Here is a 72089-nt window from a genome sequence, read left to right as displayed (position 1 = left end):
CATATGGAAGTGTCACAAGCCTTGGTTTCCCAAGAGTGTAGTACGAACAACAAGTAAAGAAGTACTTTAGATAACATAAATAGTTAAGTTGTAAAGTTAAGTGATCACAAGTTAAGGGATATGAAAAATCATCCCAATAGTACAACCAAGTCAAAAGGAGTTTAATTGTCAAAAACTAAATAAGAACAAGTGGCGACAACGAGATAGACCGCTCCCAAGCCCGCTAATTAAACATGGGCACCTGTCGACACTGCTCCTCATATGGGCGGAAATCACCATATGGTTCATCACAGACATTCAAACCCAAGTGTTAGCCAATGATATGAATGTTCAATAATAAACAAGAGATGTAACTACTTACTAATTTAATGAGGTATGTAAACATGGCAAGTATCCACCAAACTCAACTCCTCCAATCGTGACCAGGACACGCCCACGACGTCACCAAAACCACTAAGGTACTCGGAACACGTCCGTGGTACCAGGCCCGAGTGCGACTCGAGTCCCCTACAAGACAACATGCTTCACCGCATGAGTCCCTCCATAACCCATGTACTAATGTGCACATTCCCTTGGAGTGGAAAGCTCCTTGTAGTGGAAAGCTCCAAGGGAGACTTAAGCGGAAGACTGTTTCACAACCGCCTTCCGTCTCCAAAACCATCACCAACATCCCTCAACAATCTCCAATGTCAACAATTCACCAACAACAAGAACAATTAACCAAACAAGCATGCCATTAAATTCATACAACAACCAATTCATGTTCATAATTTCATTAATTCATTTTCTCTTCTTTTAATTGCTTATTAACATGTTATAGTGCAAGATAATTAATACTGGATTCACTCATCATACTCATTCTTCCCAAAATCATCATGAGACCACAATATGTACCAAACCCTAATTATCCAAAACATGTTATAATGCAAATACTATGAGATAAATGTAATTAATGGTATTAAATGCACAATTAAACACTCATAACACCATAGCTAAGTAGAAAAACCCTACCTTGAGCTTATTTCCAAAACTCCACAAGCTAATCCCTACTAATCCAGGGAAATGCTCCTCAATAAAGCTTCCTACACATACTAATTATTATAATCAATACTACAATCTATTATAACATCATACTAACTTAACTCCTTGAATTCTTACAAAATAATTAAGTAGGGAGTAACTTACTAACTAAATAAAGTTGTTAAGACAAGAAAGAAGAAAAGAAGAAGTGTAGATGCACTTACAATAAAGAAGAAAGGCTAAGGAGGCAAGAACTCTTCTATAGAAACTTAGGGTTTTTGAGAGGATTTGGTGGTGGATATTTTAGAGAGAAGTTGATGAAGTTTAGAGAGTGGTAAATAGTGTTTGAGAGGGGTTTTGGTTTAGGAAATCTGAAATAATAGGGTTATGAAAGCGACATCTCACCAAACATTTCCGGTATAAAACTCACTCGACCGGCACTCGGTCGCGTGGAAGCCCACTCGATTGAGTGGAGGCTCCACTCGGTCGAGTGGATGGTCACTCGGTCAAGTGGATGGTTACTCGGTCGAGTGACCGACTTTCCAGGCTTTCCAGCCTACTGTATTGCAGTACTCGATCCTCCACTCGGTCGAGTGGATCAGCACTCGGCCGAGTGGGTTCTTTATTCGGTCTAGCTATACTTAAATAAATACGAGGTATTACAATCTACCCCCCCCCCCCCCCTTAAAAGAACTTCATCCTTGAAGTTCACTCCCGACACTAGGTATAGCCCCCCCTAAGGTGCACTATGGCGAGTCGGGGTGAGTATAAGACTAGTGTTGATTCAAAGGTGACGTTAAGTGGCGGTCAACTACATCTACGAAAAGAGAAAAGAGAGAAAACTCTATTTATGGTACTTGCGTAGTACGCCCTACCCCTCTAGAAACATGGTTACGACCCCGTAACCGACTCATACCTACTCGAAATAGTGATGGTATCGCTCTTTCATGTTCTCCTCGGCCTCCCAAGTGGCCTCCTCCACAAGGTGATTGGACCACAACACTTTCACCAAGGTTGTCTCACCATATCTTGTCTTCCTAACCTTTCGGTCTTGGATTTATTTGGGTGTTTCCACATATGTTAGAGCATCATCAAGTTCAATCATCTCTGCTTCGAGCACATGAGAGGGATCACTTATGTACTTGCGCAATTGAGACACATGGAATACATTGTGAACTCGGTCCAAGGCCGGTGGAAGTGCTAAGCAATAAGCCACTTCTCCGACTCTATCCAAGATTTTATAGGGGCCAATGAACTTTTGGCTCAACTTGCCCCTTTTTCCAAATCTCATGTCTCCTCTCATGGGTGAAACCTTGAGTAGTACCTTGTCTCCTACCGCAAATTCTATGTCACTCCTCCTCAAGTCGGCGTAGCTCTTTTGCCTATCTTATGCGGCTCTCATCTTCTCACGGATTATACGCACTTGATCAACCATGTCTTGGATCATTTGAGGCCCTAAAATCACGGCTTCGGTACTATCGTCCCAACATATCGGACTTCGGCATTTCCTCCCATATAAAGCTTCAAATGGGGCCATGCCAATGCTAGCATGATAGCTGTTGTTGTAGGAGAATTCGATCAAGTGTAACCTTTCTTCCCATGAAACTCCAAATTCTAGAACACAAGCCCTCATCATGTCTTCCAACGTTTGAATTGTCCTTTCCGTTTGTCCATCCGTCGCGGGATGGAAGGCCGTGGTCATTTTCAATTGAGTACCCTAGGAGCTTTAAAGCTCTTGCCAAAACCTTGAGATGAACCGCGAATCTCGATCCGAAACAATGTCCTTTGGGAACCCATGAAGCTTGACCACATACTTGCAATATGCATTAGCTAATTCTACCTTGCTCCAAGTATCCTTCATTGGAATGAAGTGAGCCGACTTGGTTAGTCTATCTGATACGTGCAATTTATATAGTCTTTTTAGCTTCTTATTGCACGCATTTCTATACCATTTTCATTGCTTTGTATTGCAAAATGCCCCGAATTGGCTACTTCGGTTCGTTTTGTCTCATTTGCAGGAATTGACCTTAGAGTAGTGGAATCGTACCTTATTCATCCCTCTTAGCATGCATTTTAAGGAGATGAAGATTTAGAGCAGAATGCCGTACCTCGGGAAGCGTGAAAAGGTCCTTGGAAGCTAACTAGACGGAGTCCAAGCAGTTTTCAGTGGTTATCTGCTCGATCGAGAGCTTTTGTGGTCGAGCGAGTAGATTTGGCGGTTGCTGGTGTTTGATCGAGTCCCTGCTGTACTCGATCGAAATATGTTGATTTGAAGGTCTTCGATCGAAAGCCTTATTTGTTCGATCGAAGGGTTTTGCTGAAGAATCACTCGATCGAGAGGAATGAAATGCCTCGATCGAGTGGTTTACTTATTTGCTTGGGATTTTTATTCCGTGTTTAGGTTTATTTTAGTTAATAAGCGCTTCCCTATATAAGGGAAGACGTCATTAGGTTAAGGAAAAAAAACACACATTACTCTACACTTAATTACTCTTCTTCTCTTAATTACTGCTGGAACTTTTCCTCTGCCTCTTTATTTCCTGGTCTAAGCTTTGTAATTTTTCTCTACTCTTTAATCTCAATTTAATTCTTTGTTTGCTCTTAATTATTGTTCTCTTGTTTAATTGTCCTTGCTTATCAGTTTATGCTTCATCCTTATCGTTCCTTTATTATGTCTTTCTTTAGCATATTCATTGTTGTTCTTGTTATTATCATCGATAGCATAAGTAGCTAAACTCTCATATGTTAGGATTAGGGGAGCCATGGTAGTGAAGTGACGACGTTGTGATTAGGTTAGACGATTGATTGTGAGAACTGTGTCTTTAGCAATATAACTGTAATAAGTTTAGTTGAGTGCACGTTTCTAAACCCTTTAATTTGGTTAAATTCAATCCTAGATCGGAAGATTGGAATGAACAGATCTGTTATGTACAGTAGACTACCCTAATGAGGACGGAAGTTAAGTTAGTTGTAATCTAGGGTCGATAGCAGACCGGAAGGACCTTTCCCTTCCCCTTATCACAGTAGATCGTCTTAACTATTTACGACTGAGTTGATTAGTTGCCATGGTGAACCGAAATTCTAGCATGACCCTCTTTATCTGATCACATACCTCGCTTATTCTTGCTTTACTGCTCTTTTATCTATTTCTCTGGCCTTAATCTTCATTAGTTTAGAAATCAATTAAACACCCCCATTTGTTACTAGACAAACTTAATTAGCAGACAGATACAATAGCCTCCCTGTGGAGATCGACCCTACTTCCGCTAACTTCTGTTAGTTGTCCAAGGTAATTATTTTTGATACTAAAACGACGGTATCAAATTTTGGCGCTGTTGCCAGGGAAGCAATTAGCCTATTTATCTGTCTTATTTTCATTTGTCTCTGTCTCAGAGAATTTTTAATTCCTTGAGACAGTTCTTATTTATTTTCTCTAGTGTTGTTTATGCCCAGGTCTAACAGGTCAGAGTTAGTGCCAGCTGATCCTGAACCAGAGCGGACCTTTCGCTATAGACAAAGACTGCTGAGAAAGATTCAAAAGGAAGCCTTGAGTACTTTTGTACCCAAAGTAGAACATTTCTTATTTGCAGAAGACCCGTCTTTTGAAGAAGACAATTCTATTTCTACCGTCAGTCCTGTGAAGATGCCTAATATCGCGAGCCATTCTGAGCCTACAACTGCTTCAATCCCTAAAGGTTTCAATCTTGCAACTGAGGATGGGAACACATTTGACATTCGGCCGTCTTACATCAACTTGGTTGAAAGAAATATGTTTCGCGGAGTAGCTGGAGAGGATCCGCGGAAACATATGGAGGTGTTTACGGACTACTGTTCTACCATTCCTGCCACTAAAGGAGTGACTCAGGACAAGATTAAGGAAGTTTTATTTCCTTTCTCTCTTACTGATGGAGCCCGAGATTAGCTGACTGACCTTGATAGAGCCACGACAGGAATAAAAAATTGGGAGACCTTGGCTCTCGCTTTCTACAAAAGGTACTTTCCTTTGCAACTAATCAGCTGAGAGGAAAAATCACGAGTTTCAAGCAAACTCCAGATGAAAACTTGTATGAAGCGTGGAATCGGTTTAAGAAAATGGTGCGGTCTGTCCCACATCACGGTTTTGAGCCATGACACCTATGTAACCAATTTTATAATGGGTTGTATGACGATCACTGTGCTATTTTGGATGCTACATGAAATGGTCGGTTTCAAAAGAACATAGACGATGACAAAGGATAGGGAATTATTGAGGAGATGGCTACCCATTGTGCTGAGTATGGGAACCCAAGAGGAGGAATAAGAACAGTTTCTTCTGTTGATAGTGCAGTTGTGGCTCAGCTGGAAGCCATGAATGCCCGTTTTGACAAATTGGAGTTGCAGAATGCTGGGGATCAACAGACGGTTCACTAGTTGACTAGACAAGAAACCGTTTCATGTGAGAGGTGCGGAAGTAATGACGGTCACTCTACTGTTGACTGTCTAACTGAGAAGGAGCAGGTTCTTGCCTTTCAACAAGATAGGCAAGGGGGATCCTATTACAACAACCAGAGTGGAGTCCATCCAAATTTGAGATGGACTAGTCAGAATGTATTGAATCCTACACCTCTACCGCAGCAGCAGCAACCGTATGTTCCACCTCATAAAGCTCAACAAGGCTTTCAAAAGCCTCCATCCTTTCCACCACCGCAACAAGGTGCTTCTTCAAGTGGTGTAAGTGAGATGACCGAGTTGAAGTCAATGATTCAGTCATTGACAATTCAGTTGCAGAAAAGTGACCAACAAAAAGATGCATCTATAAAGTCACTCGAGTCTCAAATAGCTCAACTCGCCACTAATCAGTCTTCAAGGAAGCCCGGTCATATACCATCTCAACCTGATAAGAACCAACATGAGACGGTGAATCTGATAAATTTGAAAAGCGGTCTTTCTTACGAAGGACCTAAATTGTCAACTTATGAAGACAAATCAGACCCGGGAATTACTGTTGCTGAGCGTGAACAATTGTCATTGGACGAAAGTATGCTGAACCCGAGGAAAGTCCTCGATCGACTCATTTCAGGTGGTCGTCGAGAGGAAATGCTAATGAAACTACTCGATCGAGTGAAATTGCTGTTCGATCGAGTAATGCTGAAAATGAAGACTTCGATCGAGTGGATGGAAGTCCTCGATCGAAGGAGAATGCCGATGAAAGTACTCGATCGAAAGGAAAAGGTGTTCGATCGAGTAGAAAAGCTGATGATCGTGTTGAAACTTTGGCAGAAAGAAATAAAGGCTTGGAAATTCCCATTACGGTCCCTTTTCCGAGGCGATTGCAGAACAAGAAGCCCGAACAACAGTTCGGGAAATTTGCTGATATCCTGAAGAGCCTTCATGTCAATGTTCCATTCGCCGAACTGCTTACCCAGGTACCCTCTTACATAAAATTTATGAAAGAAATATTAACGCGTAAGAGGCATATTAGTGATCACGAAACGGTAGCCTTGACTAAAATAGGGTCCGCCATGATGCAGAATAAGACACCACCCAAACAATCTGACCCGAGTAGCTTTTCTATTCCATGCCATATAGGGACCCACTTAATTGATAATGCGCTATGTGACTTAGGAGCTAGCATAAGTGTCTTACCATTGTCTCTCGCTAAGAGACTGGGTTTGACCAAATTTCACTGTACCAACATGACTGTTCAGATGGCCGACCGTACAATATCAAGGCTACTAGGTGTCTTAGAGGACATACCTGTAATGATCGGGAGATTCTTTATTCCCGTTGAATTTGTGGTCTTAGACATACCCGAAGATTCTTACACTTTTATTATATTAGGACGACCATTCTTATTTATTGCTCGCGTGGTAATCAATGTCGAGGGGAAGACCCTTACTTTTCAGGTAGGTGACGAGGAGCTGACCTTTTATCAGTCCAATGCTCGTAGGGTTCCTATGCGAGTTAAACCTTGCAATGCCTCACCCTCTATAGACCCCGACTCAGACTCTCCAGTTGATAATATTGAGTTTTGTGCTGCTATATTGACACCTCCGCCTCAGACTGAGAGCAAAAAGGAGGACCATTCTGTTGTTTCCTTTGATACAGGTACAAACAGGGTGGATATTAGAGATTCTGTCGGTCAAGGTACAGTGAAAGGCAAGTTAAGTGATGGGAATGACGCAAGTGACACTGCCAGTAAGAATGACAAAAGGAAGAAGAAAGTGAAGGCGTATGTGGACGCGAACTATTCTTCTTCAACTAGTTTAAGTTCAAGCTCATGGAGATCCAAGAGGACGTTCAGCGATGCTGAAGGGACCTCCTCCAGTCAGAAGCCCTCTTTTGGGCTGTTACAGTGCTTTGGAAGATAAGCGGGAAATGTCCCGTTGTAAAAACTTTGTAATTTGAATTTCCGTTAGACACTTTTATTTGCGTTTAGACTTTTAGACAATAGCGTAATTAGTTTTAGCATAAGACCGGATATAGACTGCGTATTTTTGTGAATTTGGTATTTGCGGGAAGCATTTTTCTGTGTTTTTATGCAGGTTTGGGGAAGATATGCTGTATTGAGATGCGTACCAAAAAAAACAACTCGATCGAGCACTTTTTGTACTCGATCGAGAGGAATGCCCAGGAAAAGGACTCGATCGAAAGATTTTGTTTCCTCGATTGAAGGGTCCATAGAGAGGGGTTCTCGATCGAAAGGTGTTTTACTCGATCGAGCAGATTGGAGGAGAAAGCACTCGATCGAGTGACTGCTGCTTATAACACGCAAGGGAGTCTTTTCTTCCTTTTCTATTTTCATTCTAACTTTCCTCTTCCACTTGTTTTGCGATAAACCCCATTAAATCCCCCAAATCTCCATTTTTTCTTCCCCTTTACCAAATTAATCACCCACATTGTGTTTCTTACTTAATTTTCGACAAAAGCCCTCTACTTCCCCTTTCAAATTCGTGCCTATTGCGGATTAATTAGGGTTTTAGGGTTTGCGAAAATCGGGTCTTAATCCGATTGTTTTGTTGATTTTTGTCGATTCTATTGCTTCTATTCGTGGGTAATCGTCAAGTAAGTCTTTCCCCTTGCTTTTAATTGTTTAATTTGATTGTGTTTCAACCTTAATTAGGGCTTTAGGGTTTCGAAACTTTGATTAATTTGGGGAAAAAATCGTGTTGTCATTGGATTAATTTTCTGATTAAAGGACTTATTTGATCGATAGGATGGACAGTAGTACCTTACCTTCCTCTAGTTCGACTGTTAGTCCGTCCCTTTCAGAGACGGTGGTCCCTACTACTACCACCGTCAATAGCCCTGTTATTATTGTTTCTACTGCTGCTGCTGTCACTACAGCTTCTGTCCCATCCACGGTGTCGACCCCTGCTGCATCGTCACTATCTGTCATAGCTGCTCATTCGTCTGCGCTGGTACCTCGACCAGTCACAGGCCGTGCTCCTGGACTGGCCGCTTCTTCTTTGGGTGCTTGTAATACTACGTATTTATGAGTCTCTGGGTACTCTATCGAGTAGGCCTTACTTTGTCGAGTAAGGGTGAGTTGCAGTTTAAAATAGTTTCTGACCTGTTGGGTACTCGATCGAGTAACGTGGGTACTCGATCGAGTAAGGGGGCACTCGATCGAGTACCTTGGCTACTCGATCGAGTAGTCGGTTTACGGGGGATAATTTCTCGGGTTTTGTTAATAATGCGATTAGAGTATATAATACTTCCATCATTATTCTTTAAACACTTTTTAAAACCTAATCACTGTGAGAAGAGAAATCAAACTACGTCATTCGCTTTAATCGCATTGTTGGCAAATCCTGGAGCTTGGAAGGTCGGATTTTACCTTTCTTTATACCGTTGTGATCCTTGCGTCGAAGGTAAGACCTATATACCGTTTTTATAGCATTTTATTAAAGTTGGTTAAACCCTAATATTGGGATTTGGGGGTTTTGTTGTTTTGTATGATTGGTAGTGATTATATGTTTGTATATTAGGAGGAGGATTCGTAGAGGAAGCTTTTTGATATCAGCTGTGAGATCGTCTGATTGTGTTGTGCTTTCCAGGTAGGGTTTCCCTACTCAGTATTAATTACATAATGTGTGGTGATTGTGCTGTAGTTAGTGATTGTTGATTGATTCAGACGGTTGTTGATGTTGTATTGTGATTGCTGATTATTTGTCTCTGGTTCTCGAGATGCGTTCTCGGCTGAGTGGAGTCACTTGCGGGAGTGGCTTCACGCCCTAGTTTCGCCCTTCGTGGAACCCACCACGGAAGGGGATGTGGACATTAATGGGACAGGGTTATCGCTCGGTATGATGAGCGGGGATTTTGTGGGTACGGCTGCGGTCCCCCATCGGGCAGGTCGTCCAAAGGGACGATCGGTGATGGAGATTGATTGAGTGGGTGATTGTGTGTGTGACCGTGTGAGCTGCCCTGTTTCTTGTCTTGTTGGTTTATATAAATTGTGTGATTAGTATCGACCCCGTTTAATGTTTTAAAAACTCGTGGTGATCCATTCGGGATGGTGAGCGATTATTGAGCAGGTATGAGTCGAGTTACTGGGATAGCTGGGATGTGCCACGATCTGATGATAGAAGTCTTCCGCTGTAGCTAGTAGTTTAATAAACATTTCAGTTAGCTGATTAGACAGTTGGTTTGAGACATGTATTCGTATTTTGGTTTGGTTTTTGGATTGTAACCTTTCACTAAAGTATTTCTATTTAAACGTTGTTTCATTATTGTTTATTTGATTATCATTGCCTCGGGTAACCGAGATGGTAGCATCCTTATACCTGGGTGGTCCTGGTAAGGCACTTGGAGTATGAGGGTGTTACAAAATGGTATCAGAGCGACGATCCTGAAACCTGTAACCAATGAACCCAATGAATATAGGGAGTCAATTAAAATGAACCCGCGGTAAAGGTTGTAGGAGCTAATGCAACGGCTTGGGAGACGTCCTAAAGTCGCGAAATCGCCCTACAATTTTGAACCGGTCACATGGGGGGTGTATGTCAAGGTCGTATGTGTTGTTTGTTAGCTTGTGTGTGGATGTGATGAAGTGTGTTGTAATTGTTGGATGTTTGGAGTAGGAGGCTGAGTTTGTGAATGAAAGGTTGATGAAGTATATAGAACTATTGTTTGAACATGAAGCATGTTGGATGTTTACTATGTGGCGTTTGATAACATGATATAATCGTTTTGTTAATCATATGAAAAGCTTGGTAGAAATGCATGCTTAGCTATTTTATATGTTGAGTTGTAAAGTTGCATAGAATATGTTGGGATATGATATAACATGCGGGTAGCATTTTCGAGTTAGCATGACTCGATCGAGTGGGTATTTGACAATTTTGCAACCAGAATCGAGTTTTTGGGCACTCGATCGAGTACCACGGGCACTCGATCGAGTAGGGGGTCACTCGATCGAGTAGCCTGGCTACTCGGTCGAGTATGTTAGAGATCAGAAGGTCTGTTTGGGGTCTGATGTCGAGGCACTCGATCGAGTATGGTGGGCACTCGATCGAGTAGCCTCTTACTCGATCGAGTAGGTTTAGGCACTCGATCGAGTGTGTTCTGGGCAGTCCGCTTTCCTGTTTTGAGGTTTTAGTGCGTATGTTTATGTCTAACCTTTCTTATATAGTTTCAATATGCCGCCCAAGAGAAATGCTTATTATGCGAGAGCTGAGACCATGAACATAGATGATGTCGTTAAGATGTTAGAGCATCAAGATGCTCTTATAGAGGCCTTAAAGAAAGTGGGAAAGGAAAAGGAGGTTGATCACTCTAAGATCAGTCTCTACATAGCGAGGTTCAACCTAAAAGAGTACACGGGAACCGGGGAACCAAACCTTCTTGACAACTGGCATCGTGAGATGGAGAACATACTAGACCTGGTTCACTGTCCTGATGAGATGAGAGTAGAACAACTTGCGTTCTACCCGAGGGAAGCAGCTGGCAAGCGGTGCGATACGGTGAAGGTGGGTGCTAGGGAGATGTATGTGAACCAGGGCTTACCTGCTATACCTTGGGAAGAGTTTCAGAGGGCTATGAGGAAGGAGTTTGTACCGGAGCATGTGAGAAGTAAGCTGAGGGAGGAGTTTGATGGGTTTAAGATGACATCTAATATGTCAGTTGCTGAGTACTACAAGCAGTTTAATGAGAAGTCTAGGTATGCTGAGGATATGGGTTTGAGTGAGGAGAACCTGGCGCTGAGGTTTGAGAGAGGGTTGACACCCAAGATTATGGATAAGTTACCCGTGGGAGTCCTTACCGATGTTAAGGAAACTTATGAGAGGGCTGGGAGAGCTAAGAGGTTGGTGGAGATGGCTCAAGAGAGAGTGAGTGAGGAAAGAAAGGCTGAGAGTGAGGGTGGTGGCCAATCTAGTCATAAGAAAGGCAACCACAATCAAGCTAAAGGGTTTTCTTCTGGGTCAGGGTTCAGTGCTGGGGCTTCCTTTGGGCGTGGCCGTGTGAGTGGTAGTGGTAGTTGGGGGATGACCTACTATGGCTGTGACGGTGTAGGCCATAAGAGACATGAGTGCACGAGTATGCCTGGAGCTTTTCAAGGATCGGCTCGGGGGAGATATTCTCAGGGACCTGCACAGAGTTATGCGAGTAATAGACCGTCCGGGTCATGGTCTAACCGGGGAAGTCAGAGGTATCAGGGTGGAGGTAACCGCAATGGCGGTAATTCTTATCAGAAACCAGCTACGAACAACAACAACCAGGGGTCGGGTGCTAAGCCGACCACACCACCCAGTACTGTCCAGGGAGGTGGACAGAAGACCAGTGGAAAGCTGTTCATGATGGACAAGAAAGCAGCTGAGGAGGATGCACATGTTATCACTGGTACTTTTCTTGTTAACGGTGTTCATACCTTTGTTTTGTTTGATTTGGGGGCGTCTCAGTCGTTTGTATCTTCGAGTCATGTTAAACGGTTGGGTTTGAGGGTATATGAGTCTGTAAGTGAGAAAGTTTTTATATCGTCGGGTGAGTCTGTATCATGTGGGAGGTTGTTTAGAGATATGTCTATGATAGTTGGGCAAGTTGATCTACCTGTAGACTTGCTAGAGTTTCCTTTTGACGGTTTTGAGATGATAGTTGGGATGGATTGGTTGGGAAAGTATAAAGCTAAGATAGACTGTCATCAAAAGAAAGTGTCTTTGAGAGGGCCTAAGGGTGTTAGTGTGTCTTATCGTGGGTTTCTAGTCAAACCCAAAGTTAAGTTGATTGCAGCTGTCACCTTGAAGTCTTATCTGAGGAAGGGATGCCCTTTGATCTTATGCCATGTGAGAGATGACCGGATAGAGAGTCCGACAGTTGATCAGATACCAGTGGTGGGAGAGTTTGCAGATGTTTTTCCAGAGGAGATTCCGGGGTTACCGCCAAAGAGGGAGATAGATTTCACCGTTGAGTTGAAACCGGGGACGGGGCCAATCTCTAAAGCACCGTACCGGATGGGTCCTAAAGAGATGGAGGAGCTCAGGAAACAGTTAGATGATCTGATAGAGAAGGGATACATTAGACCTAGTGTATCGCCGTGGGGAGCACCAGTTCTTTTCGTGAAGAAGAAAGATGGGAGTTTGAGGTTGTGCATAGATTACGAGAGAGAGAGTCGAACCGAGTGACAAGAAGAACAAGTATCTTTTGCCAAGGATAGATGACCTGTTTGATCAGTTGAGTGGTGCATCAGTCTTTTCTAAGATTGATTTGAGGTCGGGGTACCATCAGGTGAAGATTAGAGAGGTGGACATACCGAAGACAGCTTTCATGTCGAGGTATGGCCATTATGAGTATGTGGTGATGCCGTTTGGGTTATCTAATGCACCGGCTGTGTTTATGGACTTGATGAACAGAATCTTCAGATAGTTTTTAGACAAGTTTGTGGTGGTGTTTATCGATGACATCTTAGTCTACTCTAAGACTAAGGAGGAGCATGAGGAGCATCTGAGGATTGTGTTGCAGACTTCGAGGGAGCATGAGTTATATGCTAAGCTATCCAAGTATGAGTTCTGGTTAAAGAAAGTTGCTTTTCTGGGGCATGTGATCTCTAAGGAGGGAGTAGCTGTGGATCCAGCGAAGATTGAGGCAGTGACAAAGTGGGAAGCACCAAAGAATGTTGCTGAGATCAGGAGTTTCTTGGGTTTAGCTGGATACTACAGACGGTTCGTGAAAGATTTCTCCAAGATAGCTAGACCTATGACAGCTTTGATGAGGAAAGAGAACAGGTTTCGCTGGGATGAGAGTTGTGAAAAGGCGTTCCAAACATTAAAGAAGCGTTTGACCACAGCTCCTATCTTAGCATTGCCTGAAGGGATCGAGAACTTTGAGGTTTATACAGATGCCTCAAAGAATGGGTTGGGATGTGTGTTGATGTACAATGGTAAGGTGATTGCCTATGCTTCTAGGCAATTGAAGCCATATGAGGAGAACTACCCTACACATGATCTAGAGTTGGGTGCAGTGGTGTTTGCTCTCAAGATTTGGAGACATTACCATTATGGGGCGACCTTTAAGGTATTTTCGGATCACAAGAGTCTCAAGTACATCTTCACTCAAAAGGAGTTGAACATGAGACAGAGGAGGTGGATGGAGCTGATTGGCGATTATGACATGGATATTATCTACCATGAAGGGAAAGCCAATGTTGTTGCAGATGCTTTGAGTAGGAAGAGTGTATACTCCCTGTGTACAGCTCTATCTTTGATGATGTTGAGAGATGAGGTGGGGAAGTTTGGGATACATATGATGCAGAGAGGGGATGCTGTGGGAGATTTGACAGTGCAGCCTGATCTTTACGATGATATTCGAGGTAAACAGGCTTTGGATCCTAAGATGGTTGAGTGGAGAGCTGGAGTAGAGAAAGGGACAGTGTCTCGATTCTCTATTCATACAGATGGTAGTTTGAGGTTCGATGGTAGGTGGTGTGTCCCTAATGACGAGGAGCTGAAAAAGACAATCATGACAGAGGCACATTGTACACCGTATTCAGTAAATCCAGGTGGTGACAAGCTATACAAGGATTTGAAGAACACGTTTTGGTGGCCTGGGATGAAGAAAGAAACAGCTGAGTTTGTGGCCCGTTGTTTGACATGCCAGAGAGTTGAAGGGAAACAGCGACGACCACAAGGTAAGATTCAGTCTTTAGAGGTACCTGAGTGGAAGTGGGAATCCATTTCTATGGATTTTATCGTGGGTTTGCCAAAGAGTCAACAGGGTAATAACATGATATGGGTGATAGTGGATCGACTGACCAAGTCAGCTCACTTTGTGCCAATGAAAGATACATGGACTAAAGCACAATTAGCTTTGGCTTATCGAAAGAATGTGCTAAAGTTACATGGAGTCCCTAAGGACATAGTGTCTGACAGAGATGCGAGATTTATCTCAAGGTTTTGGAAAGAGTTGCAGGAATCTTTGGGAACAACTTTGAAGATGAGTACAGCTTTTCATCCTGCGACAGACGGTCAGACTGAGAGAACAATCAAAACTCTTGAGGATATGTTACGAGCTTGTGTGATGGACTTTGGTGGTAGCTGGGAATAGAGGTTGGATTTGATAGAGTTTTCTTACAACAACAGCTATCACACTAGTATTGGCATGGCACCGTTTGAGGCTTTATATGGGAGGAGATGTAGGAGTCCGATTTTTTGGGACGACAGTGCTGAGGCAGTGGTTCTAGGACCAGAGATGGTACATGAGATGGTTGAACAGAAAAAGATGATCAGGGAACGGATGAGAGCAGCTCAGGATAGGCAAAAGAGTTATGCAGATCTACATCGCCGGGATATAAAGTTTCAGGTTGGGGACAAGGTTCTTCTGAAAGTGTCTCCTATGCGTGGGGTTATGAGATTTGGGAAGAAAGGCAAGCTGAGTCAGAAGTTCATCGGGCCTTATGAGATCTTAAAGCGAGTTGGGGAGGTTGCATATCGTCTGGCTTTACCAGCTGCGTTAGAGAGAGTGCATAATGTGTTTCATGTATCGCAGTTGCGGAAGTATGTGAGTGACCCGTCACATGTGTTAGAGGCAGAGAGCTTAGAACTAGATGAGTCTTTATCATATCTTGAGGTACCCAAGCAGATTCTTGACCGGAAGGTTAGGAAGACTAGGAGTGGTGAGACAGTTTTGCTTAAGATCCTTTGGTCTAACCACCAGACTGAGGAAGCTACATGGGAGGCAGAGGATGCCATAAGAGAGCGTTACCCTTTCCTTTTTTATCAGGTATGTATGGTTACGGGGACGTAACCTTGTTTCTTTTAGGGGGGTAGGAGATAATCGCAAAGAGTTTTTAAGAGTTTTATACCCTTTTATGTTGTGTCGGTATGGTTGTTGTTGTTGAGTCGGGTTGAGTTTGGGTTAATAACATGTTTTATGTTGAGTTTGTTTTGGTTGTTGAGTCGGGAGTGTCGTGGTGTGAGTCTTTGTGTTGTTGTGGTTTGAACTTCGGGGACGAAGTTGTTTTTAAGGAGGGAAGACTGTAATACTACGTATTTATGAGTCTCTGGGTACTCTATCGAGTAGGCCTTACTCTGTCGAGTAAGGGTGAGTTGCAGTTTAAAATAGTTTCTGACCTGTTGGGTACTCGATCGAGTAACGTGGGTACTCGATCGAGTAAGGGGGCACTCGATCGAGTACCTTGGCTAGTCGATCGAGTAACCGGTTTACGGGGGATGATTTCTCGGGTTTTGTTAATAATGCGATTAGAGTATATAATACTTCCGTCATTATTCTTTAAACACTTTTTAAAACCTAATCACTGTGAGAAGAGAAATCAAACTACGTCATTCGCTTTAATCGCATTGTTGGCAAATCCTGGAGCTTGGAAGGTCGGATTTTACCTTTCTTTATACCGTTGTGATCCTTGCGTCGAGGGTAAGACCTATATACCGTTTTTATAGCATTTCATTAAAGTTGGTTAAACCCTAATATTGGGATTTGGGGGTTTTGTTGTTTTGTATGACTGGTAGTGATTATATGTTTGTATATTAGGAGGAGGATTCGTAGAGGAAGCGTTTTGATATCAGCTGTGAGATCGTCTGATTGTGTTGTGCTTTCCAGGTAGGGTTTCCCTACTCAGTATTAATTACATAATGTGTGGTGATTGTGATGTAGTTAGTGATTGTTGATTGATTCAGACGGTTGTTGATGTTGTATTGTGATTGCTGATTGTTTGTCTCTGGTTCTCGAGATGCGTTCTCGGCTGAGTGGAGTCACTTGCGGGAGTGGCTTCACGCCTTAGTTTCGCCCTTCATGGAACCCGCCACGGAAGGGGATGTGCACATTAATGGGACAGGGTTATCGCTCGGTATGATGAGCGGGGATTTGGTGGGTACGGCTGCGGTCCCCCACTGGCAGGACTGGTCCAGTGGACAGTCGGTGACGGAGATTGATTGGTGTGGGTGATTGTGTGTGACTCTTGAGTTGTGTTGTTTACTGTACTGTTGATTATATAAATTGTGTGATTAGTACTGACCCCGGTTAATGTTTTAAAATCGCTGTGTGATCCATTCGGGGATGGTGAGCGATTATTGAGCGGTATGAGTCGATTCTTTGATAGTCAGGATGTGCCACGATCTGATGATAGAAGTCTTCCGTTGTAGCTAGTAGTTTAATAAACATTTCAGTTAGCTGATTAGACAGTTGGTTTGAGACATGTATTCATATTTTGGTTTGGTTTTTGGATGGTAACCTTTCACTAAAGTATTTCTATTTAAACGTTGTTTCATTATTGTTTATTTGATTATCATTGCCTCGGGTAACCGAGATGGTAGCATCCTTATACCTGGGTGGTCCTGGTAAGGCACTTGGAGTATGAGGGTGTTACAGTGCTGCTGGACGAGGACGAGGACGGGGATGAGGGGTCCCTACTGCTGCAGGACGCACTGCTGCCAGGTTCGTGGCAGACGACTCCTTGGACTCGCTTCCCGAGTTCCCTCAGGTATGTTTCGTGAAATCGCTTCATCGTAAACGTTTTAAACATTTAATGGGTTGTGACATTACATTTACTAAATTTCCGTGTCGTACTTCACTTGAAAAGTTGGGGATTTACGAGTCTGTGGCCGAACTTTTAAATGGGACGGGGATGACTGGGTTGACCACAATGAGTGCACTGACTTACGAGCAGCTGACCCTTGAGTTTTTCAGCTCTTTTACTTTCTCAGCTGGTGCCTATGATACTGACCCGGAGAGCTCTTGTGTCTCCTTTAGACTGTTTAACTAGACCACCTCTTGGACTTTAGCTGAGTTTGGAGGAGGTTGGGTTTGTCGTCTCACGGCAATCAGGACCCTCCTTGGAAGGTCATGCACTTACTTTGGCCTACTTTAGCACAGACTCCCTACGACCAGCAGAAGCTGGCTCACGTCCATCTTCCCCCGGACCGTTACTTTCTTCGTCTCCTTGGAGGGACGATCTTTGGCCGAAAGGAGCCTAACAACATTAACAATGTTGAGTTGTCTATTTTAGGGGGCTATTTGAACATTGATAGCGCTGGCCCCTTCGCTCTTAACATTGCTTACTTGACAGCTCAGCATTTTAATGCTGTCGGGCAGAAGAAGACGGGCACGATTTCCTGTGGAGGCATAGCCTCCTACATCGCCCGTACTCTCTTCACTGACTTTCCCCGAGGCTTGACACATATAGATAGGGATGTAGACTTAGATATTAGCGCCATGCTGGCGAGGTTTTGGTTAGCTAAGGATCAGCGGACTTGGAAGATCTGTGGTTCCGAGTCCGTTACCTTACCGTTTCCCGACCTACCCCGTCTTTCACCTTTGACCACTGTGACAGGTAGGTTGCCTCCACCTCTACATTCCTATCACCTTACACTCGCTCCTTCCATTTCTTCCGCTTCTAAGAAGCGGAAGCGACCTGAGGCTGGAGAGGGGTCCATACCGAATCAGGCTGGGCAGACGTCCACGCCCACGCCTACACTGACCCCTATCCCTACTCCTTCTGTTACACAGCCGATTTTGCCGGTTAACTTTGTTCCTCCTCCACCCTTTGAGACGCCCGAGGTCATGGACCAAGGGCGTCATGACGGTTTGTTGCTTGAGATGTGTACCAGGGTGGCTCGTATGGAGCGGGACCAGGCACTTGCTTTGTTCCCTCTGTACGAGTACCACATGAGGAGAGGACGTCCCATTCTAGACGGCTGGCCACACCCTTCTTTCTACCGTTTCCCGGCGGAGGGGTACCCACAGCCAGAGAGCGAGGCGGACACAGCTGAGCAGGAGGAGAGAGCTCGAGTTGAGGAGGGTAGGAGATGGGAACAAGAGTGAGACCCTGACTTCACGGTGGTAGATGAGGAGGAGGAGGCTGACGAGTAGCTGTTGGTCTACTCACTTCCCCAGTTTTCTGGCTGGTTTGGGGAAGTTCGCTTATTTTCTAAGTATTTCTGCTTTTATTTATTTTTCATCTCCTTTATTTATTCATTCATTTGTTGGCTGTAATTATCCCGTTCCCCGTATACATACTGCTGGTGTATACTGGAGGATAACGAGGGCGTTGTCCGTTTTTGGTTTGGGGAGGGTATTGCATCCTTTGAGTCTGCATTTGCATTTGTTTTGCATTCACGTTCATTTTTCTGCTTGCATCGTATTTTATTTCAAAAAATAAATGAAAAATAAAAAAAATAGAAAATTTCAAAAAATTCAAAAAAAAAATATCACGTTTATTTATGCATATATGTCGAGTCAGAACGGTAGATTTCTATGATGATATTGCACTGTAACTTGTTATTTCACTTAAGCCTTGCATCAGATTGGCAGTTATTAGCTTTGTCATACGCATAGTCTACGAGTTAATGTTAAAAATACAGCTGATCATATAGACTTGACCTGAAAAATTGGCAAACTACTTTAAAATTTCTAAGTTATTAAAGCCGTATAACTGGTGTCATTCATGACCAATTCATGTAGGAATTGAGAGTAGCATACTCCTTGCATAACATGTTCATCATTTTGCACTTTTATGACATTCTGTTGCTTTTTGCTTGCATACATTCGGGTTTGGGTGTCACATGCAGGGAGGTGCTTGCAATTTTTCCCTTTTTTTCATTTTCACCCATTTAGCTCCACATTAGCCAAACTTAGCCTTTTGACCCATTAACTACACCCAAATTAAGCCTACCTGTCAAGCTAGTTTAGTGTATTTTTGCGGTATGATTTCCTTTTATGCGAGTTTGTTCGTTCTAATTCATATGGAGTTGGTAGAAAATAAAAGGAAGGAGGATATTTTGAAATTGAAAAAAAAGTTGAAAAAAAAAGAAAAATGTGGGCAGGAAAATGAGAAAAGCATGGAAAAGAAAAAGAAGAAGAATAGACCGTGTAAAAAAGGGAAGTTTGTGACGGTCTTACTCCTATGTTTTATTTATATCATTTGAGGAGTTGTTGTTTTTGGTTAGTGAGTTTTGTGCCAAAGAAGGGCACTTGTGTTTGACTTCATAATCGGCTGAGAATTGGATGTTCTTATATGGTCTTGTTAAGGTGCTAGCTTGACGCTTTACCTCCACTTTATCCATAAATATTTTGCCTTTCCTTACCCATAGCCTCACTTTCCTATAACTTTTGCAAGCCCTCAGCTGTGTCAGACACTGTTTGGTTGGAATGTATGTATGGTGATTAGAATCTTCTATCATTTTTGTTGCATGCATGTTTATGTGGGTCGTAGTTTAGGTGAGTGACTGATTTCTCTTCTTCTCTTACACATTTATACTCACCCTTTGCTTCATGAGAGAAGAGTGACCCGTGAGAGTCCAATTTTAAAGGTTTTGCAAGGTCGACAGTCAGCTTATTTATAGACATCATACAACTCGTTTGCGCTTGATTGTTGTAGCTATAATTGTTAGTTTTGATTACATTAAACGGTTTAAGTGGACAAGTTATAGCTAGCTCTGAGTTTTCGTTTCCGTTCCATTAGTTTGCATTTAGTTTACTCGAGGACGAGTAAAGGTTCGGTTTGGGGAGATTTGATACGTGCAATTTATATAGTCTTTTTAGTTCTTATTGCACGCATTTCTATACTATTTTCATTGCTTTGTATTGCAAAATGCCCCGAATTGGCTACTTTGTTTCGTTTTGTCTCATTTACAGGAATGGACCTTAGAGTAGTGGAATCGTACCTTATTCAGCCCTCCTAGCATGCATTTTAAGGAGATGAAGATTTAGAGCAGAATGCCGTACCTCAGAAAGTGTGAAGGAGGTCCTTGGAAGCTAACTAGACAGAGTCCAAGCTGTTTTCAGTGGTTATCTGCTCGATCGAGAGCTTTTGCGGTCGATCGAGTAGATTTGGCGGTTGCTGGTGTTCGATCGAGTCCCTGCTGTACTCGATCGAAATATGTTGATTTAAAGGTCTTCGATCGAAAGCCTTATTTGTTCGATCGAAGGGTTTTGCTGAAGAATTACTCAATCGAGAGGAATGAAATGCTTCGATCGAGTGGTTTACTTATTTGCTCGGGATTTTTATTCCGTGTTTAGGTTTATTTTAGTTAATAAGCGCTTCCCTATATAAGAGAAGACGTCATTAGGTTAAGGAAAAAAAACACACATTACTCTACACTTAATTACTCTTCTTCTCTTAATTACTGCTGGAACTTCCCCTCTGCCTCTTTATTTCCGGATCTAAGCTTTGTGATCTTTCTCTACTCTTTAATCTCAATTTAATTCTTTGTTTGCTCTTAATTATTGTTCTCTTGTTTAATTGTCCTTGCTTATCAGTTTATGCTTCATCCTTATCGTTCCTTTATTATGTCTTTCTTTAGCATATTCATTGTTGTTCTTGTTATTATCATCGATAGCATGAGTAGCCAACCTCCCTTATGTTAGGATTAGGGGAGCCATGGTAGTGAAGTGACGATGTTGTGAATAGGTTAGACGATTGATTGTGAGAACTGTGTCTTTAGCAATATAACTGTAATAAGTTTAGTTGAGTGCACGCTTCTAAACCCTTTGATTTGGTTAAATTCAATCATAGATTGGAAGATTGGAATGAACAGACCTGTTATGAACAGTAGACTACCCTAATGAGGACGGGAGTTAAGTTAGTTGTAATCTAGGGTGGATAGCGGACCGGAAGGACCTTTCCTTTGCCCTTCTCACAGTAGATCGTCTTAAATATTTACGACTGAGTTGATTAGTTGCCATGGTGAACCGAAATCCTAGCATGACCCTCTTTATCTGATCACATACCTCGCTTATTCTTGCTTTACTGCTCTTTTCTCTATTTCTCTCGCCTTAATCTTAATTAGTTTAGAAATCAATTAAACACCCCCATTTGTTACTAGACAGACTTAATTAGCAGATAGATACAATAGCCTCCCTGTGGAGATCGACCTTATTTCCGCTAACTTCTATTAGTTGTCCTAGGTAATTATTTTTGATACTAAAATGACTGTATCACTATCCATGATAACCCAAATCATATTTTTCCCTTTTTGAGTCCTCGGTAAACCCAATATAAAGTCCATGGAGATTGACTCCCATTTCCATTCCGGCACATCCAAAGGTTGCACCTTCCCTTGTGGTCTCTTGTGCTCCCCTTTTACTCTTTGGCAAGTCAAACATCTTGCCACAAATTCCGCCACTTCTATTTTCATATTCGGCCACCAAAAGGTCTTCTTGAGGTCTTTATATAGCTTGTCACCACCCGAGTGTACCGAGTAAGGTGTATTATGAGCTTAATTCATTATCTTCTTCTTAAGCTCTTCATCACATGGCACACACCATCTCCCTTTGAATATAAGGCTCCCATCCATATGTAACTCAAACCTTGAAGGCTCCCCTTTGTCTAATACTCCTTTCCATTCTTGGATCTTCACATCACTTGCTTGTCTTTCCCGAATTTCCTCATATAACTCGGGTTCTAGAGTTATATCTCCAATTGATTCCCCCTTCCTTATCATATGAATGCCCATTTCCATTACTTCTTCCTTCAATCTTACCATGGACAAGGCGGTACACAAGGAGTGCACCGACTTCCTACTCAAGGCATCGGCCACCACGTTAGCTTTCCCTTCATGGTAGAGTATTTCCATGTCATAATCCTCAATTAGCTCAATCCATCTCCTTTGCCTCATATTCAACTCCTTTTGGATGTAGATGTACTTTAAACTTTTGTGTTCGGAAAACACCTTAAAGGTTGTTCCATACAAGTAATGCCTCCAAATCTTCAATGCAAAAACAACGGCTCCTAATTCTATGTCATGAGTCGGGTAATTCTCCTCATGAGTCTTCAATTGTCTTGATACATAGGCTATGACCCTACCCATTTTGCATAAGTACACACCCCAAGCCAGTCTTTGATGCATCGGTGTAAACTTCAAAATTCTCACTTCCTTTCGGCAAGGCTAAAACCAGGGCCGTGGTTAGGCGCTCCTTTAGAGTTAAGAAGGCCTTCTCACAACTCCCGTCCCACTTGAAACAACTCTCTTTCTTCATTAGCGATGTCAAAGGTCTTGCAATCTTACAGAAATCTTTCACAAACCGCCGATAGTACCCGGTTAGACCCAAGAAGCTTATAACCTCCGCCACATTCTTGGGTGATACCCACCTAGACACGACCTCAATCTTGGTGGGATCCATGGCAACTTCTTCTTTAGATATGATGTGGCCCAAGAAAGCCACTTTCTCTAGCCAAAACTCGCACTTACTAAGCTTTGCATAAAGTTGGTGCTCCCTCAAGGTTTGCAATACTAGCCTTAGATGCTCTTCATGCTCCTCTTTGGTCTTGGAGTAGACCAAGATATCATCTATGAATACCACTATGAACTTATCCAAGTACGGACTAGACACCTTATTCATAAGATCCATGAAAGAGGCCGGTGCATTTGTTAGTCTAAACGGCGTCACTACAAACCCATAATATCCATATCTTGATCTAAAAGTGGTCTTTGGGATGTCCTCATCTTTGATCTTTAATTGGTGATAGCCCGAACGTAGGTCAATCTTTGAAAACACTCCGGCTCCACTAAGTTGGTCAAACAAGTCATTAATCCTTGGTAGAGGGTATTTGTTTTTTACGGTAACATTGTTCAACTCCCTATAATCAATGCACAATCTCAACGTCCCATCCTTCTTCTTTACATACAAATAGAACCGGTGCTCCCCAAGGTGAAACACTCGGTCTAATGTACCCTTTGTCCGCCAATTCCCGAAGTTGTTTCTTCAATTCTTATAGCTCATTTGGACCCATACGGTACGGGGCCTTAGAAATCGGTCCCGCACCCGGTCTCAAGTCCACTCCGAACTCCACTTCTCTCGGTGGAGGTAATTCAGGCAATTCCTCCGAAAATACAACCTCAAATTCTCCCACCACCGGTATATTCCTAGCTTGAGGCCTCTCTACACTAGTATCCCACACGTGGTATAAGATCATTGGGCACTTCTTCTTTAGGCAAGTCTTTAGGGTCATCACCGAAACTAGTTTTACCTTAGGCTTGACTAGGTAACCTTTGTATGACACCCTAGTACCCTTAGGTCCTTTCAAAGAAATATTCTTTTGGTAGCAATCTATGTTGGGTTTGTGTTTACTCAACCAATCCATTCCTATAATTATCTCAAACCCCTCCAAAGGAAATTCTAAAAGATCTACCGTGAAATTTGTTTTATGAATTAAGACGGGTACTTCTTTGTAAATCCTTGAACATGTAATAGACCCGAAGGTAAGGTCACGTCATCCTTGACTAGTTCGCCCTCCCCCAATCTTAAGGTCGGTAACGGCTCCTAGACACGAAAGAATGTATGGCCCCCGAGTTAAATAAAACAAAGAATGGGTGAGAGTTAACAATAAATGTACCGGATACAACGTGGGCGTCTTCCTCGGCACTCCTCTTGTCCATGGCAAAGAGCTTGCCACTAGTCTTGGGTGCTCCTTGGACCGTACTAGCCGATTGAGTTGTCTTATTTCCGGAAGTATTGCCGCTCCCATATCTTGTTGCCCTTTATGGGGTTCCCCGGTTGAAGTTCTCTCGATTGTTTCCGCCATTGAAGTTGGGATTTGCATTCCTTGGGTTACTTCAAGCCCCCGAGTTCCGGTTGCTTGCCCCGCTTTGGAAAGGGGTGTGGTAAGAGTTTCCTTATCCAAATCTCCGATTATGTCCCTTTTGAGCATTAGTGCATTCCACCCTTTTGTGACCGAGGCCACCATAATTATAGCACCTTAACCCTCCTTCTTCACTAGCGGCCCTATTCCCATAGTTGCTTGTCCCACCAAAGCTATTTCCTTGTGCTTCTCCCGAGTACGACTTGGATTGGTTAAAAGTAATCTTCTTGGGTTGATACCCTCCTTCACCTTCATTCCTCCTTTTCTCCCCGGACCTCTCCTTAGCATCCTTGGTGACACCGAGAGCCTCTCCGCGTTACCGGCCCTAGCGTAAACTTCTTTCACACTAGACAAATCTTCGGGTGGGAGCTTCTCCAAGAGCTTGACGATCAAACCTCCCTCAAACTTGAGAGCTAAATGAGATTGGCTAAGGTGAAGGTCCTCCACGTAAGTAGCGATCTCACAAAAGCGGATGTAGTAGTCTTGCACGGTCATAGCATCGGTCATAACGAACCGATCGAATTCCGCTCGAAGCTTGCAGCTCACGTGCTCGGGGATAAACTTATTCCTCATTTACATCTTGAAGTCGGCCCAAGGGACGGCGGCTTCGTCCCTCTCTTCATACAAGTTCTTCATAGCTTCCCGTTCCTTGTACCACCAACCTCCCGCAAGTCCTCCCAAGTAGAAGGCGGCTTGCTCCACCTTAAGCTCTTCCGGGCACCTCACCACCTTGAACACATTCTCCATCTCTCTTACCCAATCGCTAAAAAGGCAAGGCTCCCCCACCCTAAGGTACTTGGTAGGGCGGTGGCGTGAGATGGCGGTGCTTACGGCCGAGACATCCATTGTCGCATCTCTCTCTCGAGTGACGTTCCTAAGAGCTTCGGTGATGGCCTTATTTTGAGAAATGAACCGCTCCATTTCCTCTTCAGACACACGGGGCAGAGGGGAATGAGTCCTTGCACGGGGTCTCGGCATAATGTCTCTTCAATAAGCATAAAAAACGTCATTACATGCCTCAAAACACGAGCCAATGGGTATTGACCACTATACAGGTCCACTCAGTCGAGTGAGGAAAGCCACTCGGTCGAGTGGTGAGCCCACTTGGTCGAGTGGTGTCCCACTCGGTCGAGTGTCTCAACAATCAAAAGGTTTCCTAAAATCTCCAGAGGTCCACTCGATCGAGTGCTCTCACAGCTCGGTCGAGTGAAATACACTCGGTCGATTGAATCGTTCACTTGGTCGAGTGCCACAACAATCAGAATGTTTCCAGAATTCTCCCATAATCCACTCGGTCGAGTGGCCACAATACTCGGTTGAGTAGGACACACTCGATCGAGTGAGACCTTCACTCGGTCGAGTGTGGCAACTTATAGGAGCTCTTTTGATTCTGGAATGGCGTCCACTCGGTCGAGTGGGAGGGGCACTCGGTCGAGTGCTATCTAGTCGACCGAGTTCCTCTCTTCACTTGGCCGACTACACTACATAAGGGCTATTTACCCATTCTACTCACACAAGTCTACACATAACCCTATTCACATGTTCCTATACGCAAGCACGAGAGAGAATATAGACATATGCACAACATATAACACACGTATGACGGCACTTAACACGTATACTTACTCTTATACATTCCACCTATCTTTCTCAAAAGTCTTTATCATTATTTAGCATATTATCATGTAGGACATCACCAAGCATACCAAATTCCACAACATCAAGCAAGAAGTATGCAACAACCATATACACCAAACACGTCCCATTACCCACGCGTAGTGACCGACTCAAGTTAAGAGGGCAAGTAATCAACCTTGAGATGTCTCACAAGCTTGTCACAAACCCTATAAAACTCAAACCGGGTTCATTTTAAATTAACTCATCCTAGTTCATTGGTTAGGCTCTAAAACCGCCGCTCTGATACCACTTTGTAACACCCCCATAAGTCGGGGTCCTTCCTCTAGGCAATTCTCATCATATGGAGGTGTCACAAGCCTTGGTTTCCCAAGAGTGTAGTGCGAACAACAAGTAAATAAGTACTTTAGATAACATAAATAGTTAAGTTGTAAAGTTAAGTGATCACAAGTTAAGGGATATGAAAAATCATCCCAATAGTACAACCAAATCGAAAGGAGTTTAATTGTCAAAAACTAAATAAGAGCAAGTGGCGAAAACGAGGTAGGCCGCTCCCAAGCCCGCCACTCAAACATGTGCACCTGTCGACACTGCTCCCCATATGGGCGGAAATCACCATATGGTTCATCACAGACATTGAAACCCAAGTGTTAGCCAATGATATGAATGTTCAATAATAAACAAGAGATGCAACTAACTTACTAATTTAATGAGGTATGTAAACATGGCAAGTATCCACAAAACTCAACTCCTCCAACCGTGACCGGGACACGCCCACGACGTCACCAATACCACTAAGGTACTCGGAACACGTTCGGGGTACCGGGCCCGAGTGCGACTCGAGTCCCCTGCCAGACAACATGCCTCACCACATGAGTCCCTCCATAACCCAAGTACTAATGTGCACATTCCCTTGGAGTGGGAAGCTCCAAGGGAGACTTGAGCGGAAGACGGTTTTCCAACCGCCTTCCGTCTCCAAAACCATCATCATCCCCAACAATCTCCAATGTCAACAATTCACCAACAACAAGAACAATTAACCAAACAAGCATGCCATTAAATTCATACAACAACCAATTCATGTTCATAACTTCATTTTCTCTTCTTTCAATTGCTTATTAACATGTTATAGTGCAAGATAATTAATACTAGATTCCTTCACCATACTCATTCTTCCCAAAATCATCATGAGACCACAATATGTACCAAACCCTAATTATCCAAAACATGTTATAATGCAAATACTATGAGATAAATGTAATTAATGGTATTAAATGTACAATTAAACACTCATAACACCATAACTAAGTAGGGAAACCCTACCTTGAACTTATTTCCACAATTCCACAAGCTAATCCCTGGAAATGCTTCTCAATGAAGCTTCCTACACATATTAATTATTATAATCAGTACTACAATCTATTATAAAAACATACTAACTTAACTCCTTGAATTCTTACAACATAAGTAAGTAGGGAGTAACTTACTAACTAAATAAAGTTGTTAAGACAAGAAAGAAGAGAAGAAGAAGTGTAGATCCACTTACAATAAAGAAGAAAGGCTAAGGAGGCAAGAACTCTTCTATAGAAACTTAGGGTTTTTGAGAGGATTTGGTGGTGGAGATTTTAGAGAGAAGTTGGTGAAGTTTAGAGAGTGGTGAATAGTGTTTGAGAGGGGTTTTGGTGTAGGAAATCTGAAATGATAGGGTTATAAAAGCGATATCTCACAAAACATTTCCCGTATAAAACTCACTCGACCGGCACTTGGTCGCGTGGAAGCTCATTCGATCGAGCGGAGCCTCCACTCGGTTGAGTGGAGGCTCCACTCGATCTCCACTCGGTCGAGTGGATGGTCACTCGGTCGAGTGACCGACTTTCCAGGCTTTCCAGCCTACTGTATTGGAGTACTCGGTCCTCCACTCGGTCGAGTGGATCAACACTTGGCCGAGTGGGTTCTTTATTCGGTCTAGCTATACTTAAATAAATACGAGGTATTTCAACTATATTAAAAGCGCTCCCTTCGCAGAGGGTTTAGGTAGGACACTAGGAGCATTAACTCGTGGGAGTTCAACTTACTTACATCATTTTGACTAAATAGCAAACATGTTATCATCCTCAAAAACATGCAAAGAGATACATGTTGGACATCATTAATCAACATGGCACTCGAGGTTGGGGCGGGTCGGCCGGTAAGATAAGGTAAGAAGTGGGATGCTCCACTCTTAGCCGTGACATCCGTAATGTATCCTTCTTGCTCGGTCTCTGACCCGAGATGTTTAGCAAACTGATCAAGGGTTAACTCATGGTCGATGTTCAAAAGACAGAAACTAACATCTTTTCCCTTCACATCATACGGAAAAGAACCCTAAAACTTTAGGGTGAAATACAAGTAAAACTTTTTGCGAATGTTGTGCAACGCCTCCATCCCCAAAATCTCGGATATATGTGATATATCTGATTCTACACCCAAGTCCTTTAAGATCTCGGGTTCAACACAATGGGTCGGTCTCATGGTACAACCCATTAGAGCTACGAAACCAACCCGCTGTTTAAACTTAGCAAAGATTACCGATGGGTACTCATCAACTTGAGGGACAAGCGGCTCTTGACTCGGTTGGCCTTCCTCAATTACGACATTAGCGCGAGTCCTCTTCTCAGGAGGTGCTCTACCTTTCGGCATGCTGCAAAAATACAAGTTCAACAAGAATTTTTCGGAAATTATGCCATAATAAGTGGGATTTTTCAGTTTTTACACTTTTAAGACGAATTTTTCTATCTAAAGGCATGAAATATCAACTTGGCAAAGCATTACTACTATCAAATTGAACCTTTAAGAACATCCTAGAGGCAATCTATGTGACCGAAACAATCAAAATTTTGGGGCAAAACCCTATAAATTTTCGGTATCAAATCGGTAGTTTTTTAGCTTAGAAACCATCTTTTGCATATGTAAATCAAATAATAAGAGCAATTACTACTAAATTAACACCATACAAACACGAATATTTGAATTCAAAGATTAGAAAATTTCAGATTTGGGGCAAATTTCTCAATTTCTTTGATTAAAAATAAAGAGTTTTTGATAGTTGCATTACCTTAACTCAGAAGTTAATTGAAAGAACGAAGGCAAGAACGAATCCGAGAATGAAGTTAGCAAAAATCACTCTAGCTTATGTTTAGAGAGAAAATTTTGAGAATTTTATATGTAAAATAGGAGGTATGAGGCGTGAAATAGAGGTAAAATAAAGTTATAAGGTTTCCGGAAAAGTAATGCTGAACCGCGATTATTTAGGGTACTCGGTCGAGTACTGGGCCTTCTCGGCCGAGTAGCCTCTACTCGGTCGAGTACTCAGAATTGTGTTTTTAAGCCAGTGATGAGTAGATATTTTAGTCGTCATTTCTACTATCAAAAACAATTTATAATAAACCCAAATTAAGTAGTATAATTAGAGTGTCGGTCTCAAGGATGACGGGGGCTTACACGATAATTTGGTTAGGTCTTAGTTTAGTCAAGTAAAGATTGGGATTGGTTTAAGACTAACAACTAAATTTAAACTAAAGCAAGTAATTGACAAGATGTGTAAACGATTGATTTAAGAACTAGGGTAGTCGGGTTCCCCTAAGCAAGGTTAGTCAACAATGGGTGTCAAATGGTTTCCGGGTAAATATTAGTGAAGAAAGCGAGTTAATTTCTTAACCTCATCTTAAGATGGACACTATAATCATCATTAAATATCCTATCTCATCATAAACATGCTATCAAGCAACCACATAATTGAACCTTTAAGAACATCCTAGAGGCAATCTATATGACCGCAACAATCAAAATTTTGGGGCAAAACCCTAGAAATTTTCGGTATCAAATCGGTAGTTTTTGAGCTTAGAAACCATCTTTTGCATATGCAAGTCAAATAATTAGAGCAATTACTACTAAATTAACACCATACAAACACGAATCTTTGAATTCAAAGACTAGAAAATTTCAGATTTGGGGTAAATTTCTCAATTTCTTTGATTAAAAATAAAGAGTTTTTGATAGTTGCATTACCTTAAGTCAGAAGTTGATTGAAAGAACGAAGGCAAGAATGAATCCGAGAATGAAGTTAGCAAAAATCACTCTAGCTTATGTTTAGAGAGAAAATTTTGAGAATTTTGTGTGTAAAATAGGAGGTATGAGGCGTGAAATAAAGGTAAAAGAAAGTTATAGGGTTTCCGGAAGAGTAATGCTGAACCGCGATTATTTAGGGTACTCGGTCGAGTACTGGGCCTTCTCGGCCGAGTAGCCTCTACTCGGTCGAGTACTCAGAATTGTGTTTTTAAGCCAGTGATGAGTAGATATTTTAGTCGTCATTTCTACTATCAAAAACAATTTATAATAAACCCAAATTAAGTAGTATAATTAGGGTGTCGGTCTCAAGGATGACGGGGGCTTACACGATAATTTGGTTAGGTCTTAGTTTAGTCAAGTAAATATGGGGATTGGTTTAAGACTAACAACTAAATTTAAACTAAAGCAAGTAATTTACAAGATGTGTAAACGATTGATTTAAGAACTAGGGTAGTCGGGTTCCCCTAAGCAAGGTTAGTCAACAATGGGTGTCAAATGGTTTTCAGGTAAATATTAGTGAAGAAAGCGAGTTAATTTCTTAACCTCATCTTAAGATGGACACAAGAATCATCATTAAATATCCTACCTCATCATAAATATGCTATCAAGTAACCACATAAACTCTTATTCATAAGGAAGCTAAGCAAACATTGTAGAAAAGGATGAACTTTCATACACACATTTAAACAAACACCTTCAATGCATGATTATGAACACTAATATTACCACCCAAAAACACATGTTAACAACCCATTTGATTAACTTAAACCCCCACTTAGGTTCCCCCTAAACCCTAGTGGGAGACTACTCACACATGCTTACAAAGCAAATGTAAACAATTGAGTAAAAACAAATAAACATGGCAACAAACATTTTGTAAAGATGAACAATTACTAAATACCAAAAGGAAATATAAACTATTGAATAAACAAGACAAATTAAGAAGAGAATTATACCAACAATTAGGAAAGATTGCTACTTTGATTGAATTAAGGACGAAATTCTTCAATATCTCCAAAATACAACCCAATAACCAAATGTAAACAATTGAAACTAAGTAGATCCATATTAATTAAGTAAGTAATTAAGGTTTAATTTGGGAAAGATTAATACTTGGTTTAATAATTTTGCATAAACTTAGAGAATTTATGAAATTTTGGGTTGTGTGTACAAATGATTAAGGGAGGGGGTATTTATAGGTTACACACGAATTAGGTTGGAAATTACAAAGGAGGGTAAAATGCGGAAGATGGGTCCCAGCCGATCGACTGGCTGTCAGTGGTCTGACCGGCTGGGAGTTGTCTCTAAGAATCAAACTGGAAATATATCATCAGGTGCCTCTGGCCGATGGACCGGCTGCCGGTGGTCAACTGGCTAGGAGCTCATTTGACTTTCCCTCTTGTTTTGTTGACTTTGTTCTTCATCTTGCGCTCCCAGCCGGCTGGTCGGCTGCCGGTGCCTTGCCTGGCTGGGAGTTCCCTGGAACTTCCTTGGTTTCTTCCTTCTTCTTGTTCTCCCAGCCGGGTGACCGGCTGCCGGTGGCCTGACCGGCTGGGAGTTCTCTGTAACTTCTTCCCTAAAATGACAATGCCAAGCGTTGGGGGAGTCCCAGCCGGCTGACCAGCTGCCGGCCTACCGGCTGGGAGCTCCTCTCAGCATTCCTTCCTCCTATCTTCATACTTAGCCTATCAAAACCGTCTCTCTTGCTCCGATTCCTCCATTTTCGCCTCAAAACCTGCAAGACGAGCATAATATCATAGACTAGGGAATCAGGGTACAAAATGCAATGCAAGACGCATAAAACTGACTCAAATTGAGTCGGAAAGCATGAAAATAGGGAGGGAAGTTGGTGCATTTGAACACTATATCAGCCAACTACTAACCTATGAGTACTCGGCCGAGTGCCTACATACAAATTCGAGTGTCTCGTACTCGGTCGAGTACACCTGCACATTAACGAAAATTGAAGATTTGATGAATTGTTTTCCTGCAAAACATTAAACATTGTTCGTAGTCCAACCTATTCGGAGCTCGTCACACTTAGACGTTACTTCCATCAAACATTAGGCATCTTATCAACTACACACCTCTACGACTTACTTCCACAACACCTATCATACTTCACATAATTCCTTAACGGAAACTACCCATGTTACATGCACACATAACCTACTCAAGTTTGATTATATCACTAACAATGTGTAAGAAAAATCATACGCATGCAAGCCTCTATCCGTTCATGCATATATTATTAACTCAAGTCATTCATACACCGCATCATATCGTTACATGTTAACCCATTATCGTCTACCATTACCTCCTATGTCATATACCACCATGCATACAACTTTAAACAAGTCACACACCTCATCCATAAGCACGAGCATACACTATTACACATCACTTGCACTCTAGCTACTTCAATATTGACACCAAAGACAAACTAACATCCAAGAAAAACTCATGTTACACATCCAACACGCACACATAATCCCATACGTTTATTCCACGTAAAGTTACTAGCTTAAGCATGATGGGTCCGGGATTTTGAAATGAGGGCGCCTTCTCACCCAAAACCGACATAAGAGGGCTCCCAACACACATACACTAGGTTCAATTTAAATTGACACCCTACATTCATTTGGTTCATTGGTTCAGGTTCAAAAATCGTCACTCTGATACCACTTTGTAACACCCCCACTTACCAAGGAGCCTTGACAAGACCTTCCCCAATAAGTAAGGGTGTTACCATCTCGGTTGCCCGAGGTAAGTATATCAAATAAACAATAACAAAACGTTTATTAAATGTTTATTACATTTTATACAAGCATAACCAAAAGAACACAACTCCGTTACAACGAAGGAAACTACTAAGCATAAGTGACATCGACAACTAGCTAGACAGCATGGTGACTCGATCTCGTCCATATCCCGCAAGTAACACATCAACCATCACCTGCTAAACCAACTTCTCACCATCCTCGAATGGATTACCACAGTTTTGAAAACAATAAAGGGGTCAATCAACTATATAACCAAGATAAAGAATACAAAGATTTAAACAATACATAAACATAACTAAAACGATAGCAATACCGTTCTCCGACTCCATTACTAGCCAATAACCGACTACACACTTTATGTGTAGTCCTTCCAGATTACCCATCGCAACAGGTAATCCTCACCGCCAGTTGGGGACCGCAGCCATGTCCACCTAAGCCCCGCTCATCACAACGAGCGCACCCAGATCATTAATGTACACATATCCCTTGTGACGAGAGCCACAAGAGGCGAACGTTGGGTTGGAACCATCTCTCGAAAATGTTCCCATATCAACAATACCAATCTCAATATCAACAAACCAATATCAATCCACTTCAACATGTTAATCAATCAATCAATTACCACAATTTAAAATTCATTTCACAATCGACTGAGTAGGGAAACCCTACCTTTTTGCTATTCCATGAAAGTGCGTCCATCATATAAAGCCAAGCAATACTCCACATCGAATCCTACAAGTAGCAACCGTATCCTATCACTAAGATATTCAATATCTATTAAAATTTAACAATTATTCACAAACTCATCTTGAGACGCAGACCGATGCCGACAACGGCGACAACCCAAGTTAATGACTTTATGTATAGCCCTTCTCCCTTCCTCGATTAGTCTTCAAGGCCACCCAAGATGTTTAGAGTGAGATGAGAGAAATGGGAGAGAGAGAGAGATTAGGTTTAGGAATGAGAAAAGGAGCCGTCGAAAATAATTTATGTTTAAGTCTCCGTGTTTTATAATAATGCGCTGTCCGACGAGGTACTCTGAGTACGCCTCGCTCGGTCGAGTACTTTAAATACTCGGCCGAGTGGCCTCTGCTAGGTCAAGTATCGGGTTACATTGGTCAACTAATCTCTCCCATCTCCCTTACTAAGGCTCTCCCTTGGTTAATAGTTCAGTCAACAGATCCCTAACAGGGCGGGTATTACAAAAAAGACAAGAGGGCACCCAAAAAAGACCTCGGTGTCAAGAACACCATCACAATGGGAATACGTTGAAAAGGATTTTCCCACCGAGAGCTCTGAAAGAGGGAGATCAACGAACTCGGTCAGAAAGGAAAAGGAGGTTCCTAAAAAGGGTCGTAAAAGAGGGAGAAGTAATGGTTCGGTCGCAAAGGAGAAGGAGCTTCCTACCTAGAGTAGTACACCATTTCAGTGGCCGAATGATTTATGTGATATCATGGTAAGTTGGATAACGGACTGGGTGAATGTTATATATGATGGAAAATGCGGGTACCACTGTATTGCTTTAGATATTTATGGTTTGACACTGAGTTATTACTTGTTGCTGCCAATCGTTATAATGCAATTTCTGTGGGTTTGTCACACCGTTAGAGTATGACTTGTTTACCAACGAAGGCAACAAATGTAAATGAAAATGGTCCAAGAAGAATCTTCTCAATGGTCTACCTTCGAGCCACGGAACATTTTGTATGGGTAAGTTTACGTATTATTTTTGTATGCTTGAATGTTTTTATAATTGTGTTACACCATCTTACAATACTATATTAATGATTTTTGTAGGTACACTTGGAAGTAGGAGTCCCTTATCAACACTTTACTTGCTTGTAATGTTCGATATCTGAGTCAGATTCAAGATAGATTAACTCTTTATAAAAAACAAGTACCGACCAAATCGAACAACGAGAAAACACCTATTAAATTTGACGACTTGTAATAGTTTAGTTTAGTACTCTCACGTATTGTTTGGGAAACAATATTTAGATACTCATTTATTATTTATATTTATATTTTCGTTTCATATTCAATGTGAAAATATATAATTTCATTTTACTAATTATTGTTTTTCGTATTTAATAAAAAGTACCTCCTTAGTAGTAGTAGTAGTAGTAGTAGTAGTAGTAATAATAATAATAATAAAAGTTAATAATAATAATAATTTCCCTCCAGGAAAAAAATAATACTCATAGTAATAATTTTACTAAAAGAAAAGTAGTAGTAGTAATAATAATAATAATATTAATAATAATAAGAGATAATAATAATAAAAGATAATAATAATAAAAGTTAATAATAATACTAATAATAATAATAATAATAATAATAATAATAATAATAATAATAATAATAATAATAATAATAATAACAACAACAACAACAACAACAACAACAACAACAACAACAACAACAACAACAACAACAATAATGGTTGTGGTAGCCGGTGGTGGGCTGGGGAAGGAGGGTTGTCGGGTTAGTGGGAGGTGGTGGAAGGGAGGGTCGTTGGGTCAGTGAGAAGGCGGTGGTCGGAATTGCAGGGGTGGGGCGTTCTGGGGGAGGGTAAGGGAGTGCCGGCAGTCGCAGGGGGAGGGGAGCCCGGTGTAGGGGTGGCTGGCCGAGGTCGACAGGCGTGGGGTCGGTCAGAGTAAGGGTTTCCGGCGAGGTGGTGGTTAATGAAGGTGTGTGGTGGTTAATGGATCGGAGATGGGTGGTGGTGATTTAGTGGTGAAGGGAGATTAGGGAAGGGAGAAAAATAATTGATTGGGTAAAGGAATGAAGAAATGACAAGGGTAACATTATAAACAACGTATGTAAAAGAGTAAAATCCGTATGTGAAAAAGCAATACCCATTTTTTGTTTTACTTTCAAAGTTGATTATATGTAGAAGCTAATAATTATGAAAGGGACAAAGTTGGAAGTTCATTAAATATTGTCGACGATATTTAGTAATGTGTGGATGATATTAGCCGCGCCCTTAAATAATTCGGTTTAATTGTACGTTGTAACAAAACAATAATTTGGATTGCTGGATTTCTTTCAAAACGGACATATCGATTTTATTAATAAAAACGGCTAAAGACACTCAATTTGGAAAATAATATTTTTGTTAATCCTTAGGCATTTTATTTGTCTCATCTATTATGTCCGACCTATTATAGCATGTCTATTTCTTTTACTTTCTAACTTTTATTATTTTTTTTTTGCTATCTTTTTCTTTTTTCATTTTGCTAAACTTCTGTTTTAATAAAATATACTTCAGCTAAAGTTTCACAAATTCCATTTACAAACAAAAAATTCTCAATTCCATTGGATCCTAATACTTACATGAAAATATTGAACTGTCTAACATTAACCAATCCGGACACAATATCATTTCAAAATGGAGTTGAAGATTTGGGAAAAAAACTTTAAATTGGAATAAGTCTCTTGAAAGACGGTCCTACACATTAGATTATTTTACAATTTGAATTAAAAATAATACTAGAAGTAAAAATGTTACGAATGATATAAAATCGTTTAATCATAAAATCAACCGAAATCTATCATAAAACGATTAACAATAAAATAGTGATAGAAACATACAAAGGAGTACTCTAAGGCTCTGTTTGGCAAAACGACCTGAAAAGGTAGCTGAAACCTGAAAAGGTATCTGGAAACTGAAAAGCTACCTGAAACCTGAAAAGGTAGCTGATAAGGTAACTGAAAATTAGGAGTTGATAAGGTGACTGATTATATAAAAAAATCGTTTGGCAAACTAACTGAAAAGGTAACTTATTTTGGTAAAATGACGTAAAAGGATATAATAGTTATTTAATATATTATAAATTGAAAGGGTAAAAAAGTAAAATTACAAAGAATCAGGTACCTGAAATGTGAAATGCTACTCTATGTAGCATTTCATTTCAGGTAGCTTATTTGGGCAAATAAGCTACTTGCCAAACACTTCCATAAAAATAAGCTACCTGAAATTTTTCTCAAAAAAGCTACTTTAGTCAAAACAGGTACCTGAAATGTCTTGCCAAACGGAGCCTAACTCCGTACTTTCATTAAAATGGTTAAGAAAGTCTCTCCATGTTAAAAAAAAACATATATGATAATAAAAATATAGAGAATCCAAAAAAGAGAAAATAACAAAAAACTTGTATTTGGAAGGAATTTAGGCTAACTACAGGTGATTATATATTGAATTTCCTTCTATTTATCTTTTTATGCAAGATAAAGATTTTATATACTCCATAATAATTTATTGTATGTTACTATTACCAATTTAGTATTTGCTTTTAAAATATGTATAACTTTTGTTACCAAATATGTTATTCTTACATCGTTGAATGTAAGATCATCATACGAATGAAATATTAACATTTTATCAAAGCACCCAAACAAAGCACCTGGCCCAGACGGAATGCATGCTTTATTTTATCAACGCTACTGGGAGATTGTTGGTCCGGATTTATGCAATTTTGTTCGGAATTGGTGGGATGGGAGGGGGGATATTGAGCGGGTGAACAGGACAAATGTGGTCCTTATCCCGAAATGTAAATCACCTAAATTGATCACGGAGTATCGCCCTATTAGCCTATGCAACGTAATTTATAAGATCATTTCAAAAACTCTGGCAAACCGGTTGAAGGGTTTTTTGAATGGTTTTATATCGGAGAACCAAAGTGCTTTCACACCTGGACGACTGATAACTGACAATGCTCTTGTGGATTTTGAGACTTTTCATTCGATGAAGCGTGGTGGTGAGGGACGACATGGGACAGCTGCTTTGAAACTCGACAAGAGTAAGGCGTATGACAGGGTGGAATGGGTGTTTCTCGATGAGGTTATGAAGCGTATGGGATTTTCGTCCTTGTGGAGGAACATGGTGATGAATTGTGTTACTACGGTGGCTCACTCATTCCTCATTAATGGGAAGGTTTCGGGTTTGGTTCGACCAAGCAGAGGATTGCGCCAAGGAGACCCAATATCACCCTATCTTTTCCTCCTATGTGCAGATGCCTTCTCTTATTTGATCAAGGAGGCCGTGAATAGGGGACATCTACATGGAGCGAGGGTGTGTCGAGGTGCGCCGAGGGTATCACATCTCTTCTTTGCAGACGATAGTATCCTTTTTGCAAGAGAAAACTTGAGAGAATGTTCGAAAATCGCTGAAATTATCAGTATATACGAACGAGCATCCGGACAGAAAATTAATCATTCAAAATCGGAAGTTGTTTTTAGCAAGAAGGTATTACCAGCTGTGCGAACGAGCTTATGCGAGGCCCTAGGTGTCCGTGAGGTGGATAGACATGAAAAATATTTGGGGCTCCCTACGATCATTGGGAGGTCAAAAAAATCAATTTTTTCGTGTCTAAAAGAAAGGGTGTGGAAGAAGATGCAGGGATGGAAGGAGAAGATGTTGTCAAAACCGGGTAAAGAAATCCTTATCAAAGCTGTGGCCCAAGCTATTCCGACTTATATGATGAGTATTTTTTCAATCCCGGATGGTCTCATCGAGGAATTGCACATGACGATGGCAAGGTTCTGGTGGGGTTCCACGGAGAGTCAGCGGAAGATACATTGGTGGAGATGGGAAAAATTGTGCGAGCCAAAGGCGAAGGGAGGCATGGGGTTTAGGGATTTGCGAGTTTTTAATCAAGCTTTACTTGCTAAACAGGTTTGGCGATTGTTGACAAATCCGGGGTCTTTGGTGGGGAGAGTGATGAAGGCTAGGTACTTCAAGAATAGCTCGGTTCTGGAGGCAAGAAGGGGGCATGACCCGAGTTTTGCTTGGAGGAGCTTGTGGGGAGCGAAACCGCTGTTGATGGAGGGCCTCATATGGCGTATAAGAGATGGGGAATCAGTGAGGGTGTGGGAGGATCCGTGGCTGCCAGGGGAGCGGGGGGGTAGGGTACCCTTGCCAAATATCGAGGCTGACCCTTCTTTATGCGTGGCTGCTTTCATTGATAGAGACACGGGGTCGTGGAGGGAAGAGGAGCTACATGCCTTTCTATCTGAGGACGAGGTGAGTAGAGTCCTAGCAATTCCGTTAAGCAAGGATAGGCTGGCTGATTTGCCCTACTGGTGGCATAGTCGGAATGGGGAGTATACGGTTAAGTCGGGCTACTGGCTGGGGATGGAGCCTGTTCGGGGCACACATCTAAATGGGGAAGAGGGTGGGAGCTTGTGGAAAGGGTTGTGGGGATTGCAGGTACCTCCCAAACTGATCCATTTCTTGTGGAGGGGGTGTGCAGGGATGCTGGCGGTTAGGGCGAACTTATATCATCGTCATTGTTGTCCGAGTGAGGTGTGTGCGTTGTGTGAGGAGGAAGTGGAGACGGAATTACATGCGGTCTTTCGGTGCAGCTGGACACGGGTGTTCTGGGTGGCGAGTGGTTTTGATGAGATTATGGATGGGGCACCTCCGTCTTCATTTCGAGATTGGATAGCTTGGGCGTTGCAGCATATTGACGGCGTCGCTAAGGGGAGATTCCTGGCTGTGGTTTGGGCACTGTGGACTATACGGAACTCTCGTATCTTTGAAGAGGAACCGTGTAATCCGGATGTGGTGATTATGGGCTTCGAGAGGATGGTGGCGGATTACCAGGAGCTCGCTAGGGTGGAAAGGGAGCAGGGGGGGAATGTAAACGGAGTGGGCAGGGATCTATGGGTACCACCGGGGGAAGGAGTGTGTAAAATCAACACGGATGCGGCTCTCTTGGAGGACTCAACAGTTGGTATGGGGGTGGTAGGCAGAGATTCTACGGGCAAGGTGCAGCTGGTCGCGTGTAAGAGAGTGAGGGCTGGGTGGACGGTAGAGATGGCGGAGGCCAAGGCTATGCTCTTTGGAGCCGAGGTGGCGCAGAGGCTTGATTTACGCAACGTTAGCTTGGAGACCGATGCTCTGACCGTAGTACAAGCTGTCCGTAAAGGCGTGGTGATGCGTAGTCCGTTGGGCTTATGTATTCGGGATGTGTGTACTCTTGCTAGGTTGATTGGGTGTAAGGGTTTCTCTCATGTGAAAAGGGGGGGTAACACAGTGGCTCATATGTGTGCTAGGCTTTGCTCGAGTGTTGGGGAGGAACGAATTGTTGTGAATGATTTTCCGAGTTCCGTCCTTAGTTTGGCGGATCTTGATTTGATTTAATAAAAGTAACGTTTTTCCCTTCAAAAAACATTTGTATAATATATTAACGGAGCTCATATTAGTACTTTTTTTTTTAAAACACACCACCATTTGTATAGCTTTTTCTACTATAATAAATTATATAACCTATTACATATCTAATACCGCATTAAATTATTCTATTATAATATATAATATATCTCAATACGTATATTGTTTTCACATTGTATGATATTCAACATGTGTAAAAACAAACTCGTATAATTTCGCACGAGTTCAAAGCTCGTATTTATTAAACTGCAACAATTTTCGCAAAATTCTGGAAAGTGACAATTGACAATAGTACAAACATATAATTTTGTCGTCACTATTGATAGTACAATTAAACGGTTTTCATGCGAATATTTTGCAATAAAAAAACATATAAACAGTTTTAATCTCCCTTATAACATATACTATCCGTCACAAGTGAGAGACGCGTTAGTTGCATATCATATTATGTTAATATGGGTAAAAGGTGACCCATTTTGCTAGTTCTTATAATAATAGATGAGAGGACACACCATAAAAGTTGATTTGATAACACACAATAAATTAAGATAAAAAATGACACCTTCCTTATGTTAGCTTCCCCTGCGTTTGCTCAATCACTACTCAAAAAGATGTTCAATGATTTGAAAGAGTCTTAAAATGAGAATATATATGAACTCAGATGGTCACAATTCTGAAAAAGTGGTTTGTGTAAAAATTATATCACATTAGTCTAAAAGGTAACCATTATACAATCTTTTCTTTTGGAAATGAATAAATCTTATCATGCTAACATATTTGAATAAACATGGTGACATATGAGTTTATGTTAAAAATGTTATTACCTTAATATGCATATAAAGGAATCAAATATGCATCAAGATGTTAAATCTTGATTTGTTTAGTGATGTTATTATGTTAGTAAGTAATATACCTATTATTTGAAAGGATGTTAGTTGGAAAATGTAACCACATTTGTAACCCAATTTTGCAAAATGTGTTAACAATGGTAACATAAATAAATGTACATTTCCACATAGGAGTTAGGTTTTTTTTTTCTTTTTGGTATAAAGAAGCGGGACTAACCCCAGCAAACGAACTGAAACAAAAGAGAAACAGAAAACAACACACGCACTACTACTATAAACTAATATCAACTAGAAAGCATCAAAATGGACGACTCGAGGCCAAGCAACGCCTCCCATATCTTGCTGAGTTAAGCGGAAAAACTGGTTCGGCATGTTCGAGAGATCAAACTTGACTAGCTGGTGCGACAAACGAACTCCATAGTTTGCAAGCCAATCCGCACAAGCATTGGCTTCTCTAAAGATATGATTCACCTTCACAGTCCAAGATCTATCCTTCATGAATGCTCGACAAATACGAACTAGGTGACCATGGGCAGCCGATAGAGTAGCATCATCCTTCATGAAAGCTTCAACAATCTTAGAATCCGTTTGGATTATGAGATTAGTCAAATAAAGTTCAATCGCCATTAGTAAACCGCGCCTTAGAGCCATTAACTCCGCTCTAGTAACCGTCGCAATGCCTAATCTTTCCGCGAAAGGCTCAATGATTTGCCCCGACGAGTCTCTAAAAATACCACCCGCTCCTACCATTCCCGAATTTCCTTTAGATGCGCCATCAATATTTAACACGAGCCAATCCATGGGAGGAGCAACCCATCTTACGTAAATCTTGTGATACCTGCGCTCTCTGTTTTTCATCGAGAAGTCTACAGACTCCTTCGCGTTCAACACCTCCCAAACCCGTTGCATTAAGAAAGAATACGGAGTGACAGGAATCTCCATGCTCCTGTCGAAAACCCGGCAGTTGCACCACTTCCAGAGCCACCATACCACTACAGCAAACACCGAAGGCCACGTCTACATTCCCGCCTGCCTCCTTGCAGAAATTTTTAAAATAACCCAATCTTTGACCCATCCCGCACTCAGAAGTTGATGGGACTTAGCAAAGGGAAAATAATTCCAGATTTACCGAGCCTCACTACAATCACGAAGTAAATGCAGCGAGGTTTCCTCCATATCTCTACACGTAACACAGAACGGATCATCCATAAACCCGCGTCTAGTTCTATTTAAATTTGTCATGATTCTGTCATGTAACAATAACCACAGAAATAAACGCATCTTTTGAGGGCACCAGACCTTCGAAGGCAATTTCCAAAAAAATTCCGTTTCATCATATGGCGTATTACGGGTAATTCTAATGGCAGACTTAATTGAAAATGAACCTGAACTGGACCCGGCCAGTATAATTGATCTTCGTTATCCAACCCCTCCATAACCTCATAAGAGGCTATCATCTGAAGTACCTCATTAGAACAAAACTCAGCAAATAATTCCCATTTCCAACCCGAAACTGCATCTCACATGTCATCTACCGTAGTATCAATAATCTGTGGAGGAATTTGAAGAGTCGACAATTTGATTAAAGATACTGTGGTCTCCCATCTTTGCTTCCAAAATGATGTATTATAGCCGTTTCCAACCGAAGTACTCAGTCCGGCTTTCAACACATCGACAGCTTCCACCACTCCCTTCCGTAGATTCGAACTAGCTTGCTTTGGTTTAAACATGTCTATGTCACACCGTCCCTTACAATACTTATGACGGAGCACTAGAGCCCATAATGAATTTGGCTTCGAGAGCATACGCCATCCGAGTTTGACCATAAAAGCCACATTAAATTGTCTCATAGACCGAAGACCGAGGCCACCTTCATTCTTCTCATTGGTGACCATGTCCCAAGAGACTAAACTCAGACCATGGGAGTTTTGATCCCCTCCCCACAAAAAGCGTCGGGCTTTCTTGTCTAAATCATCACATAATGCTTGAGGGATTTTCGCCGTTTGCATAGCATAGGATGGTATTGACAAAAGAGTGGACTGTACCAATGTAGTGCGCCCTGCCAACGATAAATTCTTAGCCTTCCAACCAGATAATCGTTTGTCCACCTTCTGTGCAATAAATTCAAAAGTTTCCCTAGTCACTCGGCCATTTATCGTGGGCATACCAAGATACATTCCGAGGTCTGTCGTTCTTTCAATATTTAGCACACTGACAATCTCCGACGCCAGTTCATTATCAGTGTTGGGCGAGAAATAAACTCGAGATTTAGCTCGACTAATACTCTGACCCGAAGCTTTGCAGAATGCCTCAAAACAACTATTAATGGCTTGTGCTTGTTCAATAGACGCATCACCAAACAGAATTATGTCATCAGCGAAAAAAAGGTGCATAAAAAAAGGTCCTCCTCGACTTGTCTGAAATCCTATCCACACCCCTTGACTAGTATTCTCAATAAGTTGACTCAATTTCTCCATACATATTGTGAAAATATATGGTGATAAAGGGTCTCCTTGTCGAATTCCCCGAGTTAGAGCAAAAAACTCAGTTTTCTCCCAGTTCCATAAAACATTTAACGACGAGGATTTAATGCAAAGCATAATAGTACTCACCATACGCGTAGGGAGGCCCATATCAGATAGAGTATGCTCAATAAATTTCCTATCCAATTTGTCATAAGCTTTCTCTAAATCAAGCTTCAAAGCCATAAAACCCTTTCGTCCCGTTTTCCCGCGCATCGAATGCAAGACTTCCTGTACCAAGATGATATTATCCGTTATTTGTCTTTTTGGTACAAAACTGGATTGCATCGGGCAAATAAGAATAGGTAGCACATGCTTAAGATGATTCACAATCATCTTAGTTATAATTTTATACGATACATTACAGAGTCCGATGGGCCTAAATTGAGACACAAGATGTGGATGATCCACTTTTGGTAATAGGGAAATGAAAGCCTCCCCAATACCCTGTGGAAAAATACCCTCATGCAGCACTTGGAAAACAAGACGACAAAGGCTAGGGGAAATCACCTCCCATTGAGATTGATAAAAAAGAGCTTGGAACCCATCCGGTCCCGGTGCTTTGAATGGAGACATTTGGTTTAACGCACATTGGACCTCCGCAATCGTGTATGCACGATCCAACTTCATCTATTCTTGCATTGTCAACTGAGGAAATAAGCCAATGGTAATCCGACTCATATCCATGTTAGACACAGGGCTAGCAAATAAAGATCGAAAAAAATCCAACACCATGTTCTTTACTGATGGCGCATCCCAAACCCATTTTCCCAGACCATCTTCAAGAGATTCAATAAGATTGTGTTTCCGTCTTATAACAGTGCGGAAATGAAATAATCTCGTATTTCTTTCACCATCACAAATCGCTTCCATACGATATTTTTGAAACCAAAGTAATTCTTCCTCCCGTAACACCTCATCCAACCGTCTTCTCAACTTTAGTTCAAATTTCCAAAAAATCAGTCCCCCGGTATAATAGCTTACGTTGAACACCAAGTAAACGGCGTTCAAGACTCTTTTTCCTTTCAAAAATATTACGAAATACCGCCTTGTTCCATGTTTGTAGTTTTTCTACAAAACTATTGATGAACGGAATCAGAGGTAGTTCATTATTCCAATTATGTGCAATAGATTCCGAGAATTTAGCATGACACATCCACGTCGCTTGGAACCATAAAGGTCTAAGGATACTAGGAATTGGAGCAAACCCATTTGTATTAAAAATAATCGAACAATGATCCGATTGATTTGCAACAAGATGCCGTATCGAGCCTTCCGCAAACATTACCCTCCATGATGAATTGCAAATGGCTCTATCTAACCTAGCCCACTTGCTCGAGTCTGCCGAGTGTCCCCTAGAACAAGTATGAATAGGACCAGAGTAATTCAAGTCAATCCAATTGTTGGTCTCAAACCATGCATTGAATTTGTTACATCTCTGACGCATGCAATCACTATCCCCACTTCTCTCTTGCAAAAATCTTGTGTCATTAAAATCTCCCATGGCAAGCCAAGGTCGATTATGGGATCGAGCAAAATCCTCCAGTTCCTTCCACAGTATTTATATTTTCATAGCATCAGGACTGGCATACACCGCGGTATAATACCACGGAATTTCCTCAACTCTAGCGATTTCTACTGTGATGTGTTGATTGTGATGAATAATAGGTGTAACACTAACCTCCTAGGGTTTCCAAAAGAGCCAAATTCCATCACTCAAACCTTCCGCTTCAACTCTTGTTTTACCACCAAAATTGATGCGATCACAAACTCGCTGAGCAGTAGCAGCGTTAATATGTGTTTCAACCAAAGCGAGAACATGCGGGTTATTAACTCGAATTAACTCCTTGAGCATAGATAAGAACGCCGCACTGCCTGCTCCTTACATATTCCAAGTCATTAGACTTAGCCCAGGTTTCCGACATAAATGGTTTGGAAATGTATCCATAAAATTGTTAGGTTGAGATGTCATCAAGGACAAATAAGCCTTAGAGATTCTGTTGAGGATTCTCATCACCTGAGGGGTGATTTTCACTTCCACAGAGAGTTCCAGTGGGGACAATACTGGTGGTACCACCACTTCTATCTCCATCTCCATTATGTGGGCAAGTGGCAAGGCCGTTGCCATCGTTGGGCCTTTCGTTGGTAATGTTAAGAAGAGGTACTGAGATGGAGGGATATTTTTGTAATGAGTTACGGGGATCAGGAGCGGGGAGAAGGTTGTATTCATGGTGAGGTCTAATGACAGGACCATAAAGCTTGCTTGATTTTTTGTGAGAATTACGTAACACTTTGCAAGCAAGGGGATTTTTTTTATTTTCTTTAACAGAAGAAGAATAATTATGATTTTTTTCTGGCAAAAATTGTGGTATAGAAACCGGAATATTTTGATTGATCCTATCTTTGGTAACAAAAGGATTTAAGTGAATAATAGGCTCAATTATAGCAAGATTTTTGGAGGAATTAGCTGCATTAGAAATCCTTTCCTCAACACGAGGAGTAATCACCGGGATTGCATTATTAGTTGCCTTCAAACCATTATTTTGTTGATTAGGAGTAATATTGTCCGTAATATTTTTATTCGGAATATTTTGACTTCGTACGGATTTCAAAGGAATATTCAAATCCTTAGGCACTCCCGCCACCTCTGTTTTCTTAGTCACGCGATTATCCACACCCGACTTCAATAGCGGGTTACTTTTATCCTAGTCCAAGGCCTGACCATTCTCCACACTGACATCCACCAACGTATCTTCCTCGACTTCCAAAGCTTCAAACCTCGACCCTGAAGTACGGTGAGGATTTTTCAAAATCGAAACAGGGGGTTTAGGTAAAACTTGGTCAATAATCTGCTTAGGTTTCTCCATACGTACAACATTACGCCTGACATGCATCCGCGAACCATATGATTCACTAGGATGCAATTTATCAGAGTTACTCCGAGTATGTCCGACACCTTCATTGCCCGGACTATTCGAATTACTGCCTACGACACAATCTGTCCCTTGCTTCCAACTAAACGAAGGACATTTATCATCGTTATGACCTAGTTTACCACACTTATAACAAATCATTCTAAGACCCTCATATTGGATAATCCATGTTCTTCCATTCATACAGAATTTAGATAAAAGCGGTTTCGAAAGATCCATTTTCACACTCATACGTATAAACTGGCCTCTTTCTGCTAATGCTGTAGGTTTGTCGATCCTAATAACCTTACCAACTAGTCCACCAATATTTTTAAGAATTTCCTCTTAATAATGCTCCACCTATAATCTTGGGATTCGAATCCATGTAGTGAGATGTCGAATAGGTTCATCAGTAGCAATGAAATTGGGAATCCACTTCCTAATGGTAAGATAGTGATCTCCAATCATCCATGGACCTTGCGTAAGGACAAACTCATAATCCTCCCTGTTTGTGAATCTCGCAACATAATACGAAAAACCCAAATCAGTGAGAATTAATCCTCCCTTAAGCGCCCATTTCTTCTTTATTTGGCGAAGTAGCGTGAAATAGACTATGTTCTTGTCGAACATTTTGATAATCAGATTATCCTTCCAATGGCTTCGAATCTTTCTTTTTTTCTTCTTTCGTTAAAAGAATGGTAGGGCAAGTCGGGTCATTAACGAACTCATTTTTAGCCACATCATCGTCAGAAACATCATCATAGACCAGATTGTCCACTACATTGTATTCCGAATTCGGATTAATGGCAAACGAGGGAGATCTCCCATTACTCAAGGAGTCCTTATAAGAAATTTGATTATCTTGTTTCAGTGTAGCCTCTTCAACTTGAGTTTCGGGGACCATAGATAGATCTAGGTCCATTTCAGAGTCTTTGCTATTTAGATCTAAAGATTGATGCATTTTGAATTTTTTTGTGGATCGATTGTCTTGTTCGTCTGAAGAAATTGGTGAGTTTTCAATAAAGGACATGGTTATGAGAAAAGAGTTTTTACCACATAGGAGTTAGGGCTACGATGTTACCATGTTAAAGAATATTTTATTTTGCAAAAGAAGGCTACACATCCTAAGTAATATGGTAACATGGTAACACTAACTCATATGTGAACATGTACATTCAAATATGTTCCCATTTTATTTATGTTTATTTGGGTCCGTATAAAACTTAACATGATAACATATATGATCGAACATGCTGATATGAGAGTCTTTGCAGAATGTTATCATCAAAAATTGGAAGGGAATTGGTGGTGGTGTTGTTTTAGATGAAAATTTGGAGCATGGTGATGGAGGATGGTTCACGTATTAGTGAAAATTTGAAAAATCTTGTACAAAAGTGATGATTATGGAATAAATAATGTCATAAGTACTCCTACACAAACTCTACACACAATGAACAAAAAAACCACTTGCACAAATATCTGCTCATTTGATTGTCAAATGGTACTATCCGATCCGTTTTCAACTTGTAACGAATAATGTCTTTCTTCAATGATAATTTGTGTAAAAAAAATTACTAGTTGAACAAAAAGAGAAGAATCGTATGTCTCCAGGAAGTAGTTACCACGTGCTGTAATACCCGCGAAATTCCCGTTTTGACATTTATAATTTAGTTAGCTATTTTATTATTCATTTATATTTTAAACCCTTTTTTTTATAAAAATGATGATGTATATGTATAATAATAATAATAACCGTCTTCGGTGTGTAGTTAGCTTCGGGCCGTGTTTTTAGCGAGAACCGACTCAATTTAAACTTTTGGGCCTAGTGTGACTAGTGGGCTTTCTTTCCTACCCTTTCCTTTTCTCTATATACACCACCAACCTTCATATCTACTTCTTCCTTACTCCAAATTTCTGAAAACTACTCAACAAACACCACCATTGAAGCTCCTTCCTCACCAAAACCTAGATCTACCATATCTCTTTCAAATCTCCTCCAATCTTCACCATTTTTGCACCATCATCTTCCTCTCCTTGCCCTCCATCTTTCTAGGTAAGAAAGTTCTAGTCTTTTGTATCTTTTAGGAAATACATCTTTTTTTGAGATGAGTTTTCTCACCCTTTTTGCCTTAAACTTGTTCTAGGATGAAGCTTTAGCATTCCGGGGTGATATTGCATCGGAATCATGTCCTTTGATGAGCTAAAAGGTAACGGTGATAGGTTACTCGACATTATGTCAATTTTGTGTGTTTATATGTTGTAGTATACTCATATGTGTGTTAAAGTTTGGATCTTCGCATGTTTTACATGTTTATTGTTGAATAAGTTTGTATGTGAAACCATCTTATGATTGTTTGAGAAATTTCCAGTCTTTTGGTTATATGAGTGTTCACATGAATGAATTGGGTTAGTTACATGGATGAATTAGTGCATAAACCATCTTATTCATGCTTAATATTTGTGTTTAAATATGACATGAAGATGTTAGTTTGTAAACTTTGAATTGAGAACAATTAGGTAAAGTTGATTGCTTTGATATGTAAACTATTGATTTCCGTCTTAAGTATACATATGAAATTCCTTGTTAATTACATGTTCTTATTCAATTGGATTGTAATAATAAGATAAGATTGATTTGAGAATAAAGATTTAATTCGTATGTGTCGTGGGAAGCAGCCCGTTGCCACAGGCTCCGGCCACTACCGCAGGCTACGGCCACTACCACAGGCTGTGGTTTCAGCCTGACCAGTTTTCGTAAAATGGCCATAACTCCTTCGTTACTTGTTCTTTTTGAGCTTATGACCTACCATTAGAACCGTAAGAGGATAAACTATCACATACAATTGGTTCAACCTCATTATCTGGTCTAGAACTCAAGTTATGACCGTTCTTGTTGTAGTCAAGTACTAAACTTGTTGTTATAAATTGAGTCTTATGTTTCTTTTGGGTATGCATCTTTCTCATGATTGGTAAGTGGTGAATTTATGACATGTTTACATTATGATCATGCAAATTATTGTTTCTCTTATTTGTGACTCGAGCATGAAGTTTTACGTAGTGTGACGACTTGACATTCCTTATTTACCCCCTTCAGACCTTTGGTTACGGTTATGTGTGCCATGTTTCCGGATTGGGTTATCCTTCCGCCTTTTTAGGACCTTTGGTTACGGTTATGTGTGTCATGTTTCCGACTAGAGGTTACTCGAACTTTGGTTACGGGTATGTGTGCCATGTTTCGAGTCTTGGATGCGATTGGTATATCGCTTGTCGAATCGGGTGACGTCCATCCCGAGAATCTGGATCCAGGTCTAGACTAGGACGTTATTATTATTGTCATCCTACCAGGAGGTTGGAGTCTAGGTTGTTGTCTTGTGAGTCCATGCTTAGAATATGTCTTACACTTTGAGTCAAGTCAACATGAGATTGGATGACCTAGTTGTTCTACCTTCTTGAATGCATACTTACTCTTAATTTATCATGCTTATCTCACTATGATTCTTATTTATATTCCTTGTTCATTATTTCAAAGTATGTTGTTACGTTCAATATGATATTCCCTCACATGTCAAATGACGTAGTAATACATGTTTATCATTTGAATAACTTATGAAATAAGTAAGGCGTAAGTAAGGATTGGAATAATAACCTTAGGTGTCTTGGACATGCTTTAAAGGTAGCTTCTGAGCCGAATACTTGTGTGTTGTGTCTTGGAAATGCTTTAAAGGTAGCCTCTGAGTCGGATACTTGTGTGTTGTGTCTTGGACATGCCTTAAAGGTAGCCTCTGAGCCGGATACTTGTGTGTTGTGTCTTGGACATGCCTTAAAGGTAGCCTCTGAGCCGGATACTTGTGTGTTGTGTCTTGGACATGCCTTAAAGGTAGCCTCTGAGCCGGATACTTGTGTTGTGTCAATAAGTCTAATTATTATTCACTCTAGCCTTCTTGTATCATACCATTCATATGGCCTTGCGTGTTTATAGTTGTATTATCAGTTATGACATTTTGGTCGGATTGTCTCATATGTATGTATTATATGCCTTATCTATGGTTGACTACACATGTTTTGAATGTTATTCTTATGTCTCAGTACTTACATCAAATAGTTATATTTATTATGTTCTAATATGTTCCTGCATATCTGTGTTTTGACATAATGTGGCTAGGAGAACCTTGAGTTACTCCCCACTGACTGTGGCGTTCATGTTTACATGAATGACAGGTATTAGTTGGTGCATTTATGGGACGAAGATATGTGTGAGCTAGCGAGTACCTTGACCGTTGGACTTTATTTATCTTTTTGCTAAACTCACCTATTTTCTTCTTGTCATTTGTGGGATATATTCCCCCCCCCCCCTTATTTTCTAGACTTGGTTTGTAATAACCTAAGTTTGCTTATCGTTGCACTTGTTTCGTTTTTAATAGTGACTCCCGTATGTTAAACTTTAACTAGTAATAAAAAGTTTTTAAAATTTCATAACTTCCGCTTAAATTTATTAGTTATATTTTCCGCATTATCGCGGGTGTCACACGTGCACTACCACTGACAGATAACCATGAATAAACAAGCACCACTATCCAATCCGCCTTCAACTTGTGACGAATTATAACACCCTCATACACCAAGTGCCTTACCAGGACCACCTAATGCACGGGAATGCTACCATCTCGGTTACCCAAGGCAAACTATATCAAAAGGACCATAAAAGAACGTACTTTATTGAATAAGTTTAACGCAATACATATCCAAACCAAAACTGTAAAAAGGAAATACAACTGATCCAAAATGTTAAACCAACTAAAGTAAATAAAGTTTTAAGACACAGCGGAAGACTTCTAAACATCTCGTGGTGACTCAACCCAGCTATCCCATGCGCGTCCATCTCATACCTGCTCAATAACTGCTCATCATCCCCGAATGGATCACCACAGTTTTCAAAACATTTAAACGGGGTCAGTTACTGATTACACAAAATACAATATATAAGATACAACACACACATTACCCAAACTCCATCACAACTCCACACTCCTGACTACACACTAAAGTGTGTAGTCCTGCTAGAATACCCATCGCAACAGATATTCCTCGCCGCCAGTGGGGGACCGCAGCCGTTCCCACCTAAGCCCCGCTCATCTCATCCGAGCGATAACCCATGTTCATTAATGTGCACATCACCTTCTGTGGCGGGTTCCACAGAGGGCGAATCAAGGGCGTGAAGCCACTCCTGCAGGTGACTCAACTCAGCCGAGGACGCACCTCAAGAACCATAGACAATTACACAACCAACCACATTATGCAACAACAATTACCAATTACAATACGATATAGATCAACAATAACAACCATCAACACAACTATGTAATCAATAACCGAGTAGGGAAACCCTACCTGGAATAAGCAATCACGAGATCGTCACAAGCAGCTAATCAATATCGCTTCTCTACGAAACCTCCTCCTATAATCACATAATCATACCATTACCATCTAATACAACATTATACTCCCAACCCCCCCCCCCCTAATCTGCCCAATTAGGGTTTTAAACAAAATCAACGAAATAATATAAAAACTATACAAGGGTCTTACCCTCGACACGATGAACTCAATAGCGTAAAGAACACAACGATCCGACAACCTTAGCCTTTAGGACTTGATAGCAACGTGACGAACAAAAGCAACGTAAATTGTTTTCTCTTTGAAAGGTTTTAAGAAAAAGGTAAAAGTGATGAATAAAGTGACGGAAATCTTTAAATATGAATCACGCGTCATTACCAAATCCCGTCTAAAACAACCCGCAAAACCAACTTACTCGATTGAGTGACCCATACTCGATCGAGTCCCGAACTTACTCGATCGAGTACCCTTTAGCAGAACACCGTTTCGTAATGTTGGGGTTGGTGTCCTTAACAGTTAGTGCAAGGACTTATAAACCTCTAAAAGGATCAAAGGGCATACTTTGGTATTATTATCAGTTGATCCACGTTTATCAATAACGGTTGGCTTGCTAGATAAGTTTGACGTTATTGTCATACAGATGGCGGTGATCAACTGGTCCCTAAAAGTCACACCTATAGGATACGTTCGAGAGACGTGACGGTATGAAAATACAGTCATGTAGATGCCAAAATTGACTAACCAGTTAGTCCGAGTTATTTGACTAGTAATTAGTCAAATATATGTGACGTTGAGATATTATATTTAATACGGATTAAATATCATGGGCTAAGGCGAATTAACCGGTTAATTCGTAAAATTAAATATACGTGATTTATATTTAATTAAATGTATATTAAAAATAATTATACAATATCGTTTTTGTCGGACACGTATTAATAATTCAGCTAACCCGTATTATTAGCGATGCCTTTAATTTCCGATAACCGATAACGATTTATAATACAAACCCGTCATATACATTTTAGTATTTAACGAACCGGACCTCGAGTTAAAACCAAGAGGAAGTGGAAGCCCACTTCCCCTTGTGGGTCACGGTTTTGGCCGAAATAGGAGAACAAAAGGAGACCTCCTCCTTCTGTTAAACCTAATCATCATTTGAAACAAAAATTTAGGGTTTTGAAGAGTATTCTTCTCTGAAAAACCCGAGATCTCTCATCTCAACAAAACACACAACAGTTCTCCCTATATTGCAAGGCAATCGGAGAACACTGTTCTAGCACAAGGGCATATCTCGGACCAAGTCTTGGGTGCACGGTTAGGAGGAAATCGCTTAGATTTACATTCTTTACGCCGCAATTTAAAGGACCCGAGGTTGATTTCTTGTTCCTTATCGTTTCTTTATGTTTTTCGTTTTATGACTATATTCGCATGTAAATTTTACGTTATAGTCCTACAATTAAAGGGGTAGTATACGGATATTAACCCACAAGTGGTATCAGAGCGAGGCCACGTGAATTTTTCATGTGTTTTTCATAAAACGTTTTTGAAACGATGATTTTCTCGCTTTGAAAACCGTGCCTAGTATCCACGGCGGTTTTTTCAAACCGTGTCATGTATTACACGGTAATTTCATGTTTTTTTCGATTTGGTTTTTGCATATTGTTGTTTTATACAGAGATTATAACAATATGTCATGTTTTGTCAATTGTCAAATTTGTTTTAATGCGTTTTTGATCATATTTGCAATTGATTTTGTCTCGAAATATGTTTTCACGAGGGTTTTGAATTTTCCAGAGATTTTAGCACTTTCGATCGACCATGTTTTTAATCGATCGAGTGGCTTTTCAGATATTTTTTGCTCGATCGAGTCCTGCTTGTACTCGATCGACCCATTCAAAATTTTTTGCTCGATCGAGTCCTTCTTTGTGCACTCGATCGACCGCTTTCAAAACCCTCTCGCTCGATCGAGTTGTCCTCGTACTCGATCGAAAGCGATTTTTGATATAGGTACTCGATCGACCACCAGTGTTGTCGATCGAACACCTCCTGGTTAGCATACCTCTCGATCGACTTGCGCTTCGATCGATCGAGCCCTTTGTCCCTCGATCGAGCACTAATGTCCCTGGATCGAAGGATTTCGTCTTTAACAAAACTTTGAAAATTTGTTTCTTTTGATTTAAATTTTCTTTTGGCTTCAATATGTACTTTATACTGATATAGTACACTCGCTATGATTGTGAAACGGTTCACCACGTACCATTAAGTTATTTTAAAGCGTATTTAAAGTAACGGATCGTATTATGATTAAAATTAAATTGATAGAAGCGGTTTTATCACATGAATTTTAATCATTAGAAGGTGGTTTGGATAAATTTAACATAATTACGGAATTATGTCACGAATGAATTTGTTTTTAGTTGATGCATTTTTATTTATCGTTTTGTTGAATGCCGTGAATGCCTTTTTAATTACGTATTTAATTTTACAATCGATTGTAACTTAGTGTGGCCTTAGTAGAACGTGTTACCGTAATGATGGAACACGGTCTTGGTTGTATTTTGAGATCTTGTATCTCCGTTTTGGATTTTTCACTTGTAATTACAGTTTTTAATTAGAATGTAAATAGGTTTATATTTTGTAATTTTTATTGTAATTTTTGAGAAGACCAAAGATGGAGACCGGATGCTCACTCCCGCTACATGGATCAAGATGGAACATCAAGACAAGCTTTTCGGGTCCAACGGTGGATTCCAAAGTTGTATTATGTTCTTTTACTAGGATAGGCCACACTAGGACCTTTTATTTACGTATTGCATTCTTTTATTTATTTTTCGCAACGATAATTTGCATCATATTCCGCCTAAAAACCAAACCACCTAATTAATGCATGAAAACTGACACATATAGAGGTCACGAGTTAGTTTTTTTTGACATTCGTATGTCACACGATCATGTTAAGCCATCACCCAAATTAATTCATTCACGCAGACGCTAGTTATTCGTTCACTTAAAATGAATTATAATTTAGTTGATGGGATCTTCCTCGTATAAACAAAAATTGAGAACAGTCTTTATAGGTCAAACTCCAATGAGTCCCTTCTTCGTCGGTAGGCATACTATGACCCCTTCTACGTCGGGTAAGTTGGAACCGATTGACCTATTTTATCTCAACACTATGGTCACTCGTACGATCCCGTGACTATGGTGGACTATAGATAGGATTTACGGAAATCTATCGACCAAGAGTTCTTCCTAAGAATTAGCTAAACAGTTGGCTTATCGTTTACGAAATTGAGTCTTGGGATCACTTGTATCATTCTTGAGGGAGATCAATTATGCAAGTGGGAGAGTCTACATGTTTAAAATGAATTTTAAAATAGACTTAAATCACCTCGATGAGTTGCTTATTTCGTTTTGTTTTTCTTTCTTTTTCGGTGTAGATCACGTTTTTAAACTCGCTAAACTACAAATGGTGGTTCTACTGATAACCCAATGCCAAGTGCCACATTGGACCGTGAGTCCTGGCTTAGGATCTTCATGAATCGGATGAATCGGTCTACTCGATCAAGAATGATGGATCCAACTGCGGATGGGAGGCGGCATTACGGAATGCCGCCGCTGCTGACGGGAAGCTCAAATATCTCTTGGAGCCCATCCCGGCAAACCCAGGTCCCACGGCTAGAGCTGCTGAAATCACCAAGTTTAATGATTTCTGTATGGAAGCGGGTGCGATTAAAAACGTACTCATTTTTGCAATGGAACCCAATTTGCAGAAACGCTTCATAGCCCATGGTGCAAACAAGATTTTCACCACGCTCACTAAGGAATTCTCGAAAGCACCGAGAATCGTGACTTATGAGCATACCACTCGCTTCTTTGATGCGAGACTCGAAAGGGCCAACCGGTTAGCCCACACATTCTCGAAGATGATTGAGAATGTCGAGAAACCGAGACCTTTAATCGTAACATCAGCGAGAACATTGTTATCGACCGTATTCTTCACTCACTCCACGATGGTTATTCGCAATTTAGAGCGAATTACTATATGAATGATTTGAAGAAAACTCCCCATGAACTGCACTCCCTTCTCGTACAGACCGAGAAGGACATGAAGTCCAGTGGGAGCATGAAACAGGATATTCTCGTTGTGTCAAACAAAGGGAAAGGTAAGGGCAAAGCTCCGGCAAACCTAACAGTAGGTAAGGCGAAGTTCAAGAAGTCAGGTTCAGGGAAGAGTGGTCCTGGTGAGGCGAGCAACTCATCAGGCATGACAAAGAGCAAGAGTGAAAACATGGAATGCCACCATTGCCACAAGACTGGGCATTGGAGACGCACATGTCCTGTTTATCATGAGGACTTAAAGGCAGGTCGTGTTAAACCTGTTGGTATGTCTTCTCTCTCTTCTACTTTTATTCATATGATTGAGATTAACCACGCAAGTTACGGAACTTGGGTACTTGATACAGGTTGTGGTTCTCATCTGTGTAATCATGTGCAGGGGCTCCGAAACATCGAACCCCTCGTAAAGGGTGAGGTGGACCTGCGTGTTGGAAATGGAGCAAGAGTAGCTGCCATCTCCAAGGGGACATATGTGATCCAGCTTCCTAGCGGATTTGAGTTGTCTTTATTTGACTGCTATTATGTTCCTAGTCTTTCGAAAAACATTATTTCAGTTTAACGCTTGATAAACTTGGTTTTCATTTGTAATAGAAAATAATTCTTGCATTTTCTCATTACACGATATGATTTACTGACAAGGCGCTTTCCATGAACGGAATTTATGTTTTAGATCAGACCTCGGAAATATTACACGTAATGAATAAAAAGTTAAAGGTTGGTGACAAAGATCAAACGTATCTATGGCACTGCCGTATGGGACACATTAATGAGAAACGCGTAAAACAGCTCATCAAACATGGAGCTATCTCGGCTTTTGATTTTCAATCATTTGGCACGTGTGAATCATGTCTCATCGGTAAGATGACTCGGATTTCCTTCAAAGGTGTTGGAATGCGCGCTGCTGACCTATTAGGGCTCATACACACGGATGTATGTGGTCCTATGTCAATCACCGCACGAGAAGGCTATAGGTATTTCATCACTTTCACGGACGATTTGAGTAGATATGGCTATGTCTACTTAATGAAGCACAAAAGTGAATCCTTTGAGAAATTCAAGGAATACCAAAATAGGTGCGAGAACCTATTGGGTAGAAAGATAAAAACACTGCGTTCGGATCGTGGTGGCGAGTATCTTTCTCACGAGTTTGATCAACACCTTAAAGACTCGTGGGATCGCCCTACGTTAACTCCACCGGAACACCTCACCTGAATGGTGTGTCCGAACGGAGAAATCGAACATTACTTGATATGGTTCGATCCATGATGAGTCACACGGTCTTACGATTCATTATGGGGTTATGCTCTTTGTCACCGCTCTAATACTTAACCAAGTCCGTCTAAAGTCATTGACAAGACTCCATATGAACTATGGAAAGGAACGGTCCCTAACTTGTCCTTTATACGGGTTTGGGGCTGCGAGGCTTATGTCAAGTGGAGACCTGAAGATAAGCTCGACCCGCGATCGGTCAAGACATACTTTATAGGTTATCCTAAAGGATCACGTGGTCATTACTTCTATTCGCCAACCGAACAACGTGTTTTTGTTGCGGCCATCGACATTCTTAGAGAAGGAATTTCTCGAGAATGCAAAGAGTGATAGAACCTTCGAACTGTCGGAGATTCCAGAACCAAACACCGAGCAACCATTGGAGGAACCAATTCCTTCAATCCCTACTGCGTGAATATTCCCGAGGAACCTAGGAGGTCGGGAAGAGTCTCTATTCCTCCGGACAGATACATTGGTATGGTCGAGGAACATGACATAGATGACGTTCTACTCTTAACGAGTAGTGAACCCGCAACCTATAAAGGTGCCATGACCAGTTCTGACTCAAAGCTATGGCTTGAGGCCATGCAATCCGAGATGGACTCCATGTATGAGAACAACGTGTGGGATCTTGTTGACTTACCTGCTAAGGTTCGTCCCCTTCAATGCAAATGGCTTTACAAGATAAAGCATTCTGTGGAAGGTCAGCAAGATATCTACAAAGCACGACTAGTTGCTAAAGGGTTCACCCAAGTGCCAGGTTTGCACTACGATGAGATTTTTGCACCCGTAGTTATGTTGCGTTCCATCCGGATTATCTTAGCGATTGCCGCTTTTCATGACTATGAAATTTGGCAAATGGACGTGAAAACCGCCTTCTTAAACGGCTTTTTGGAGGAAGAGTTGTACATGGTACAACCCGAAGGGTTCATCGATCCAAAGACATCCTAAGAAAGTGTGCAAGCTTAAGCGTTCCATTTATGGACTTAAGCAAGCATCACGGAGTTGGAATCATCGCTTCGACCAAGTGATAAAAGAAAATGGATTTACTCGATCGGTCGAGGAACCATGTCTATATATCAAGTCGAGTGGGAGCAAGATTGTCTTCCTAATATTGTATGTTGACGACATACTCCTGATTGGGAATGACATACCTCTCTTAACTTCGGTGAAAGTATGGTTGAAGAACCATTTCCGGATGAAAGATCTGGGAGAGGCACAAAGAATTCTAGGCATCCGCATCTATCGAGATAGATCACGACGGATGCTATCTCTCGATCGGAGTCTTACATAGACAAAGTCCTGGAGAGATTCAAAGATGACTAACTCCAAGAAGGGGTTCCTTCCTATGGCTCCAGGGGTGCATTTGAGCAAGTCTCGGGCACCAGAGACACCGGAAGAGAAAGAGCGCATGACACGGATTCCTTATGCTTCGGCTATAGGATCAATCATGTATGCCATGATATGCACACGTCCGGGCGTGGCATATGCATTGAGTATGACAAGTCGATTCCAACAAAGAACCAGGTGAACCACATTGGTTGGCTGTCAAGAACATTCTTAAGTACCTCCGGAGGACTAAAGATTGGGCATTGACTTATGGAGGCGATCAAAAGCTATGCGCAACCTATACTGTGCAGATGCAAGCTTCCAAACGGATCGAGATGACTCGAAATCTCGATCGATTCGTTTTTACTCTTAATGGCGCTGCGATCACCGGAAGAGTTCGAAACAAATCATTACATAAAGCAGATTCTACGATCGAGTCCGAGTACTATGCCGCGTCTCCCAAGCAACAAAGGAAGCGATATGGATGCGTCAATTCTTACATGGGCTCTCAGTAGTGCCTAGTTCGAATGACCCGATCACCATCTATTGCGACAATAATGGTGCCATCTTCCAGCTAAGGAGCCAAGTCTAGCAACAAATCTAGGCATGTACAACGGAAAGCTCATCTAATCCGGGATTACGTGGAGCAAAAGGAAGTAGTGATAGAAAAGATTGCTACGACAATAACATAGCGATCCTCTCACTAAAGCATTACGACAAGATAAGCATGAAGGGCACGTCAATTCCATGGGAATAAAACGTGTTCCTAAGTTGTAGTACTCTTTGATGGATCAGATTCATTCGCTTTTGTACCCTATACAACATCATCGTTTTGATATTTTATATATATATTTTGTTTTTCATGTGGAATTGTACGACAATTTTGAACACCACAAAGTGAACTGAACAAACATCATATCTTGTTAGTCCTTATTTGCCCACATGAGCCGATAACTCGCAATTATTCGTGACGTTGGTTGATGGTGGGTTCAACGAGCCATAAGTCAACCGGTTGACTGACCAATCACGGAGGCGATTTATACGGATATTTCGTAGGACACAATTGTGACATCGACGTGGAGTCCTAAATGTTTTATAACATTCGATGCCCGGTCGTGGATAGGACCTCCATGGTGATCCTAAGAGTCGATTCTTTTGACTATCGACCGTCTCTTGAGACTAAGGCCGATTTTGGGTGACTTTGGTTTCTTTCTCACGGTCATCCGTAACAAGGGGGCCAAGTAGATTTTTTCTGGGTCATTTCATGCCGTGCTTAGATCGGAAGGAGTTCGAGTTGAAGGAAATATTCAGCCTTTATCGGTACTCGATATTTCTCGGGGCCACTCGAGGAGTCAGAATCGAAATGCATGGCCATGCTCGGATACGGATTCGTTTTATCGGTTAAGTTACTCTCTAGTCGGGGAAACCACTCTAGATACAGATCGATTGTAAAATACGACCTTTGTGGATCCAGATCTGCAAATTGTTTTACATTGAGTGGGAGAAATTTTAAATGAATATGAGAATCGGTTATCGCACATACACTTGTACGGACAAGTGGGAGTTTGTTGGAGCTTGTGTCCTCCAGTTAGTGCGGATAACGTCATTGCACATGCACTTGTACGGACAAGTGGGAGCTTGTTGGGGTTGGTGTCCTTAACAGTTAGTGCAAGGACTTATAAACCTCTAAAAGGATCAAAGGGCATACTTTGGTATTATTATCAGTTGATCCACGTTTATCAATAACGGTTGGCTTGCTAGATAAGTTTGACGTTATTGTCATACAGATGGCGGTGATCAACTGGTCCCTAAAAGTCACACCTATAGGATACGTTCGAGAGACGTGACGGTATGAAAATACAGTCATGTAGATGCCAAAATTGACTAACCAGTTAGTCCGAGTTATTTGACTAGTAATTAGTCAAATATATGTGACGTTGAGATATTATATTTAATACGGATTAAATATCATGGGCTAAGGCGAATTAACCAGTTAATTCGTAAAATTAAATATACGTGATTTATATTTAATTAAATGTATATTAAAAATAATTATACAATACTGTTTTGTCGGACACGTATTAATAATTCAAATAACCCGTATTATTAGGCGATGCCTTAATTTCCGATAACCGATAACGCTTTATAATACAAACCCGTCATATACATTTTAGTATTTAACGAACCGGACCTCGAGTTAAAACCAAGAGGAAGTGGAAGCCCACTTCCCCTTGTGGGTCACGGTTTTGGCCGAAATAGGAGAACAAAAGGAGACCTCCTCCTTCTGTTAAACCTAATCATCATTTGAAACAAAAATTTAGGGTTTTGAAGAGTATTCTTCTCTGAAAAACCCGAGATCTCTCATCTCAACAAAACACACAACAGTTCTCCCTATATTGCAAGGCAATCGGAGAACACTGTTCTAGCACAAGGGCATATCTCGGACCAAGTCTTGGGTGCAACGGTTAGGAGGAAATCTGCTTAGATTTACTCGTTCTTTTACGCCGCAATTTAAAGGACCCGAGGTTGATTTCTTGTTCCTTATCGTTTCTTTATGTTTTTCGTTTTATGACTATATTCGCATGTAAATTTTACGTTATAGTCCTACAATTAAAGGGGTAGTATACGGATATTAACCCACACGTAATACAAACACACTTACTCGACAGAGTAAGCCCTACTCGATAGAGTACTCATAGACATAGAAAACCGTAGTATTACACGAATAGTGCTTGTCTTCAATGGAAACTTGTGTAAAAAAATTACTAGTTGGACAAAAAGAGAAGAATCTTATGTGTGTAGGAAGTAGTTACCCGGTACACTACCACTGACAGATAACCATGAATCACCAAGCCCTCTGTCGACTGGGTATATGAGACCGAGAATTCAAGACAGAACCTACCTTAACATAATAAATTGTGACTAATAGAGTAATACAGTTCAGTATCATTGAAGCTTCGTATACAAAGATAAGTACGAGGTTCATAGAGTCAAATGTCAATACTCAAGACTGTCAAATAATGTTTCGTCATGACAGTCTTGAGTAGAATGGACAAAATCAACCCAACATTTATTGACCAGACGTGAACACAAAAGAAGAACACAAAGTGGAATTGGCTTGATCCAGGACAACCTTTGATGAAAATGACACAATTGAATATGACAAAAAACAATTAATTTGAAACAAAAACTTTAGTAACTCCAACCTAAAAATGATCCAATTGACCTGTTCCATCATCACTAACACAATAACGACTCAAACTAACACATTCCACTAAATCTCATCAGATTAAGCACCTGAATGAGTCGATAGCGCGATAACGACTCAAACTAACACATACTAATAAATGCCATTTTGACAGTGCATAGGTTACAGTACGTGATTTCTTGAATACCCGAGTTGATTAATTTACCAAAGAGGTAAGTTATAGCGGCAACTTATGAAGATTCCCAATTAATTTTAACAAAAATTAAAAGAGAAGTTATCATCAACCTATAGCTTACTTTTCACAGAAACAACTATAAGGCCTTGTTTGGATACCGAAATAGGAGGAAAGGTAGGGGAGAGGAAGGAGGGAAGGGAATGTGAGGGAGAATGGAGAAGGTCATTTCCCTTCAAATCTTTCCTTTGTTGGAGGGGAAATAATGTCCCTTGTAAGAGGTAAAAGAAGGGATTCATTTTTCTCCATTCCAAATCTCTCCACCTCCATCTGTCTAACCAAACAATGGATTCTCATCCCTCCAAATCTACCTCCCCTCCATTTCCCTCAAAATACTTCCATTCAAACACACACCCTAAGGAAACAAAAAAAAATGAGGATTCTAGTGAGAGGTTTCTCTGACTTCTCTCTAGATTTCTAGGGTTTTCCTTGTAAAATGGCAAGAAAAATCACAAAAGAAACACAAAAAACACAAAAATCTAATAGAATTCGATCTCGCGCAAAAATTCGCCTTTCTTTTTCTAATTGCTCTGGTCTTAATTTGGACATGGATTCACCGCAACCTTCAATGGATCAAGCAGAATCTTCATTTGTACCAGGGATTCCACAGACCTGCGATGCTCAAAAGACAAAAGAATTGAGTGATCTTGTGGGGATTCCTTTGATAGATTTGGGGGTTATTGTTGAAGATGCTGTCAGTTCGCATTCGGAGAAAGAGGATGAAGAGGAGGGATTGACTATGGTTTTAGGTAAACGACCTTCTCCTTCTAAGATATCTGAACCTTCGTCTTCGTCAAAGGATTTACTTCAGCTTACTATTGATGATGTTGCTTCTGAGGTTAAGTATTGGGAGACAGCTGTAGTCTGTTATGTGTTGGGGGGGAATCCTCCTTGGGAATTACTTCAAGGGTTTGTTCAGAAGTTATGGGGAGTGTATAAATTTGACAAGATATTGTTCTTCCCTAATGGAGTGTTCTTAGTGAGATTCCCTACCTTAGAATGTCAGAATTTGGTACTGCAGCAGGGTTTTCCTATGTTTGACAACAAACCACTAGTTGTTAAGCCTTGGACTGAGGACTGTACCTTTCAGAAAGAGAGAGTCAACCATGTCCCTATCTGGCTTCGTCTTTGTGGCTTACCTCTCAAGTTTTGGGGTAAATCTAGTCTTGAGAAATTAGCTGGTTTACTTGGGAAATTCTTGAAAAGAGATGCAGCAACTAAAAACAAAACTAGGTTAGGGTATGCTCGACTACTGGTGGAAGTTGAGGTTGGCCAGGAATTCCCAGACAAGCTGTATTTTAAGGATGAAAAAGGGTCTGAAATCAGTATACTTGTGGAGTATGAATGGAAGCCTATTGTGTGTGGGTCATGTAAGGGTATTGGTCATAGTCAGGAGGCGTGCAAGAAACGACAAACTCCTGAACCTAAGCCTAAAGGCCAGCAGGTGCCAGGGGCCAAACCAGTTCAGAAGATTTGGAGACCTATACAAAAACCTGTGACAGCAGCTCCACCTGTGGTTCCTGTGAGTCAAGGAAGAACAACACCTGAACATCCTTTTGGGGGGATTGTGCATCATAATTCGGCTCTTCTTACTCCTGTAACTATCCTGCAACAGGTGATAAGTCAGGAACACCAGGTAGCTCATTCTCACCGGTCTCCTAGTAAATCTTATGCTGAGGCAATTACTGAAAGCTCAAAGGGTAAAGGAAAAGTGAATGGGGGATTAGAGGAACCACCTGGACTAGTTAATAATGGATAAAATCGGTTGTTGGAATGTTAGGGGAATAAATGGGATCAATAAGCAGTTAGATGCTAGGAAATTTTTAACTCAAAATAATATTGGTCTCTATGGTCTTGTTGAAACAAAAGTGAAAGCTCATGATTTTAGTACTATTTTGAATAATCTTGGCTTTCATTAGCAAGGGATAAATAATAATCTTTATCATAATGGGGGAAGAGTTTGGCTTATTTGGAATCCTCAAGTGTTTAAGGTTGATGTCCTTCATATTGATGATCAAGTTATTTCTTCTCAAGTGTTTGAAATTGCTACTGTGGACAAATTTTATTTCTCTGTTGTTTATGGTCACAATGATGATGATCAGAGACTACCTCTTTGGTCTCATTTAAAGGATTTCTATGATAATTTTCATGGTCACTGGGGGATATGTGGTGATTTTAATAATGTTCTACATTATAATGAAAGAATTGGTAGAGATGTTACTTCGAATGGCATAGCTGAGTTTAGAGATTGTGTTCAATACTGTGGGCTTTAGGATATCAAAGGGAAATGGGCTTTCTTTACCTGGAACAACAAGCAAGTGCCTAGATCTAGTGGCTTCTCTAAGATTGATCGTTTCTTAGTCAATGAGGATTGGATGGATCAAGATCCTGATGCCTATGCTCATTTTATGCCAAAATCTTTGATCATAATCCTTCTTGTGTGTCATAGGAGGCATTATAGGGAGCATAGGAAACCATCTTTTAGATATTATAATATGTGGAGTCTGGATCCTGATATAAGGAGCCTGTTCAGTCAGTTTGGAATACCTCAGTTGCAGGGACTCTTATGTACCAGCTTGTGTCTAAACTGAAGCTTCTGAAGAAGCCTTTGAAAGTTTTGAATAGGAATAGGTTCTCTGATGTGGAAAAAGCTGTAGGCATTGCTCATCTGCTCTTAGAGGAGCTGCAGCTTAAGATGCATGATAACCCTTCTGATATCGAAATCCTTGCAGCTGGGAAGGAAGCTGCTGAAAATTATAGACATTTGTGCAAGGTGCAACATAGCTTTCTCAGTCAAAAAGCCAAAATAGAGTGGATAAAATATGGGGATGAGAATACCAAATTTTTTTCATAGTCACATTCGAGCTAGACAAGTGCATAATAGGGTTATGTGTATTAAAGATCTGGATGGGATTGTTCACAATAGTATTGAGGGAATTGAAGGAGCTTTCCTGGAGTATTACAAAACTCTTCTGGGATCAAGTCATGATACTGTTGATGTGCATTGCCCTACTGTAAGGAGAGGGTCACTGGTGAGGGGGGATAATGTGGATGTCCTCTTATCTCCTGTCACTGCAGCAGAGATAAGGGATTATATCTTTTCTATTCCCTCTTCTAAGTCTCCAGGACCTGATGGATACTCTAGTCAATTCTATAAGGACTCATGGGACATAATTGGGGAGGATGTTACAGCTGCTATTCAGAACTTCTTTCATACTGGTGAGTTACTCAAGCAAGTCAATACAACTACTTTAACTCTCATCCCAAAGACTGCAAATCCCTCAAGTGTGTTGGAGTATAGACCCATAGCTTGCTGTAACACGGTTTATAAGGCTATTGCTAAGGTTCTATGTAATAGATTAAGCAAGGTCTTACCAGATATAATCAGTTCTAGTAAAGGTGGTTTTGTTAAAGGCAGAAACATTGTGGAGAATGTCTTAATTTGTCAAGACTTGGTTAGGCTGTACAATAGAAAGTCTGCTTCCCCAAGATGTTTGATCAAAATTGATTTAAGGAAAGCATATGACTCAGTGGAATGGAAGTTTCTTGAGCAAATGCTTCACGCTTTAAAATTCCCAAAGAAGTTCATCAAATTGATCATGGCTTGTGTGACTTCCCCTGCTTACTCTTTGGCTGTGAATGGGAGTTTATTTGGGTTCTTTCGGGGGTAAAAGAGGTCTACGACAAGGAGATCCTCTTCCCCCTCTTTTGTTTACAATCTGTATGGAGTATTTATCAAGAATAATGGAAGTTGTAACTCATCAAGATGGATTCAGGTTCTATCCTCTCTGTGGGCATCTCAAACTTAATCACCTCTTGTTTGCAGATGACTTACTATTATTTTGCAAAGGGACTGAGCCATCTATCATGTGGCTCCTAAGAAGTTTCTCTACTTTTTTTGCTGCTTCTGGTTTGAATTTGAATAAGGAGAAATCAGAGATCTATTTCAATGGGATGACTACTGCTGCTATGACTAATATTATGCAAGTTTCTGGGTTTCACAGAGGTACCCTTCCTTTCAAATACTTGGGTGTACCTATTTCCTCAAAGAAGCTGACTAAGAATGAGGGGCTTAAGCTTACTGATAAAATTGTAGCTAGAATTAGAGGTTGGGGAGCTAGACATCTCTCTTATGTAGGGAGACTTATTCTGGTTCAATATGTGCTCACTACTTTGCATTCTTATTGGGCTACAATTTTCTTGATCCCTAATGGTATTCTGAGTAAGATAAATGCCATTTGTAGGAATTACTTGTGGTGGGGGGGGGGGGTAAAGCTGAATACATGAGGTCTCCTAATGTGAGTTGGAGTATATGTTGCTCTCCTAAAGAAGAAGGTGGACTGGGATTAAAGGATCTGAAGCATTGGAATGTTGCTTTTCTTGGGAAGTATGTGTGGTAGCTTGCTAAAAAAAAGGATCATCTATGGGTAAAGCGGGTAAGTCATGTTTATATGAAAGATAAGGATTGGACTGACTATGTTGCTCCTCTTGATTGTAGTTGGTCTTGGAGGAAGATTACTCATATTATGGAAAAATTTAAGCAAGCCTACACCAACAACAAATGGCTCAATACTAATCTGGTTTATTGTGTGCAGTATGGGTATGATTGGCTGCGTGCTAGACACCCAAAGGTTGAATGGAGGCATCTTTGCTGGAACACTCTGAATGTACCAAAAACTTCATTCATTGCCTGGGCTATCTTTCACAAGAGACTGTTGACCAAAGACAGGTTGATTACAATGGGTATAATGGTAGATGGGACGTGTGAGTTATGTGGCAACTTCCCTGAGGATCATCACCATTTGTTCAGTGATTGTGTATTCTTGAATAGCTGTTCTCGTCTGTTGCAGGATAAACTGAGGATTAGATTCAGTGCAGATGCTATTGTGCATTGGTTTTCAAATAACAGGGCAGTCACTAGAATGCAAAAGAGGTACATAGGAGCTTCTTATGTGGCACTATATTACTATGTATGGATTACAAGGAATGAGGCAAGGTTGAATGGTATGGTGAGAAGGCCTGAATGTGTGGTACAACAGCTGTTGACTGATATCAGTCACAGGTTTCATAGACTGAATTCAAGCAAACTCAAGGCCCGTGACTTGGAATGGATTCATAGTATCAGTGTTTGAGTTTTGTGGTGTCTTACGCCTTTTTGCTGTATATGATTATATATAGGACTTTTTGTAAACTGTAACATTTTGATTGATTTCAATATACTTAACTTTCCCCCCCAAAAAAAAAACACACCCTAAGGCCTTGCTTAGATACCAAAATAGGAAGGAAAGAGAGACAGGGGGGAGGGGGGGGTAGGGGGGATGGAGTGTGGATGTTTGGATTCAATTTCCCTCCAAATTTTCCCTATTATGGAGTGATTCTGATTTGCCTTGAAGGAGGGAAAATGGTTCCCTCCAAATCCCCCTCCTCCAATTCCCTCCACATTTATTTGTTATCCAAACAGGGGATCTTAAATCACCTACTCTCTTTCTCTTTCCTTTCCCTCCAAATCCCTCCATCAACAAACTCTAAATGCCTCAGAATTAGCAATAATACAATATCTACTCAAAAGTAGTCTATTAGTTATATTTTGTCTGTCATTAGACGACCAATAAATTTTAATAACTGATTTTAAACTGATTTTGCGATCTTAATCAGCTAAAGACATTACCTCAGTGACCCAATGTTCAAACATAATGGTGTCAAGCCCAACATAACCAATTAATCAAGTATCCCATTTACTTCACCAACAAAAATTTAGAGTTATGCTCTTTCATGGACATGATAAACCAAATTTCCCTTCCCATTTCAACCCTTTTTCAATGTTGTTCTCATTCTAGTTATTACACTACCTTTCAACCACCACGCAACCACCTTCCCCACCGTTACTCCTCTGCCCCACTCGTCGGCCATACACGCTGTGTAATATGATAAAATTTATATTTACGATTTGAGCGTTCATAAAAATTAATTATGACATTTATAATTAATAATCGTGAGTAAGACGGAATGATATAATAAAATAATGAATGAGTCGGATTGGATGTTGGGCCATGTATATTGGGCCGTGTACTTGTGTAATAATAATAATAATAGCAATAATAATAATAATAATACGTAATATAATTGGTAGTATTATGTAATATAATAATAGTTCCCTAATACTCTCCTATATGGCCTTTCCTAATACTTTTCGATAAGACCGCCTTCTACTAGTATAAAAGAAAAGTTAGACCTACCCTGTAGTTTTATTCACATAATAATATCACACATAAAGGGGGAGAGGAAGATCTATAGAAGAAAGAGGAGGAGAATATAGCTTTATTATCGTTTCAAGGTAAGTTTAAAAAGCCGTCTTGCAATATAACATACTCATCTTATAATTAGTATAACTCGTAAATTAGATCACCATATAACTTGATTTGACCGTGACTGTGACCGTGGACCACCAGGGTATGACCGAACCTCCGTTTGACCACTAGTGTCCGTCGGAAATGAGAGTTTGAAGGGGTTGTTGTACAGGTGGTTGCTTATGCTGTTTTATACGGTTTTGAACCATAACCAAGGATTGACTGACCTGGGCTCGGGTTTGGTGGATCCTAGTGTTGGGTTAACTTACGTGGGTGTTTAAGGGGTGGAAAAGGCTGTGGCTTTAAGGGTGGTTGGCCGGAATTACGAATTAGGGCACATTTGTTGTTTTGCACGATGGAACACGTTTTATACCACTTCCCATGACTTGTTTGACTTGAACCTAGGTTGGTTGGGTTCATGGTGGATAGGTGGTGTTAGTGGTGGTGTTAGGTTGGTCGGGGTGGTGGTTTCTGTAGGAAGTTGCCGGATTTTCGAGGGTTGTCGTGGTTTGTATTAAACCTTGTTGTGGGTCCTTCGTGTTTGACCAAGACCGTGACCATGGGGGATGGTGTGACCAGTGTGTCCACCGTGAGTTAGAAGAGGACTACGGTGGTGGCCACTGGTGGCAGGGGTGGCTAGTGAGTGTTGCAGATTGTATGTTTTGGGTGTGTTGAGTGTTTGTGTTTGATAGAGTTGTTTAGGGTGGTTAGAGCAGTATGGTGAGGGCGTGTATGGTGGCAGTGGTGTAGTTGTGTAGGTGGCAACGAGAGAGCTCGGTAGGAGTGTTTGGTAGAGGGATTGGTGTCGGGTTTGGTGGTGTGTCGTGTGTAGGTGTTGTCGTGGGGTTGAAGGGTGCTTGGGAGGTGTGAACACGGGTTAAACCATGTTTGTTGTGGGTCGTTTTGACATAAGTTTGGTTGATGATCGGGTTTGGTTGAACACGGGTTTGTATTATTATTTATATGGGAAAATATAATTAAAACAATTGAATTATAATTAGTTTAAATAGTTAAATGAATTGAGTAATTGGGTAATCGTAAAGTATTAGACTGATAGGTGATGGTTTCGTTGAATAATTCTTGTAATTGGATTTTAGCCGCGTTTATTTCGAGTAATTGCTTGCCAGGTAGGATAACTACTCAACTATAACCGTTATTGTGTTGATTATTACATGGATGTTCATATGTTGAATGGATGTTAACTTCTGGCTGGTTATTGAATTTAATGATTATTATTATCAGTTGTATGTTATGCATGTTCATTTGGCTATATGCTGGATTAGTTTGGTTGATGAATTGGAAGGCCCCAGGCTTAGTCTCTGGTGGATAACGTGATAACCCCTAACTTAATGAGAACCATGAGAATCCTTATTAATTCATCATCAAATCTTCTTCTGAATGTTTTGATGCATCATTTACCCTTGTTTAGTTTATTGAAACACATTTTTAGTATAGCTAAACAAAATTTATTGATTTTATTAACAAAATATAAACTTAATGTAAAAAAATACAATTAGGTATACTAAAATGGCTATAGATGCACGAAGACGAATACTAGGTGCGTGAAAATTATTACATGCATAAAAATGATTACTAGGTGCATGAAAATATCAGGCTCTAGGTGCACGAAAACGAGTTCTAGGTGCATGAAAATTGTTAAATACACAAAAATGAGTAGTAGGTGCATGAAAATTAATAAAATATTCCTCGTCTCGATTTCTCATGGTTCTCACCGGATCCCCCCCTCCCCCCCTCCCCCCCTCTCACACACACACACAGACACACACACACACGCACACACACACGCACGCACACACACACACACACACATATCGTGGTTGTTTAATGTTATTTAATTATATATATCCTACTCAACCGTTTGGTTGACCGTGTATTTGTTAAACACCTGTGATAAACCAATTATTGGGGAGCAGATTGACTGACAGGTACTTGAGTTGGTTGACTTGGGAGCTCATGATGATGCGTGAGAATTTTGGCCAGTCTACTTAGAAGTCTAGATCACATAGTTTTAATATTTCAGTTTATTTAATTCAGCTGCGAGTAGTAATTAATTTTATTTTGAGTTTATTTAGTTTGGGTTAAATTGTAATAGAACCTATATTCGCTAAATTTTAATCTAAAGTTATTTGGTTTGTTGTACTTTGTTATTCACTACCTCGGGCAACCGAAATGGTAACACTCTCATTTACTTGGAAGGCTTAGCTAAAGGCTCCTGAATAAATGAGGGTGTTACACGTTGCCCATGGTCACCCTCCTAGATCTGCTACCACCTTTTCCTCCTCCTATACCCAACCTTTGCTAACCACCCCTTCCACGACCTACGACGTCCGACCTCTTGCACGCCAGCCTACCTTCGTTGACCAGTCAACCTTCACACCGCCACCCCCAAGCCCCCCACCTTACAACCTCTTCCCCATAAAATCTAATTTTACATATCCTAATTTTATCTAACCCTAATTTAATCATTACATGATTATTTACAATTTGATAAAAAGAATGAAGTAATGAATAAATAAGAATCAATAATTGATTATGAGAATTAAGATTAAAATTTAGTTATTTGATGGATATTTGATTAATTTTAAGAGAAAGAAAAAGAGAGAATTTGTTATTTGTTGTTTAGTTTAAGAAGGGTAAGCTAAGGAAAAGTTATGGTGAAAAGCCTATGAAAGATTAAACTTTCCCATGAAAGAGCAATTTCTCCTTAGATAATACATCAACACCCAAATTACTACATAGAGCAAAAATTACACGACGTCAACTACTGAAACGCTGATCAAGCAAGGTCAGAATCTATGTAACCTTACCCCTAACCACTCCCTCCCCAATCCAAACTGATATTGTCCTAAATTAAGATGATTTACCCCCGTCTTATACCCTTACTGGATTCGATTTTGTGTGATTCAATTGTCTAATAGCTCATTTAACTATTTAATTAGAAAAAAATGATTTTATTACAATAATTAATAATAATTATTATATCTTGAGAGTTAGTTACTGCGATTTGTTATTTTAATATTGTAGGGAACAGTAAACCAACCTATCTAGCCATGACTCAGGCCCCCACGAGCCCAAACAAAGCTGACCCGAGCCCCTCTTGCGTCCTCTGTTTTTGGCGGATCTTTGGAGCTCGTTTCTTGAGCTCCAAACACACACACCGACTCTCCTACCCTTACCCATCAAGTAAGCTATCTTTCCTATATTCCTGTAACACCCCCATACACCAAGGTGCCTTACCAAGACCACCTAATGCATGAAAGTGCTACCATCGCGGTTACCCGAGGTAGAATATATCAAATAGACCATAAAAGAACGTACTTTAAGTAAATAGTTTAAGTGATTACATGCCAAAACCAAACTGATAAAATACGATACAAGTGTTCCAAATAAAAATCCAACTGAAGCAAATAAAATGTTCGACACAACAGCGGAAGACTTCTAATTGACTCGTGGTGACTCATGCCCAGCTAATCCCTCGCGCATCCAATTCATATCTGTTCAACAACTGCTCATCATCCCCGAATGGATCACCACAGTTTTTTAAACAATTAAACGGGGCCAGTTACTGCATACACAATATAAGATAATACAACAACTGTAACACCCCAACTATCCGGCCAAGATAATTGGAGCGTTACCATCTCGGTTTCCCGAGGTAGTGTTTCAAATTTTCGATAAAAGAACATTATATAAATAAACATAATGTTTAGTGAATTACATAAACGTAAACAAATGAATAAATAAAATACAACTCGTGACATCTATACTCTTCTAGCCAACTAGACTCGTCTCGTGATATCATCAAGCTCGTCCCGTCTCCCGCGTATTATCCAAAGAACCTGAACATAATCTTCTCCCCATATGACCAAAGGATATCATATGGATCGACACAGGCCACCCCAAAAGAGATAGGTGACAATTACACAGACACACAAACGTCAGTAACGATAAAAGATAGTGTGACACGGCTCAAGTGCGTGAGTCAACAATATAACCACGATATGAAGGACACACAATTATCCAACCGTCACGCCGGTACCGGGACACGCCCAGACGTACCCACAACCACTAGTGCCAGGAACACGTCCACGACACCATACTCACACAAGGTACTCCGAACACGTCGGTGGTACCGGGCCCAAGAGCGACTCGGGT

General features: G+C 40.8%; 3 protein-coding genes across 3 annotated transcripts; 1 reads left to right on the top strand and 2 right to left on the bottom strand.

Annotated features, from left to right (window-relative positions):
* Positions 1-22251: 22251 nt before the first annotated feature.
* On the bottom strand, positions 22252-22800 carry LOC141620134 (putative mitochondrial protein AtMg00860). The gene has a single exon (XM_074437081.1). It carries the CDS (start codon positions 22798-22800, stop codon positions 22252-22254), a length of 549 nt encoding a protein of 182 aa, XP_074293182.1.
* Positions 22801-44043: 21243 nt separating this feature from the next.
* LOC141620132 (uncharacterized) lies at positions 44044-45228 on the bottom strand. Its single transcript, XM_074437079.1, has 2 exons — positions 45118-45228; positions 44044-44649 (listed from the first exon to the last, which is right to left on the bottom strand). Exons 1-2 carry the CDS (start codon positions 45226-45228, stop codon positions 44044-44046), a joined length of 717 nt encoding a protein of 238 aa, XP_074293180.1.
* Positions 45229-62113: 16885 nt separating this feature from the next.
* LOC141620131 (uncharacterized) lies at positions 62114-64420 on the top strand. The gene is made up of 4 exons (XM_074437078.1): positions 62114-63310; positions 63486-63749; positions 63840-64004; positions 64088-64420. Exons 1-4 carry the CDS (start codon positions 62114-62116, stop codon positions 64418-64420), a joined length of 1959 nt encoding a protein of 652 aa, XP_074293179.1.
* The last annotated feature ends 7669 nt before the right edge of the window (positions 64421-72089 follow it).

Source organism: Silene latifolia, chromosome X, assembly GCF_048544455.1.
Source record: "Silene latifolia isolate original U9 population chromosome X, ASM4854445v1, whole genome shotgun sequence".
NCBI lineage: Eukaryota > Viridiplantae > Streptophyta > Magnoliopsida > Caryophyllales > Caryophyllaceae > Silene > Silene latifolia.
Note: the sequence above shows the minus strand (reverse complement) of the source record. Positions and strands in the feature narration are given on the sequence as shown.

What these genes read in the sequence shown, in the direction of transcription:
- LOC141620131 (XM_074437078.1), top strand. Translation starts at nt 62,114, where the DNA reads ATGGATTCACCGCAACCTTCAATGGATCAAGCAGAATCTTCATTTGTA. An exon ending in TAGAGGAACCACCTGGACTA is followed by an intron (nt 63,311 to 63,485) that starts GTTAATAATGGA and finishes GGCTTTCATTAG; the next exon opens with CAAGGGATAAATAATAATCT. An exon ending in TATGTGGTGATTTTAATAAT is followed by an intron (nt 63,750 to 63,839) that starts GTTCTACATTAT and finishes TGTGGGCTTTAG; the next exon opens with GATATCAAAGGGAAATGGGC.
- LOC141620134 (XM_074437081.1), bottom strand. Translation starts at nt 22,800, where the DNA reads ATGGATCTTATGAATAAGGTGTCTAGTCCGTACTTGGATAAGTTCATA.
- LOC141620132 (XM_074437079.1), bottom strand. Translation starts at nt 45,228, where the DNA reads ATGGCAACGGCCTTGCCACTTGCCCACATAATGGAGATGGAGATAGAA. An exon ending in AAGTGAAAATCACCCCTCAG is followed by an intron (nt 44,650 to 45,117) that starts GTGATGAGAATC and finishes ATACTGTGGAAG; the next exon opens with GAACTGGAGGATTTTGCTCG.